The sequence below is a fragment of the Lepeophtheirus salmonis genome, chromosome Z (assembly GCF_016086655.4).
Source record: "Lepeophtheirus salmonis chromosome Z, UVic_Lsal_1.4, whole genome shotgun sequence".
NCBI lineage: Eukaryota > Metazoa > Arthropoda > Copepoda > Siphonostomatoida > Caligidae > Lepeophtheirus > Lepeophtheirus salmonis.
In genome coordinates, this window is record NC_092584.1 from 8,601,284 (window position 1) to 8,673,372 (window position 72,089).

The 72,089-nt window shown below is 32.2% G+C and overlaps 2 protein-coding genes and 1 long non-coding RNA gene across 4 annotated transcripts in view; 1 reads left to right on the forward strand and 2 right to left on the reverse strand.

Annotated features, from left to right (window-relative positions):
• Nucleotides 1-1,082: 1,082 nt before the first annotated feature.
• On the reverse strand, nucleotides 1,083-60,478 carry mib1 (mind bomb 1). The gene is made up of 9 exons (XM_040725719.2): nucleotides 59,934-60,478; nucleotides 58,702-59,211; nucleotides 58,055-58,211; nucleotides 57,604-57,993; nucleotides 57,299-57,541; nucleotides 51,146-51,297; nucleotides 8,185-8,935; nucleotides 3,851-4,291; nucleotides 1,083-1,655 (listed from the first exon to the last, which is right to left on the reverse strand). The coding sequence occupies exons 1-9, from the start codon at nucleotides 60,380-60,382 to the stop codon at nucleotides 1,515-1,517; spliced, it is 3,234 nt and encodes a 1,077-aa protein (XP_040581653.1). The 5' UTR covers nucleotides 60,383-60,478; the 3' UTR covers nucleotides 1,083-1,514.
• LOC121130029 (uncharacterized) lies at nucleotides 55,549-57,113 on the forward strand. Its single transcript, XR_005868589.2, has 2 exons — nucleotides 55,549-55,985; nucleotides 56,653-57,113. It is a non-coding gene; the product is annotated as an uncharacterized lncRNA (long non-coding RNA).
• Nucleotides 60,479-68,889: 8,411 nt separating the features above from the next.
• LOC121130232 (prohibitin-2) overlaps nucleotides 68,890-72,089 on the reverse strand; it is a 6,423-nt gene continuing 3,223 nt past the window's right edge. Inside the window, exons 1-5 of one of the 2 annotated variants that reach the window (XM_040725987.2) lie at nucleotides 70,318-70,864; nucleotides 70,080-70,252; nucleotides 69,525-69,997; nucleotides 69,282-69,467; nucleotides 68,890-69,218 (exon numbers count right to left, since the gene is read on the reverse strand). In XM_040725987.2, the coding sequence (XP_040581921.1) occupies nucleotides 69,117-69,218; nucleotides 69,282-69,467; nucleotides 69,525-69,997; nucleotides 70,080-70,252; nucleotides 70,318-70,343 (960 nt within the window). In that variant the 5' untranslated portion in view covers nucleotides 70,344-70,864 and the 3' untranslated portion in view covers nucleotides 68,890-69,116. Of the gene's footprint in view, nucleotides 69,219-69,281; nucleotides 69,468-69,524; nucleotides 69,998-70,079; nucleotides 70,253-70,317; nucleotides 70,865-72,089 lie in introns of those variants that run through there. The other variant, XM_071893659.1, reaches the window with a different exon arrangement.

The following is a 72,089-nucleotide window of genomic DNA, read 5'->3' on the forward strand; positions in this document are numbered from 1 at the left end:
ACTACAAATCGTTCAGCAATTTTCTTGTCCGGGTGGACATCATTTTTTCTGTAAGAATATGTCTCTGATAGAAGTGGTATGACTTTATTCTCGGGTAAGTGTTTATGGCCCTGGAGAGTGTTGCACGGCTAACTTGGCACTTTTTGGCAAGAAAGTTAATCGAAGACCTAGGAGATGCCTTTCAGACCGTTTTAGGCCAACGAGGAATTTTGGAGTGCGTTTTTATCACTCAAAGGCTCTGGGTTTTTCTCTTATATCCCCCCTCCTCCTTCCCACGGTTGTAGACGTCGTTGACTGTGCTCTTTGGATACCTAAGCATCCTTTTGATGTACACTGGCAATGTCAATTCGATGATAGTGTTACTCCGGGTCTCCTCCATCGTAAATACTTGTTTTGAATCAAAAATTGTGTAACTCACTTAAAGAACGCTCAACTACTCACTTTAAAATTTAAATAACCGAGTTAAATGCTTTTTGTATTGTTCAAGATATAGTTCAAGATGCTCCGGATTTACCTGAACGACCCGGTATATCTTATTAAAAATGATGTAATGAGGCCTTAAATTTGATCAAATTGGCGGAGTTTATAGGGAGAAATACTCAGTACTATTTGGTTAGCTTTTTTTCTCTCTCTGGCCTGCTGTTACGACGTCAAAGGATGCCCCTTGCTATTGCTCAGCATCATGCCTCTATGAATTTTATCTATATGCAACACTCATTGAAACTTTCTTGTCATCAACTAAACATCAAGCGGAACATTTTTTTTTCTAGATAACAAACGTATTGGAAGGGTTATTTGAGTTAAAACTGATCTTTAACTCAAAGTTAATAGAGCATCATGTAATTGGGCTTGCTATAATTTTTATTTGATGTGTCGTACCGACTGATGGGTACGACTGGCAGATTTTAACAAAACACGCAACCAATCATATTCTATGACGTCACTATTAAAAAAACATGGTGGAAGTCAAACATCAGTCGTACACGCGTTATGGTATAACCTTGTATTTCTATTAACCTTGTGTAAAACTTATTTAACAGTTCTTGTACTCCTAGTTGAAAGTGAATAAAAATAGCTCGACGTGATATATAATGGATTATATTTTTTTGCTTTGCTGCTTAAGGAGGTTACAAAACAGAGACGAAAAAATGAGAAGGAATAAAATATTCACACTTCAAAAAAAATATAATTTGTTTTTAGAATGGTCTATACAATGAATGTATGTACGAGTATGTAAAGATATTGATTGATAAGTTGGTTTGTAAAGTTAGTAAAAAGGCCTTTCAGAAATATTAATACTTTTTACAATAATGAATATTATTTCCATCATCATTTAATTATTTTCTAAAATAAATAATAATAATTGAAGCTTCTTTTTTTTTTTTTTTCATTTTGTGCAAAAAACAATTTAAAAAAAAAACAAAAACAAGGCTCCTTGGGCTTGAAACAAAACAATTTATGTTGAGTAAACAAAGTATATCAATATATGTATATAAGTTATAATATAAAGCGATTTAATAAAGCAGGATTCGTTTTTCAACAGTTTTACGACAAATAGGACATTCATTCATACGATCTCCACACATCTGACAGGTTCCATGACCGCATAGAAATATCATATTCTTAAAACGATCAAGGCAAACAGGGCACATCGTCTGAAAAAAAAAAAAAAAAAAAAAAGATTAGAGAAGTGAAATAAAAATATAAAATTCTAAATCCGTGGAAGTCTAACGAAGTCATTTTGTATTAGTTTTTTCCCCACTTGAGTCATAGATCCAATGTTACTAGAACATGGTTAGCAGAAAGAAAATGGTTTGACACGCACAGCAGATTTATTACATAAATTTATCTCTCTTTCTATTTCCGGTGACGTCATTGGGTCGAGTCTTCGTTATTAATTGTACAATAATTTAAAAAGTACAATTTTGGGGTTACTCAATATTTCAATAACCATAAGTCCCAATGACGTCACCAGAAATAGAAAGAGAGATACATATATTTAATAAATCTGCTGTATATATATATAATATAAATGATATCCGGAGAAGAGTTGCTCTCACAAAAACTTCTTTAATCATTTATATCGATCATATGTCCTAGGACTGATCTGTCTTTCTTTCCCGCCTTATTCAATCTTTTTTTTTTTTTTTATGAATACGATATTTTTGACAACTCAACAGTATATTAATAACCAAAGAGGATCAATGTAGCCAATGAAATTTGGAAGAAAAAAAATGATCACATGATTATTTTTTCACCCCCTGATATTAGCTTGTCTTGTTTTTTCTTTTCTTTTCTGATCGGTCTAAAAAAACTAGAAAGAGTGCTGGAGTACTATCAGTCGGGGCCTGATTAATTTTTATAAGTCCTAAAACGGACTCCTATCAATTTATGGTGACAACAACAGCTAGAATGACGTAGTTACTAACTATGTCATTTAACACTTGAAGTTTTTAGCATACCCTATTAGATAGAGACAAAATACTTGAAGTTTAAAGTAGGAGGTAAGTGACTAGAGAGTGTAAATCTCAAGTATTATTGTGATTGTAGCTTTCATTTATTTTTTATTTAATTTCTAGCTAGAAGTGAGGAAATTAAAAATATAAGTGGGTCCAAAGGAATGATCGGAAAGCAGTCCTAGAACTCATCCCACATTAGTCATGGGTAGAGATAGGACGAATCCTGAACCCAGATCCGAAATATCTGGCTTTGGTGGAAGTAGCTTGCATTATCCGAAAAGATCCGAGACCCGAACTGGGTTAACGTATTCAAACTTTGACAGATCATAAAAAATATTCTAGGAATTTTTCCTATCTAAAAATGCCTATAGTATTGTTTAGTACTTAACCCTAGTTGCTCTCGACATTTCTTCATCCTATTTCCACTAATCAGTGTCCTTAACACTGTTTTGGTTGGATACGAACTATTTCTTATTAAGCTGTGAACATTTATCAACTATTATCGATAATAAATTCATAGTTGGAAGAATTGGCCAACTCCCGACTGATGTTGGGGCTTTTTTAAGGTTTTTTTTCTTTTCTGAGGAAAGGTTGCGAGATACAATATACGTACCAACGTGCTCAATGTTATTATATCAATCATTCTAATAATGACAAATAATTATGTGTTAATCTTAGTACCATTGGGTTATTTATTGTTTCGGTATCAGTAATCAGTAAAAATGTAAGCTTCATCCTGGTTATGTGATATTCAGGTCCAAACTTTGTGTAAAATTCTATTACAATTCGAAACAAATATTTGTCAAATTTTGTTTTCGGATATGGATCCAGATATTCAAGTATCCGGAATTTACGTCTAATTGACCCGGATCCCAGAAAATGTGGATACGTCGTATCTTTAGTCATGAGCTAGAAAATGTCTTTGCAGTCAATATGTGAGTTCCTTTTTTTAGAAGTTAAACTTTTTTTTTAAACAAATTTTGAAAGATAAATTTTTTGGAAAAAAAAATTGATACAAAAAACTTCAAAATTAACAGGTGCTCAAAAAAAACAAAAAAAAAAACAATTGGAAACCAATAGCTATTCACAAAAAATTAAATCTTTCGGATTTTTTTTAAAAAATCCACAGCTGTTTACAAAAACATTATTTTTCTCTCGAAAGAACTTGCCAAATCCATAGCTATTCTCAAAAAATTAAAGTTTTGGTTAAAAATTGTATAAAATCGACAGCTATTCACAAAAAATTTCAAAAATTAAATTTTCTATTAAAAAGAAATAATTCCTTAATTTAGGGGGAGGGGGGACTACAGCCCCTATAGCTCACCCCTACAGACGCTCCTGCATTTTCTACTCAATATAGAGAAACCCTACTTAATATAATGAATAATTACTTGTTCTTTAATATCATTCAATTGTTCTTGCAGCTTCTTAACGGTCGAATTCGGGTCTTTGGTTCCATTGTTCATCGTGCCGGTGAGATTATTATTAGTAGAAGAGGGTGTTGGGCTGATGCTGCTGTTGGCATTTTCGTTTTTCACAGACTGACTAAGAGTCTGATTTGTGGACTTGGAAGAGAGTGGATTTAAATTGCTATGTTCATCTCCGGCGTTGTTATTGTGATTATTATGATTGTTAACGGATTTAATTGGATTGTCCACTTTTCCCATTTTACCACCAGAGCAGACTTTCAAGGGAATACGATCTTCGATGGGAGTTCGACATTCCAAACATTTCTTTATCACTCCTGCGCATCTGTCGCAGGATAGTAGGTGATTACATGGTTTAAACAAAACACTCGCTGGATTATCAGAGCATACCACGCAATCGTCAATCTATGTTGAAGATACAAGTAAAGAAAAAATAAATAAAAATACAAAATTAGTAAGTCGTTGAATCAAAGTAAAAAAAGGAGCTAATATCAATGTTATTATATCAAGGTGGGACACACATTGCAGGCTTATTAAGTAAGCCTCTCTTTATTGTGACGTCATTGGCTCCATTTGTTTGGGTTAATGTAATAAATAACCAAGTAAAAAAATACAGTAATTTAAATAGGTTCCGTATTTATCATCACTATATTTAGGTTTTTCAATTATTCTCTACAGTTCCTATATTCCTGTATTTGGGATCCGAATGATATCATCCATTATGCAGCTCAATTTTGGGTGAGAACTGAAAAACGTTACTAACTTAATTTGTTAAAATAATATTGGATGAGATAGGCCTTTTGTAGAGCACAATGAGCCGGCTGGAGCGAGCAAGCTCCTAACTACAAGTGTGTATTAAACTCCCTGACTAAAAAAAATGTTGTCGGACATGTCAAAAAGAATAACTTTTTTTGCCAATATATTTTTCTTTTTGTCACAATTTTAAAATTAAAGAAGTTATTTGTTTTATTTTGTCGTTTGTCCCCCCTCCCCCAAAGAAACATCTAAGTAAGTGCCCTGTGAGCCAAATTGATTGTAATTCAAGGGTTGAAAGTCACAGTCTTTACTCATAAATGGTGCTTTTTTAAATTTTCGCCTAATTTTCAGTTCAAATGACAGACGTCAAAATTTAATGAGAATCTGTTCTTTAGAATGTGAGTTATTGGGCTAAGTGTGACGTTACTTTTGTTATTTCTGAAACAATGGATCAGAAACATTTTTTTATATTTTAAACTGCTTCTTGACCTTAAAGAAATACACTTTAAGCTAAGCAATGGCTTGAAAAGTATTATGGAGAAGACTCCGTTCTATAAAGTGAATAAAATAATAAATATTAAAAAAATAATTTTGAACGAAAAAATAGTGTTTTCTTTGGTCTTTGTTTTTCCTTTTGGTCTATTTGCTATTACAGAATTAAAAAATGTATTAACATCACCTATTATATGATATGAGGGGGGGAGAGAAAAGTATTATTACTATCTAAAGAACAACCTTCAACATTTAAAATAGCACAAGTGCAGAGAAAATATTTAAAACTGAAAGTAAACATATGAATGCCTATTTCATTACGCCTTTAAAAAAAGACAAACACTAGAAGTAGATCGAAATTCATAGAGTTAGAGATGAAAGAATGAACAAAACTCCCAAAAAGAGGAAAAGTACCACCCGTTTTTTTTCCTTTTCTAATCTTCAAACTTTAATTTTTATCTACTTTTTGCCCACCCCCAGGGTCAATGTAAAAACTATCCGCATATTACTTGGAGAAACAAGTACGAGTGTCGTTTGAAAAGTTGGTGCAAAGTCCGAGAGAAGGCACTGCTGGTGCATATGGAGGTTATGATAAGTTAGTCGCATCTCTTTAAGAACGCATTTATTTCAAAAACAAAGATAAATATAGACTTTCAACATAAAATACAAGTTGTCAAGAATTTATAGCTACGCTATCGTTAATTCTGATCAAACCATACTCCTAGGCTCTGGAGGGAAATGTTTTTTTTTTTAATGGGGATTTTTTTTAATGTATGGGTTGTTGATTCGAAAATACACCAAAAAAATTAAGAATCCCAAAAACGAGTTATTGTACTAACGAAAAAAGGGAGAAGGTATATTAAATACGAATTAAAAAAGGGAATTAAGAAGAGAATGAGATAATTAATCTTAGTATGTATCATCAATCTTGATATCGGTTGAAGAAGGAACATGACAAATTAGCAATGACAATGACACTTAAGAAATGACAAGGTCAAACATTTGAAAAAATCAGTATTTTGTCATGGTAATTTATATGTTGCATTTACAAGAGTGTCAAAAGGGGGTTCAGGTTTGATTATATTTATCTCAAATGCACAGAAAACAACAAAATAGTTGTATACAAGGAGGTTTATCAATAGAAATTTACCTCTTATACATATATTTATAGTAGATCATTTTAGTTTGGAATTTTAACATAAACAAGCTGAATATGAATATATTTTTTTTTTTTCAATTTTTCCTTGACTATCTTTAAGAACGCATGTTCGTGTTAGTTAATATTATAATATTATTGGAGCGGAGTAGGTACGGCTAATTGAACTTTGTACTTGAAAGTATTTGAAGATGGGGGATTCTATTTCACAAATTGTGGTTTTAAATCCAGATATTTTAAAGTGTTTTGATTGATGAGGGGTGAAATGAAATGAGTGGAATGAGTCTCACGTCAATGGTTGTCTGATAGGTACGAGACAACTTTGTCGAAAAAAGTATTAAATATTTTTGAAGATGATTCATGTTGCAATACTTTGTAATTATCTATTATACTACTCCAATGACAAACAAATCTTCACAATTATAGAGCCAGAGACGACCTCAGAATAGAGGATTGTCAATCAGGTAATGACCAAATATATAGGAGCTCCAACCCATTTGATCCAAATGATGAGTTTTGTCCCTTGAATCTCAATGATTTATATATTGAGTTCTTAAAACATTTTTTCCGTTTTTAATATATTTGTTTAATTACTAATTATTAAATACTCCTTCATCAACATTTAATCATTGGGATTCGTGGAAAATATTTAAATATTTATTCTTTAAAAATGTGTCTAACATGAATAGTCCTCAAAGTGTCCGGGCAAGGTTATGTTATTCAGGGGTGCTGTATAAATAAATTAATAAAGGGTATTCCATAGAGAAAGAAATACATCCTGGGTATATAATTGAAAAATAGACTGTTACAATCTGGATATATTTCCATTTGTAGTCTTTAATTTAGCCTCTTTCGTGAGGTAAAAATGCAATTAGGCTTCATGGAGTTCCAATGCTCTTCAATGCAATCCTTGAGTGTTTTAATATTCGGTACCCTTCTCCTCCAGGTCAAACATACGGTCAGGAGGATGATGTAATCCGTCTTTGGGCTCTTATTGAGAAGTGATTGACAACGCTGTAAATAGTCATAATGAAATACGGATAACATCATCATTCTGACCGCATGTCTTACCTTGCCCTACAGAGCCCAGGGTGGTTTGATTAGAATTAAACATGGCGTAACACAAAATTCTGAACAACTATTATTTTATGTTGAAAGTCTGTATCTGTTTTTGTATATAATGTAATAAATGCATTTTTGTCATTATTTTTTTAAGCGGGACAAATAATCACACACAAACATATCCCTAGTTGGACTATACCCCATGTTTGCAAAATGTATATATATATAAATTTTTTTTTTTGATATAGCAGTCAGGTAACTTTTTTTATTATTACCCACAAAGAATTTGTGTTAAAATTAATTTACTTCAAACTCCTAACATTATGTTTATTTGTTTATTTAATTTAAAACTAGGAAGTAGAACTCATTCTTTAAGTAACCTCCACTTCTATTACCCCGAAAATGTTTTAAATTACCCCATTTAATGCAAGTTACCCCTGGTCCCCGACTACTACATAATGTTCATATGATCATATCTTATTTAGACATTTAAATACAAACAATGATCATAGATATTTAGATAGTAGAATTTGTAGTAGTATAAACATTTCAAATACATGGATATCAGCTGATTATATATATATTTTTACATACATATCCTCCCCCTTCCCCCCTCTCCTTCCATGCCCGAGAGTGAATCTGAGTGATGCTTGCTTTTCTTTGCGACGACTTCCTTTCCCCATCTCGTTTTGAGTAAGTATTTATAGCTCATAGCTCCCAGCTGTTGTTATTCAATACGTATGCGTGTAGAATATACACCTTTTTTTAAAAAAATATGTTCATCTATTTTTAAACAGAGTACATGTCTCTAAATATGTATATGTAATTTTACCTGACGCCGTTCATCCACATATTCCTTACAGATGAGACATTTCTTAACTTTATCCGAACATCCATGACAAACAGCCACATGCCCACAGGGTACAAATAGCATATCCCTCTTCTGATCCGAACAGACAATGCACTCCTCCAGATTACTATCATCACTCTCCTCATCATGCTCTCCATCCATTCCATCTCCTCGAATGAGCGTCTGGATCTGATTAAGAGCCCCAGAGTTCTTCTTTTGACATTTCGTGAGAGCTTTGCATAAATTAGGGTCTGGACAGAGGTCTGTCGGGGTCTGTCCTTTTTTGTTTTTGATGGTTAAATCCGCACCATTGGCAGCTAGAAAACATGCAATTGTACCTGAGGACTTTTTGTCAGCTCCTTGACTACCAAGTCCCATTAACAATTTCCCCAGATCTTCCATGTCTTGTAGTTGCCTTAATTGGGTTAGAGTATGATGTCTTAGAGCCTCGTGAAGAGGAGTGTCTCCATCTTTGTCTGTGATGTTTAGATCACATCCCTCTCGAACAAGGAGGCGCACAATGTGAGCATGCTGTCTTTCAACTGCTAAATGTAGAGGAGTTTGGAGATTCATGTTTTGAACGTTGATGTTCGCACGTCCGGCCATGATGAGGAGCTCTACTACATCAAAGTGATTGTTGAGAGCAGCCAGATGCAGGGCCGTGTAGCCGTCATCTTTCGTTTCATCTACTATCCAGGGGCGTGGTAATTTGGATAGGAGTATCTTCATGGCACTGCAAAAAAGAGTAGAGTTATAATATACAATTTAACACATAAAATCTTATTTAATTATGGATCATATACACACATAAAATACAATGTATGCAGTCACTTAATTATTTTAACCCTTCAAACAACTTATTTACTGTTACTTAGTTGCCCCATATATTAATCAAGGAATCCCTTATAGATAGGAAGTTCACTTTTTTGCACCCTTAACCCTCGTGTCATCTTACCGAGTTAAGTTGGAAGGGGTTCAACTTATATCTATGTATATAAAAAAATATCTCTTATTGATATCTGAAAGACTTGAACTCCCTCAAGCTAGACTTTAACATTAGAAAAAGTTGCAAATTATCAGTAGGTATCCTTGCATTTTTGCTGAAAATGACATTTTGTACAAAGATTTACGTACGGGTAATTTTGCTCCGGTTATAAGACAGGATATTTGGAATATTATCGCATAGACTAAATGTGACTATTTTATGTAATTGAAGAACCAATATATTTTAATTCAATTAGTCCTTTCATTTTATAACTATTCAAAGGTGTACAAAAAATAAACAAAAAAACCCTTAGTTGGTCAAAAAAGGAAAAAAAAATATGTAAAGAATGTTCCTTGGACTAATCATCTTACGTAAGACAGAAAGCTTATACTAATATTATGGCGGCAATCAAAAGAATATTCAATTATTCCTACTGTAAAATCTTAAAACAATTAAAACACCTACATTTCCTTACAAACGCTACTTGAACAGAACATATTCATTACACAAGTCAATAACATTTTACTTTTACAAAATGTTTAAAGTTCCATATTCAATTCTAGTACTACTTGACACATTGTTTACAAATCAATAAAATTGAAAACAAATCATTATTAGAGCACGTGGAGTGAGAACTAAATTGTCATAACTCAAGGACTTGCTTGACAAAAATTAAGATTCAAAACTCTTTTTTTTCTTCATTATTAATAATGATGGTTTCCAATTTTTATAATAAATTCCCTTCAATAGTGTACATTTTTTTGTTTTTAAAATGTAACCTTAAATATTAGACTTTATGGATAATATAATGGCAATAAAACTAATAGTTCTCATTTTTGAGTTATGACAATTTGGTTTTCATCCCTCTAGTTGCGCTAAACTTTTAATACTAAATACTCTTGTACATCAAACCTTAATGATAAAGTCTTTGATTAAAATCCCGTGGCGTAAAGACAATTGAAAAATTGAGAAGTTATTTATTTTCGCACAGAACTATTAAAATATGATGTTTTTTTTTTTTTAAATCTTTAAATTGAATTTTCTCGTGGTTCTATGATTTCATTTAAAATATAAGCACATATTTGAAATTTCCATGCAATTTTGCAAGGACAATATTAATTTACCCGTGAATAATTTATTTTCCTCATGTGCAAAATAAAAGCTATATAAAAGAAGAAAACACTCTAAAAAATTGAAATAGCAAATTCTTGAAAAACAACAGATTTTATATGAAGAAACTATTTTCAGATTCGTAATTAACGAGTCATAATTACTTTTAAAATTAATTATGAAGCTTGTATGATTTTTCAATCTTATGAATTTGTATTTTTGATTTTTTTTAAAAAGTCAGGAATTACATAATTAATATATCGATCATTAATTAAAAATATTCAATTATTACATTCCCCACATCAAGTATAGTGTTGTGTTGGTCTTAATTTCTTCGGTCCAAATCCGTTGTAAGGATTGGACCTTAAATACAACTGAATAACATTCATTCATAATGAAGAAGCACCTTAGAGACGTTACGAAGGATATGTGATGGGTTAACATAAAAACAATTTTGAACAGAAATCAAGAACATTAGAAACGCTCAATTCATTGTTCTACTCCAATATACCATAATGATTTTCACACTAATGGTTACTTCCATCCCCCTTTTAATCAAAAAGTATATACTGTTAATAATATAATTTCTATTATTATATGCTATTAATATACCCTTGTTATACTCTATGACGTCAAAATCTTTATGTTTTACCCAGCAGTCGGTACGTTACATTAGGGACAATTACATGATGGGTTAACCTTACATTTCTATTAACCTTGCCGTACATCCCAATATTTCATAGACATATTTCCGTCAATTATCGGCTGAGTATCCAAAATTGTGGGATGAGCTAAGATACTTAAGAATAGTAGCTTTAGTTTAAACCTTTATTAGATCCAAGAGACGTACATTGACCGGGATATGGCTCCTTTCAACCATAAAATCCATCAATTTCTCATATTTGTTTATGAAGATGAATTTTTGAGGATTTAAGTATTTTAGCACATAGTTTTGAACAAAAATCATGAACAAAGTAGGATCCATATTATATTGTTTACTTCATATTAATATGTACAGTTCAAAATTTCTTCATACAGGAATTTAAGTCATTCATGAGAAAAATCAATTTAGCTTTCCTTTTTTTGCTGACGTGTCATGTACTATAGAATTTCTTAGTACATATTACATACTATACACATAAGCAGCTTTGGATCAAGATAAAATAAGTCAAATGGGGAGGAAGGGAGGGGGGAGGGGCAGAGGGGGATTTTACTATTATCATTAATAATATGACTATAAGTATACTGAAACAAAGAGGAGTTCCTCCTCATGACAGACAAGCCTTTCATAAAATCTCATACAAAGGTGTACATATATTGTGCATATATGTATTATTTATCTTTTCTATTAATTAAAATAACCTGAGTGACATTCCTTCCTTAAAAAAAAAAATAATAATAACAAAAACGACACACATTTTTCCTTCCTCCTAATCTTTTTGTTTTTTTGACTTCCGCTAAAAATATATAAATAACATCAAAAAACAATATGAGCGTTCCGTTGTTTCCCTCATGGGGGGAATTTAAAACACTAAGGGGAAGAAGCAGAGGTTTATTTTTTAAAGAGAGCAGAGAAGAGAGAAAGGGAAGTCGCGTTCACGACAACACAGGTCCTGCCCTCCTACTCCTGCCTGCCTGCCCCTCTATTACATATTTATGTGAGATGTTACTCGAGATATTTTTGGCCCCCTTCTTATACGGACGCGCTCTCTTTCCCCCTATATATGATACATCTAAATGTGGCCCGTCAACACAAAATCAGTTTAAAATATTATTTTATTAATTAATGTGAATTTCTATCAACATGGAGTACATCTCCGTTTTTCTCTGTCATCTGAATCCTGAAAGCTCACGGATTATTGTGGACAATGATCCTTCCGACTCATTCTTTTTTACCCTTAAAACAATCAGCAAATTAAAAATAGAATAGATAAAAATCATTTAAAAGTGTTTTTATTGATTCTGTATCTCGTTTATAACTCGATATATTTGCATATTTAGAGCGAAAAATGATGAAAAACGTCACTCTTCTTTAGACCCTTATAACTTATTCATAATACATACATAGTGATGAGGAATATCATGGCTTATACTATATAAAAATATAGTCCCAAAGTACTATAATCCCAGACATTTCAAAATTCAGATGACTGAAAAAAAACTGAGATAAGTTTATTTTTCCTGGGCACAAGGATAAATTCCCTTTTTGACAGAAATTCATTCGTACAAAATGAGTCTATGTTTTTCATATTAACCCTTTGGAATCCTCGCAAATATCACTTACAGTGGATCAAAACTGATCGTCACGATAAAATAAAATAAATTAATATGTGTGTTTCCGTCAACATACAAGCAATTTAAATGATAACAATCGAATCTTTGACATTCATTATTGACTACGGGGGTTCTACCGCATAAAGCAGATTACAAATCCGTGGATTTCGCATACCAGAGTGTTTGGATTTAAACTGACTCCCTAAATATCTTTCATTTTTTCATATCATAATAATAAAAACTATACATTGGGTTAAACAATTATGTTTGTAGTTGCTGATGAGTTTGTTCATACTAGGCCCATATATTCATATAATGGAAGTCTACAATTTTGCAAAGAGGACAGGGGAGAGGCTCTGTATATTAGACAGAATTCAAACATTTGGTTTTCTTACTTATTATACAAAATTGCAATATTTATAAAGCCTTCTGAATAAATATTATTGACTAACTTCCGATTATTTAAACTCTACTGTATTGTAATGCCCTGATTCAAAATAATATAAAACCCCAATGAAGATTATATTTTACAATATCTTGTCTGGCATAGATTATTTTAAATAATCTCTATGATTTAACCACAACCTAGAAAACAAAACAAAGGGAAAATAGACACTACTGCACTTTGACAAATAATTTATCTTCCATTTGACGTGTTTAAGTACTAAACAAGGTTATACCATAGAGACTGTAAGACTCATGTTTGACTTCCACCACGCTTTTAATATTGACGTCATAGTAGATGAAGGCTTGCCCAGGAGTCGCTCCGATACATTAAGTTGAAAATTCTCGAAATAGTGACGTCATAGACTATGAGTAGTTGCATGTTTTGTCAAAATCTGCCTACCTTGCCCCGCAGTCGGGAACGATACATCAAATTAAATTTTTTAGCAAGCCCCATAACATGATATTCTAATATTGTATTGTTATTAACCTTCATAGTAAAAAAGTCCACGCTCAAGGCGGATTTTATATAGTGCAGATTTTTCTTTTCCCCTAAATACTCCCATATGCGGGACCCCGTGTATTTTTATCAACAAGGATCATTCTTATGAACCTTTTGAATTTGTCGCAAATTACATTTAAAGTAACCAAAATGGATCATCACAATATAAGAAAGAGAAAATGATAATTGTTCCCTCACAACAAAAAAGCAAGGTGGAATTATTTTTCCGTCAAATTAAGTGTGGATTACATTTGATGTCCTCCAAAAATTAATATTTGTGCGTTTGCTATCAATAAGGATGGTTCTTATTCACCCTTTGCACCTTAAAATAACACCAAAATGGATCGTCACAATAAAAGAATAAGCCATTTATGGATTTTATATTTGGAAGAAGGCATTTCCGGGCCAATATACGTCTCTTAAATAAAATAAACATCCTAAACTACACCCAAAATTATTGGGGTAATTAATTCAGGCCATAAATTTGAAAAATAAACAAATTAATTGAGAATATATTTAGTCTTTTACCTCATGTTTTTGTCTCTCTTACTTTGTTTCTTAGTCTCTAGGATTACTCCAAAAGTTATGGATCTATTTTGATCAAACTCGGTCAGATGATTATATATTGTCACAATGAGAGTTTATTAAATTTTGAGAGGTCAAGCTAAAAGTTCAAGGTCAAGGTAACTCAAAACGTAAGAAATACATAATTCACAATAACTTTGTAACAAATTCAGATACATACCTCAATTTGATTTTAGTTTGGGCACTCTGCCCATTTTAGTTTAACATTGTTTTTAATACAAGTCCCACCCTTTTACAAATTGTAATTTCTACATCTCAAAATTGCAAACATGCGTCATTTTAATTACACACCAACCATCCATTGATGCTCTCATATCATTTTGGTCTGTATTTATTTACCTTATTTTAGTATGATAGTAGGAACACATTACCGGGGGGCGTATTATCAATTAGTAACTTCCATCAAAACAGTCAGTAATTATACCATTAATAACATATCGACCATGAATGCTATTGTAATCAGGATAATGTAATAAACGATAAATCTTTCAGATACTACAATGTTTTTATCAATTGTTTTAGCTTTGCTTTTCATCTACTACATGGTTTTTTAATGTCAAAAGTTGCCTCGGAATAGTAATTATATCCTAATTTTTGTTTTGTTTTTAATTTAAAAAAAGGCTCTAAAGGGCAAACCTATGACTGTTGAAGTTTTTTGTATTTTACGCCTTCAACAGCAATAATAAATATGAGCGTTAGCGCCCAGGGGGAAAAATGCTGTTATATGGAGGACAAAAGACGTTTGAGCAAAGATATCAGCTGACAAAAGGGGTATAATAGAACAACATATTTGTTTGTTTATTTATATTAATAAATATCGGCAAATCCAATATGAGAAATGATACTTTACTTTGATGGACTCTGATGTTCTAAAAAAAGGTTGCCTTATATTTCCTTAAGCTGAGGTTGGGCTTATAATGAAGCTTTTTCCCTGAAGTTATTAATTGCATCATAGATGAAGGAGACGCATTCTTGGGGGCTCAAAGTTGATATTTATACAAAATATATGCGAAACAGAAACAAATAGACTGATCGGTCTGAAAGTTGGTTTGTGTGTTCTTTCCAGGAATGCTAATTACTGAACATAACCTCAACACGGACCAGAAGTGCCCTCATACAATGTACATATGTACAATAAACCTTGGTTTAACTCCATGAGTATTGACTAATACTTGAAGCCAATTATAAACACTGATATGTGAATATAATCAATTTAATAAAGTAGGATACATAATTAAAGAAAAATATAAGTATATTATCCTTGATAATGTAATCGCAAAATTTCCTCTACACTAACGAAATAAGATTGTATAACGATGTAATAACATATTTTTAATAGATTTTTGGGTCAGATCTATAATAAAATTAAGGAGTAGAGGGATAGAGTTTATATACACGCTAAGGTTTCAGTCCGTATATTTGTTATTCCTCTTTCTAGATCTAATACTTCACTATTTCTCTCTTAACATGAATTAAACAAAAGGGGTTTCCTTTTTATAAAACTTGGTTGTTTAGACCCCCCAAAATGACCGACTCTATACACCATGACATATGATTTTATGAACAAGATTTTGTACGTCAAATGATCCCACATTAAATAACTTTAAAACAAAACTAAACTCACAGCGTCTTTCGCACTGATTCCCCAACTCTGAATCAGCTTCTATCCTCATAAAAGTGACTCTGTTACTCGTATCTCAAAGTATTTATGCATCTTTGTTTCTACCCTTTCTCATAGATCAAGATTTTAATCCACTAATGCCTTACTATGTCAAACATCTAATCGAAATCCTTTATCGACCATCATAGTATCATGAATACATTTTCCTAGTGAGAAGACCTAGATACTCGTAAGCCTTAATCTCATTTCTGGGTTGCAACTTGTACAACTTGCCCGTACAAGTTACAACTTGTACATAAATAAAATATTTAGTAGAAGAAAGAGAACAAACTACTACTTTCTTAGACGGTTATTTTAAAGACGACGCGCGCAAACATGTGAGAATGCTATTTAAAAGCAGAGCAGAGGAGGGGGAATCATAGCCAGGAGGGGAAGAAACTGTGCCAAAAAAACATAAGAAGAGGGGGGGGGGATTTAAGAAGAGGAAGAAGCAAGCAGACTGAGTTGTTTCGTACACATATGAGGAGGAGAGAAGAAGATGAGATATATCATTTCATCTCATATTTTATTTAAAAGTAGTATTGTATATTAACTGTACAGCCTACCCCCAACTCATTTTACTAAAAGCAGCCCGCCCCTCGCGCTTACTATAATATATTCTTTATGAATGTGGCGGTGACGTTGTAAAAACTTACAGAGTAGCTGAGTATATGTGGTGGTGAATCTTATGAGGGGCAGCTTTAAGAAAGAGAGTGATGATCATGAGGAAGCTGAAGAGTAGCAAGCAAAGAATGCAACAATGTTGATCTACTGAAGAAGAAGAAGCATTCATCTTTAGCAATCACGTCTTATTGCAGCAACCCATTACTTAGCAGTAGTCATCATTCAGAGAATGTGTTCACAATCCTCAGTCAACACTTGAGACCCAAAGGAATATCTAGTCCTTGGTGTCTTTATGTACACGAACACGTCTTCTTCTTCTTCATCAGCCTTAAATATTGTGATTCAACTTCTATATCAGTGTACTCGTAAAGAACGAACCATTGGATATCGTTTATAGCCTTTACTTCCTGAGACTATCTCCAGCCATCTCAACATTCCAGGAGCTCTCCACCAATAAATCAATATATATATATATACGTAACATCCGGATGAAGAGCATTATTATTTGAATCCTTTAGGTGCCGTACTTCTTATGCATCCCTCAGTAAATGACCCACAACATTTATGATATATCACTTATTGAGTCTTTTATCTTATGTGCTCAATATCCTTCTCTCTCTCTCTCTATCTCTTTTCCCCCACCAATAAGACTATATCTTAAAAAAAAAAAATATTCACACAGATTTCTGTGGAATGTAAAGAAGTATGGAGACTTAGAGGACATTCTAATCATCACATTCTACACTATCCATAAGTACATTTTTTAGCAATTATATTCAATTATGATCATATTATTATTATTATTTTTTTTTTTTGTACATAGTTAATCAATTGATGAAATAAAGTCTAATATATATATTTTACATCATTCTGATAATTGATTTTGTCTATAAATTGTGTTTTTTTTATTTATTCTTTAAATGTTTTACTGTTGTTTCAATTGAGATTCATGAGACACTCATCTCCTCCTCTCATGAGAGGAGGAAGAAGCTCAAAATGCTTATTCCCTTAATAATATGAAGAACAACAAAGAAAAAAGGGCGGGGAAGGATGAATCAATTTTTTTATCTTCTACACATTTAAAGAAGATAACTTGTCTCATCTATGTGTATATATAGATGCTGAATGTGAAAGAAGAAGCAAATGGGAGAAAGAATAATTGGAATTTTGCCTAAAAAATAAGATTACGAAGAAGTAAGCTGTAGAAAGGTCGATGAAGGATTTGCAAAAGAACACTCTAGGCATATTATGACACTCTTTAAAAACATAGCGTCATATGTTTCTCCATTTTTGGGATATGGGCATTGATAAAATGGATGGATTTTTTTGTTGTTGTTGAATATTTTCATTGAGTCCAGTTCAAATCCTCGTAAAAAAAGGATACTTTGAAGAGAACTTCATACCCATCAGTCAAAAAGTTGAAATAACTTAGGAATTCCTCTAGAGTTTAGAGTCTTTGATTGTGTTATCAATATTAGACGCAGTCTTAGAATTTGAATTCAAATCAAGCTTCGAGTGCTTTCGATAGCATAATCAGGTCAAGTCAATTGTCTTAGCTTTCGAGTTAAAGTCAAGTTTCGAGTCTTTAATTGTGTAATAAAGTCAAAATACTACTCTTAAGCTTCGAGTATTTGATTTTGTGATCAAGTCAAGTCCCTAGTCTTAGCATTGTGTGATCAAGTCAAGTCACTAGCCTTGGCTTCCAAGTTAAACTCAAGTTTCAAATCTTTGATGATGTGATCAGGTCAAGTCACTAATCTTAGCTTCTAGGTTAGTCAAGTTTGAAGCTTTTGAATGTGTGATCAAGTCAAATCATTAAGTCTTAGCTTTCGAGTCTATGAATCTGTGATCAATTCGAATCACAGATCTCTTAACTTCTGAGTACTTGATTGTGTGATTCAATCTAGTACCAATTTTTTTTAAAGTGGACTGTGGTCCTCTGGTTATGATTTATTCATTTTACATAATTTAAAAAAGAAAGATGGATCTCCAAATGATGTCTTGTTATCATGAATGGTTAACTAGGTAATAGTCTTATATTCAAGTATTACTCGAACTCGAAAATTAGAAATGGGACTATTCCCAAAAGAAATCCCGATTCCTATGCAATTCCATGTATTAAAAATTAGAGATGCCGATTTGATTATTTATTATTTTGAAAAATGGTTAAAAAATACTATTTTTTGCTATCAGGGGCTTAGTTTTTGGAGTTTTTTCGAGAATAAAATTAAAAATTATTTTTTTTTTGGGGGGAAAAATTAAATATGAAAAAAATTTAAAAAAATAATAGTTACAATTTGATACTTTAATTTTTGATTTTGAAAAATACACAATTATTCACAAAAAATAGAAGTTTTTGGGGGGAAAATCCCAAAAATTCCCAGATGTACTCAAAAAAAATTTTTTTTTTTTTGAATTTTTTTTTTCCAATATACAAAAAATTTAAATATTTAATTTAGTCAAATTGATATATGTCTAGTATGTACCAAAAGAACAGTACACACTAAAAAGAGGCGCTCCTTTCTTCTTACAAGAAGAGTAACAACTGTGTAAAAAAGGATAAATATACACGTTGCATAAATTTATACAAATGAGCATAGCCTTGATCTCAGTCTACTTCAAAAATGTATTATTGTGCCCAGGCTCAAACTTAACTCAATGCAAAATTAATAAACTCGGAAATTTTGAATAAAATTACCAGGACATTAAGAAATTATAATTAATGCTATTCTGAAATCTCTTATTTTTTCTGCAATTAGTACTGTAGGTATTTTATAGTTAAAAATCCTTTGTTTTATTCTCTTATATAAACTCCACTTAAAAAAATTACTACAATTTTAAGATCCTTATTTTTTGCTTTTCATATATGCGAATAAATTTTAAAAATCTAATTCTAACACAATTTGGGTCTTGGAGGGATAACAATTCCATTAAATTATAATTATAAACAACTCAGTATTGTCTCAACTCGACTCAAATGGTGAATGCAAGTCAAGTCACGAGTCTTAGCTTTCGAATCCCCGTCAAGTTACGAGTCTTTCATTGACAAAATAAGTCAATTGCAAGTTTTGAAAATATGGAATCAAGTCTAAGTAGAGGAGCAGGTCTCAAGTGAATGTTTTAGATAACTTTCAATCAGATTTGTGTCGATTTTATTCGAATAACATGTTACGAGTAAATTATCAAAAATTTGAACCCAACACTGAAAATTGGCATATTGTCCCAACACAAACTTGTCAACACAGACCAGAATTCAAAAACTCTAGTTTGGTCGAACTCGAGAATTTTTTTAAGTCATATCCAACAAAATTCATTGTTTGTCTCAAACTATCCGAGCCTACGGCTCATAACAATGACACATTCAATTGTCAATAATAGGGTTGAGGTTTAGTTTGAAAATATTAGACGGTTCTGAAAGCGTTATGACTTTTAGTGGACCAAACCAGTTCGGTCTGGACCGGTTTCAAAGAAAAATTCGTTCTAGACCGATTCTATAAATGATTTTGGACGACGTCGTTTGTGTTTAAAATAGTGAGCATGAGCGATAGAGATAAAAAAAAACATAGATTGATGCTGTGAAGAAGAAATTGACCTTGTCGTAGTTGATCACAACATTCAAATTGTAATAGCAATCAATAAGTGTATGCTTACAGCCTTAAATATTTGTATGTTCGATCCTCACTGTATTTGACATTTGATTACATATTTAAACTCCTCGGGTTTTCTGGAAGTACAGGATGATTCCATATAAGATCTGAAGTGATTGATGAACTATATTTTCCATCCTTTTGGTCTACTATATTTCGGCTTCAAAAAATTCCCTTGCTTTTTCTAAGGAATAGCCCTCTATGTATTTTATCTTTATGGGATTGACACATACATTAACATGATATGAAGCTCAATGACTTGAATAAGTCATATTTGTTCAACGGATATATCAGGAGTAGCCAGAAAATCGGTTCACAATTTCAAAACGACTAAATTTCAGTCTACGGTCTGATATCGTTGTCTTGACCGAAATATCAGTCCGAAACTATTCTAGAAAAAAATCACTAAGACCAAATCGGGGAAAAATCAGTGTATGAGCAAGTCTCAAGACTTTATCGATATCTTCAAAAACGACTCTGGAGACAATGCCGGATACCTTGCTAACCACATAATTATTTATAATTCAAGCCACCTCTTCTTCGACTTTTTCTTCTCAATGTGGGAGATTAAATAGCTTCTTTTAATACATAATATAAGAAAGAAGAAGCCCTTTCAAAGTAATAATAATTCTACACCCATTCTTGATTTCATGCAGACATTTATATATATATATAAACACACAATCAAGGGACCTTACTCCGTAAAAGAAAGGAGGCAAAGCCCCTCCACCCACCCACAACCATAAAAAAAAAAAATACTTCGTTATTTTATATTTCATTACATATTTAACTGCAGTCCACCACGAAAAAAAAGAGGGGGGCGTAATACCCCCCTCTCCTCCTTTAAGGCCAACAGAGTTTTTAATCCCGATTCGGTGGTGACATCAAGAGAGGACTTTAAAAAATATATAAAAAACTAGTAGAAAGCTCAACCGTCCACTATATATATACCAGGTGCGTAGTAGAAATATGTACACTTATATAAGAGAGTAATTAGAAAAACACACGAAAGTAATTGATCATTTCCACCATCAGCTGACAAGCTGAATAAAACCAAATATAAAGTTAACGCAATCAATCGAAAAATCGCCCTACAAAGGGATAATCGAGTGGAAGACACCAACATAAGATCCAAAACATGACTTAGACAAACAGGAAGGTTATTTACAACGCCAAGGTTTCCACATAAACGGGGGTATTTGAATCTAAATGGTTCATCAGCAAAACCAACAAAGGTTAATCAGTACTTTTCGGAGACAAGGAATCCATTTTGGCCAAAAATCATGTGGCCACCATACTTACAGGATGCTAACACGCTTAAATTTTCTTTTTGAGCACATTTTGAGGATAGGGCCTCCCATCTAAGGGCACCAAAGCTCTCAAGATTTCCGTTAATGCGCATTATAGCTCCATAAGCCCCAATCACAGTACTACCACCTGCCAAAGAGTAAATCAGGATATAAAGGCATCTTTTAAAGTCGATGGAGGCTACAGTGAGGATTAGAAATGACAAGTCATGTGTCAACATTAACTTCGCTCTACTACTTTCCAAAATGAAGGCTTTTAAAATTACAGATTCAAAGTTTTTAGTTTTCAATAACACACCCGGTAATATGTAGGATATTGAACAATAATATCATAATAAAATCCGGGTATTTCTCCCTTTTTTTTCTCTCTCTCTCTCTTTCCCATAGAAGTATTGCACCATAAAATATCAGATAAATGCGTCAAGGAGAGAAGAGATGTCATGTAGTCGTTCTTTTTTATTTCTTTTTTTAGTAGAGTTCTACATACTTTTTGAAGTAAAAAGGACAACGCGTGCAAATATATAAAAGCCTCCCCCCTCTCTCTCTTCATCGTGGGCTAAGAGCCCCCTCCTTAATAAACATTATTACACATCAATGGACCAAAAATAAGAAGTATATCATGTATATAAACATATTCTATAAAAAAAATAGAAAATCGGGAGCGAGTGTAGAAGAATTAATATCATTACTTTTTGTAAAAAAAATAAATAGGCATGGCAGCCCGAAAATGGCTGCAAAGTAACAGCTGTTTATATGGTCGTATGGAGAAGAAGGAAAAAGGAGGATTGGTGCTTCTTCTTTTTTCCTTTTTTTTTTTTTTTCCTTCTTTTTTTTTTATTAAGAAAAGAATAAAAAAAGGAAGAGAAAGGGAGTTACAGTCAGTCCTTTTGATTAAGGCATTCAGATCGGATGGCTATTCTCCTTCCATATATATTATATTTATAATAAAATATCATATACTACAAATAAAAATAGAAGTTGCTCAACTTTTTGTTAGAGTCATTGAAAAAAATAATAGAGTATTCAAGTCCCTTTACTATTATTAACTACTACTAATAGTACAATCCCTATCACACAACATTGACGGAAAAAAAAAAGATATTAAATCTAAATAACCGATCGTATTTTTTTTTTCTTTTTACAACGAAACCATAAATCAGTGTTTTTTGTTTGTTTGTGAACTTATGGAAGGTAAGCGACTGCCGTGGTGTTTCCCATCCTCCCGACACTCCCTTCTCCTGCATGTCTCTTTTTCTATACATATATGCATCTATAAGCTCATCGATAAATACCATTTCAACTGTCCTATTTAGTTGGCTTAAGTCGGTCCAAATGTGTAAAAAAAACATACTTTATATATATATATATAAAACACCTAGATTTGGTCCCCTTCAACCAGCTGTGTACGGACGGGCATATTCTTCATTATAATTACATTCTAACTGGACTTATTGGACAATTGATGGAGAAGAAGAATATGAGGGTTTTTGAAGAGGAAAAAGGAATTCCTATTTTGTTATTAGGGCCTTTTCATTATTAGAGTGTCAATAAAATACATTCCTAATATAATAATATAAATATATGTGAATTAGACTTGACTATTATGTTTTAATATTATATATATATACATAAATGTGCTTTCGGCTTTCTTTTATATACTTAAAACTTTTTTCCCCCTCCCTCCCTCCCATTTTAATCGACTGCTGAAAAAGTTATAAAAAGTTTTTTTTTTTAATGTTAAAAAACAAAAATTCATTTTACATAAATATGTATGTATGTATGTAGGCTCTGTTTCTTAGGCGGCAGAGTAAGGTAAGTGTCAGAAATGATGATAGTTTGTAATAATAATAACAGTATAATTTTTAGAAATACGAGGTGTGTGTTCAAAAAGTAAGGTGACTTTGGATTTTTAGGAAAAAATATTTAATTATTCATCAATATTTATCTTGTCCCCCTCAGATAGATACAATTCATTTGTGAGAACACTTTTTTTAATCCCCGAAGCACTTCTCATAAGCACTCATACCCCTTGAGCTCTTCCAGCGTTGCAAATCTACCTCATTTCATAGGTCTCTTCAATTTTGGGGGAAAAGTCACATGTGGCATACGCTGAATATGATGGCTAAGGCATGATCGTGATGTTGTTTTTGGCTAAAACATGCGACGACTCTTTTGGTCAAAACCAGCAGTTTCGGAATAAACTTCCCTGACACATGTTTCATGCCAAAAACGTTACTTCTCTGACAATAATTCGACGGAGTAAAAAAACAAACAATTTCCTTCACTGCTTCCACGTTTTCATCATCTTTTTTTGACGTGCTTAGGCGTCCAGAGCCAAGCTCGTCAATGGCATCTTCCCCACCATCTCGGAAGAGTTTATACCACTTGTAAGCATTTTTTTAATTCAGATCAGTTTCACCGTATGCCATTGTGAACGTTTTAAGTGTTTCGGAGAACTTATTTTCATTTTTTACAAAAAATTGATTCAAATTCTTTCATCCATCCTTTTCAACAGCAAAAAATTCGCCAAACACGTACATTAAATTTAGCCTTTATACCTTTCACAAATAATATAAGCATATTATATAGCTGAAACAGTAAATATATATTCGTGGCGAGATCACTAACATAAATAAATCGAACATACCAAATGTACCTTCCCCACGAAATTGGAAAAGTCACTTTACTTTTTGAATACAGCTCGTACATTATTCTTGCATACTTTGTTCATAGCCACCCTTTTTTGAACAGTTTTGAATATATTAAATTTAGAGCAAATATACTTTGTATTAACACATCGGCTAAAAAGTCCCGGGATTCATAAAGAAATCACGCATAGCTTGAACGGTATTTTTTCCCATTAAGAAGCAGTGTAAAGTTAAAAAATTAAAGCCCAATTAGGTGCGACTTGATTGCCCTAAAATTACTTGTTTCTCCGAGTAATATGGGAATATTTTTTACATTGACCCTAGGGGCGGGCAAAAAGTAGATAAAAATTACAGTTTGAAGATTAGAAAAGGAAAAAACGGTTCGTACTTTTCCTCGTTTTGGGAGTTTTGTTCATTCTTTCATCTCTAACTCTATGAATTTCGGTCTACTTTTAGTGTTCGTCTTTTTTTAAACGCATAATGAAATAGGCATTCATATGTTTACTTTCAGTTTTAAATATTTTCTCTGCACTTGTGCTATTTTAAATGTTCAAAGTTATTCTCTAGATAGCAATAATACTTTTCTCTCCCCCCCCTTCATATCATATAATAGGTGATGTTAACAAGGTTCTTAATTCAGTAGTAACACTGAAAGTCACGGGTTTATCACAGAAAACACGTTTTTTCCCTCGTTCAAAATTGTCTTTTTTAAAAATTATTTTATATTATTTAATATTTGATTTTCTCTATGAAAACAGAGTCTATATATCACTTTTGAAGCCATTACTTAGCATAAAGTGATTTTTTCCCCTTTCAAGAAGCAGTTTAAAATTACAACATTGAATTTTTTTTTAATCCATAGTTTTGGAAATAACAAAGGTAGCGTCACACATAACTCACAAACTAAAGAACAGATTGTCATGAAATTTTTGACAGCTGTCTTTTAAAGCTCGACGTACTAAAAAAAATAAAAATAGTCCATCTATATGTGAAGCGCGTGGGTTCTCAGTATATATGTTATATAACTTGAGATACGAGTCTACTTCGTGTTAAAAAAATGGAGATTGAGAGTCAAAATAATTTATCTAATACAAAATAACTTCAAAAAAAATACCCTATCAAGCTTTTCGACCAGCTCGTATCTCAAAAGGAAAACATTTATCAATATGTCAATGACGATTTTTGCTCAAAAATACAACCCCTATCTTTAAAAATAAACTCCTGTTTGTGGGTACTCGTACCTTGAGGTATTACTGTATAATATGAAGGGTAGGGAACCCTGCTCATTAACCAAATTATTTATAGAAGAAGATACTCAATGTGGGGTTGTAGCAGCCCTTATTTAAGACTGAAGACTGCAATTCCGTCCTAAAACTTATAAAGTTCGGTGATGGATAACGTAACTGTCTAGTATTGACAGTACAGTACAGTATCATTTTTTTATAATAACTATGAGAATGAACAATTTGTTACAAAATCGCAGTATATGTATAGCCTATTTTCTCAGATATTAAAAGAACTTCATTAATCATTAGAAATTATGATTAATCAGAAGAATATCATTTATAGACAGTCTCACCAAATTGAACACATCATTTGATGATTTTAAGTAATTAAATCCCGCAGTCTCAATATAATATGCAATTGACTCGTGCTTTTCAAATTTGAAAATTAACTCACCATTTGAGTGTAGTCGTTAATTGTTCGAGTCAGTACAACACTAATTAAAAGTGTTCACAATTCAAAAGTGAGGACTTGGACACGGGACATACTGTATATATTGAGACTTGTAATTCCACTTGGTTTACGTGTATCAGACTTGAGACTTGACTTGGATTTGAAAGCCATGACTAGCAGCTCCGTTTGGACTTGAAACGAACTCTAAGGAAGTCTAAGTACGCGACGAAAATATTTTAGAACTTGGACATGCGATCCAAGACCATTTTCTAAAGATTTGTAACTCGACTTGAATTTAGCATCAAAACTCACGATTTGACTTTTATTCGAAAGCTAAGAATTCCGACTCGAAAGCTGAACTCAAGAAAAGACTAATCATAATTATATACCCTACATAAAAATTATGGACCTTTAATGAACTAAAAAGAAAGTTTACTCAAACAAAAATATTCAAGAACTTGGTACTTGTGAGTATAAGAGTTAAGACTCGATTCGGAATTGTAGTCTATTAATATTATCTTAATTCCTGATACATTGTTTACACATATTCAAAATTACGATGATTAATCATAACAACATTAGATTTGTGTTTCAACAAGATATGATTTGTGATTATTATATTAGAAATAGGATAATTTCACTTCGATGAAATATTAATTACTTTTCACGAATACTTGGTCCCGAAAATGGCTTTACTAACTTTGATAAGAGTAAATATAATCTATGTGATAAGAGCTGATATTACTTGAATTTAAAAAGAGAGATAGACAAAGTAAAACAACGACTTAAAAATGAACAAATGAATTAAACTCACCGGATCTTGATTAAAAATTGCAAATAATTCCAAGAAAATACATACATTTTTGCAACAAGAAAAAGTAGCATGTATTAAACATATATTTTGATTAAATCCGTTTACGAGATCTGGTATTTAAAAAAATCGTTAATTCTAATTCCAAATTCAATTCTCAAATTTATTTTTTTATCATGTTTATACACATGTCCACAACGTTTGCATTATTAATTTGTTTTTCACAGATAAAATGGTTAGACGTCTTTCATTTTGCAAAAAAATAACTATTTTAGATGAATAAACAGGCTTTAAAAGATTTTAAATAACTTTCTTCCAACTAAATCGATTAAAAGAAACAAAACAAAACAACGGTGGTATATTAGTGGTCGGGTTTCAGGGGTGAGCGGTTAAATATCAGGATAGGGACAAGTACATTGGATCATGTACTTAAGTATCCTCATCCCTATAATTTAGTACTTATGCTTAAGTATCCATGAAACACGGATACACGTGATATTTGGTTTAAAAAGTAGGACTTAAATCGTAACCCTTTAACCCTCTGCTCTACAATTTAGTAGAACACATTTTATGTCACTATATCTTTGATATGTGTAGAGGCAGCATGAAAATATCCTAGAATTTTAAAGAAAACCTATTATTACTTAATAACAGGTAACTATGATAATTTCCACAATTAAAAAATTAGTTTTAACCCTGAAATATACTTTTATTTCCGAAAATACTAATATTGTCAAAAGTGTAAAGTTTTTGATAAAGTATATTTTCTATGAACTTTATTAATATAAAGCCGCGCTATTTGATGTTTAAGTCATTGTTTTCCCATTGAATCCTTGATAAAAAAATTGAATTCAGTGACTCAATTTAAACAGGTAAATCTCCAGTGGAATATCATCTTTGTTCCTTTATTTTGTGATAAGTCAATTCTATCTCAACTTCTCCCAATCATGAGTGACTTAAGGAAAATTGCTTAATAATTTAAAATTAGTGTTAAAATATAATCTAAAACAGCGGGTCTTCCAATTAATCATTCAAAAAATGTCACTAATATAATTTAAAGAACATTCTCTTGTGAAAAAGTTAATTGTACAGAGTAAGTTCTCTCAAAAAGTTTTCCAGGATCTTTTTAGGCTGCTTCTACACATATATGCATATAAATACTTTTTTTTTTAGTTTAATGTATAACAATTTATGCAGTTTTACTATTAAGCGACATCTGAACCGTTCGGCCTATTAAAAAAAAAGATTTTTGTTTTTATTCGTGAGGACGTTAAAGGGTTAATTATTGTTTAATTATCTCCACAACAAAGTTGAGCAGAGGATATGTTTCTCTGTTGGTTACCATAATTACGACAAAAGTTACAGATGGATTTAGATACACCCTCGTAGGATGATTATATATGGTCACAATTAGATGCCATTAAATTTTGAGAGGTGAAGGTCAAAGATAGCCCCAAAAAATTTTATATATAAAATATATAATTGACCATAACTTTGGAACATATTGAGGTAGTGAGCTCAAATTGGTATCCTTATGTAGGTATAATGAAAATGCTATATGTAGCAAAAAATACTTTCCAAGACAAATACCCATAGGCAAAGATTTGCACTCTACAGTGTGCTCATTCTACTTTACTACTTATTCTTAAGTATTTATTAAACATGCGTACTGATGCTTGGTTTAAAAAGTAGTTCTTATGAATAATTAAGTATTCCTAATGGGGGCACGAACATTGGTTAATAATAAAAAAAGAAATCCATAATTTTTTTGCCAATAGATGTCTTTAGTAACGTATATCACCCGTAGTATAAGCGAGAAGGGTTAACGCTGGATGGCGTAAGAAAGATATGATTTCCTACTTATACTCCTTTGAATACAGTTTTGATATTGTTCGACTCAGGGTTTGTTGAAGCGATTGTCAAATATAGACGCACACACAGAGAAAACGCGACATATTTTGCAGTTTTTGATGGAACAAGGGTAAAAAGCAAGTTCAACCGACATGATATCCCTGTGTTTCGATTGCCAAGGAGATAAACAGTAATGAAAAAAAACACCAAAAAAACATAAATGGATTACTTTTTACTACACCTTATACGAGGGTCCTTTGATAAGTCTGTGCGAAGTCCTAGAGACGACACTACTGGCGTGATTGGAGGTAATGTTTAATTAGTAGCATCTCATGGAAGAAGACACACCAACTTTCAGGCGATCCGTCTACTTTCTACTAACAAAACATAACTTCCATACGCGCCGGTAGTGTCATCTCTCGGACTTTGCACAGACTTTTCAAAGGACTCTCGTATGTATGTTAGTAAACAAAGCGACAGAGAGTGCCGCCGTCTTGCGGCAAAATAACAAACTCCTCCGTGGAAAGAGTATATTAATGCGTCTCAGATATGATCCAATTATGTAGAAAATGGTCCAAGTAGAGCTCACTTCATCTCGCCGCCCGGGGTATTACTATACATACATATTATTAACTGATGAAATATTCCAAATCTTTTTGTTATCTATACGAACATATTATTATCATAATAATATGCGAAGGGAGGGGGGATTCGGAGGACAGCTTTCTCAATCTTAAAACTCATATGTATTCCTATACTAACTATGTACTAGTACATGTCGTTCGTTTTTTTTTTTTTGCATAAAATATTAGGACTTCTTTTTCTTAATACTACTAATTCTTTTCTTTCCCCCATTCTTTTCTTATAAATGGAACGATGAAGGACATGCTCCTCTACATAACACTACCATCATTTGATGATGGACATCCTGAGAGAGTATGTAAAAATGTACAGGGTGAATATAATCTTTTTCCCAGTTCAATAAGTATCTTTTTGTGCCTAACATACTTGATACTCTTCAAATTCAATTACTTAAATATAATTTTTAGATTCCAAGCTTTCAAAAAAGGTGTGATATGTGGGATAGGCTGGTTTGTTTTTGAAGTTTTGACGCATATTGATGACGGATAGTTTGGAGAAGTCAAGGGATTTGGTAAGGATATAACCTATGCAAAATTTCATTTCTTACGATGTCAATTTCAGGTAGCAAATCTAGATCAAAGTTAGAAACGGAGAGAAACGTTCTTTACTTTCTCAATAAACATTAAAATACAGCATTAATATATATATATATATATTTGCATTTATTTAATTTTCCTAACTTTTAATTAATTTTTTTTTTTGCTCAATAAGACACTTTGGGGAGGAAAAACACCTTTTTTAATACAATTTTTATTGGTTAGAAAATTGTACATCAAAATAAGTAAAAATGCCTTTTTAGCATCTATATTCACTAAGTAAAGAGTTTTTGCCTTTTTCCATAATTTGATCGAGATTTGTGACCTATAGATGACCTCGTAGAAAAATTAAATAGTGCATAGGTAATTTTCCTATGACAACTTAACCGCACCATCCGTAACCGATATGGGAAAAAAAGTGGAAAATCAAACCACTCTGACAAGGCAGCTACTCTAAAGATGTCAAACCAACAAATTGCTGATGTGGGTTTATCTTACGCGAAAATTGTCAGAGTGACCAAAAGGATTGGATTAATAGCTCAATTTAGCAAGTGGACAGAGTCATCCCAACCAAGTTTTCAGCTTTAGTACTATAGCTTTTGGCTAACTAACAACTGATTATGGGCCTTTTTATGGACATTATGTTTTTGCTTCTGTTTGCTTGGTAAAGTTACAAATCGATTTAGATCAAACTTAGTCATAGGATCATAGTGAGTGGCCATTAAATTTTGAGAGCTCAGGGATCAAGGTAAAACAAAACATCACTAAATACATAATCATCCATAACTTCGGAACAAATCCAGATACATTACTCAATTTGACTTTAAACAGAAGTTTTGCCCTCTAACGAGTGCCTAGTCTAGTTTCCCATGTTTCTTTTTATATAAAGGATTGCTTGATACAGTAATGGTAAGGACGTGTGCACTCCGGATCGCAGTGCGAACCGTGGATCAGGGAAAAATACCGTATTTTACTAAGATACCAGTCCTGAGTGAATTATTTCGTCTCACTAAAAATCAACAAAAAGATTTCCGACCGGTCTAAGATTTCATACCAAAAATAAAGACTAATATATATGTTAGAAATCCCATATTAAATCCTACCAAGTACTCTCTACTGACTCTACAATCTATATATGTATGCATACGATAATAATAATATTTATTCATTTATATACAATGTGTATATAAATGAAGAAGCACGCCCAAATAGCATGACCATGAGTCATTCAGAAACAAAATATGTACTACATATATTACATATTTGTGCTATGCCATGTTGGGGGAAATAACACACCAATTAATTTGAGACATTTATTACACTACTATATAATATGTGTATATTAGTGTTGGGTTCCGGTCTCGAAATCCTAGACCGGTCTGAGACAGCTATATTTTTGGTTGGACCGAAATAAATAAGTCCATCAAATAAGGTTAGTCTGGGCCGGTATCATATAAGAATCCCGTCTAGTTCGGCCCAAACGAAAAGTTCAAAAAAAACAAACAAAAACCCGGGTATAGACAGATTTTACAGATAAACTGTTTATAAGGTGACATCATATGTATTTTCAAGTACAATGACGTCATACGAAGTTTAAACAGAGATTGCTCGGATTAATTTTGATCCCGTTCTTCCTTATATGTATACAGTATTTGTTCTAGAACTTATCGTGAACTTTTGAGATTTTGTTGAAAAAAATGAATGAGAGTTGATCTAGAAAAAAAAATTTGGTCTCTCATAATATATGAGACCGGAAATAATCGGTCCATAAATTGAGAGCGAAAAAAGAATTGGTCCATAAAGTGAGACGGAATCAAAATCGGTCTAGAAAGTGAAACCAAAAAATAGGTCTAGAAAAAATCATTTACGACCGAACAAAAAATAAAAAAATCGGTGCTGGACCGAGTCTCAACATTAGTATATATATATATTATTATTATTGTTGAAACTCACTCACAAATCAAATTATTTTTTTTGTTTGTTCGGGTTTAATATTTTTTTCCCTATTACAAGGTGGAAACTTTTTTCGGTTCAGACCGTAGAACAGTTTTTTTAATTCTCTCAAAATATTTTCCAATTTTCTTCGGTCTCTATCCATTCTACTACAAATAACAGATTAGAATGAGGTTGAACAGGAAAATCATAAAAATTATTTTTTATTTACATACTATGAAGATAAATTTGATTCCCCCCCCGAGCTTCACTTATAGCCTCCAGACTAGGTCAGAAAGAAGTAATTACTACTTTAACAATCTAATTCCTGGACCTCCTCCTCCAATGGGACTCCACAGAGGCTTTGAGGTTAGTGATGTTGCTGTAGCAAACTATACAGGGTTTAGACTCAATATGCGACCATATTGAAAAGTCCAAAGGATTTCGATCAGGGGACTCGGGAGGCCAAAATTCTCTGGACCAGAAATGCATCTTTCTCTCATCCAGTTGAAATACCCAGGACTTCTTAAAGGTCTTTGAGATGTATGGCAAGACTTGACCTTCATCTTCCTGGTAAATTCTCCCAGGTTGGATTGATATCAAATGCAAGTTTAGCAGCCTCTGAGGTCAATTTTCTTAGTCTGCCAATTCTAGGTCGATCCCTGAGGCTATCTCTGTCCTCTTTTTTATTTTCCTTTAACTCGTCGGATACAGTATAATTAAACATTATAGTATGTAGTTAAGCCTTCTTATCTTGTACACCTTATGGCGGTTAACCTTCAGCCTTTTAGTAATGTGAGGGTTACTATGGCCAGCCCAGACCAATGTGGGAATATTTTTTCTTTTTTCTTTCATTTGATTAATAATTAAAATAAAACAATGTTACATCACTTTTTCGTTAGCAAAAAAATCCGGCTTCAGTTGATATAAATGGAAAAATGTTATTGTAAATTTACAAAATCTCTTATAGGTTTTGTCAAAGACATTTCGAACGCCCGGTATATGTATATTGATAACAAAATATTATTTGAATCATGATGAATAAACAGAGAATAAAAAGTCTTCCTACTTTTTATTGCTTCCTCCCTGTTAAGCTCAAAATGTATCTCTTCTACTCGTATCTATGTACTCACACCCCCCAAACAAACTATCTACAGCTCATAAAAATGTATCATAAATATATTATGACAGTAATTCCTTGGGAGAAGTGCTGTGTTAGTCCTTATTTATTCGGTCCAACTTTTCTTAATAATGTCGGTGGTTTATTAAGGCAAATTAGATATCTATTACAAGTATGTATATCCCATATTTTGAAAAAAAAAAAAAAATCTCTGCAATACAATAAATAAAGCATATTAATGAAATCTTGCAAGCGTTTTAATGTAGCATGGAGCGTGAGCGTTTTATTAAAAAATACAAGGGAGTATATAATATATATAAGGGTGCCATTTTTCTAAAGGAAAAAAAAAAGAGGGCACAGAGGAGGCCAAAGCGAGACTAAATTAAGACTTAGGTTAATATCAGCTGCCTGTTTTACTATTTTGGAGGGAGAAAATGAATTACTACTATAAAGAGGAAAACCTTCTACATTTAAAATAGCATTTGTACAGGGGAAAATATTATCATTATCTTCAAATGCATCTATATATTTATTTTATTCTGTATTTTTAAATCAATTTGCACCAAAGATAGGCGAGAGTTTTTCCTCCAGAGGGAGATGTTACTACTGATTAAATAATGAACAAACAAGAAGAAAGAGCACACGCAACAACCGGTTTTTTCCTTTTCTAATTGCTATCATTAGTTTTCTTTACACATATCCCTTCTTTAGTTATGATATACCGTATACCGTGAAGTATTGTCAGAGGTATATAAAATATGCCCTAGATAGCGGGAGCGCCTTTTCCAAGTTGACAATTTGAAAAAGTTTATTTTTATTTTTTTATTTAATTCTTGAGAAGGGAACGTCCAAGTATAAAGTAATAACGAGTGAGTATGCTCGTGAATGATACAAAGTAACGCTGAGGATTAGTTGTGGAGCTATAAATGTTATTAGGGCATGGACTTAACAAAGAAAAACACGTGTGTCCACTCCTTTTTACTAGGTTAAACGGTATTTTTTCCAGTTGATTTTTTTTAATCCTTTGTTTTGGAGATAGCAAAAGTAGTGTACAACTTAGTAATATCATTCACAAACTATATAACAGATTGACATACAATTTTGACAGCTGTCTTATGAAAGTTCATACTAACTCAAAATGAGGTGTTGTATTTTTTGTTATTTTCCTTCTTCAATAGTTTACTTGAAGCTCATCTTGTAAAATATTATGACAGCTATTTAAGCTGTCAAAAATAATTCTTTTATTTTTACATAGCGGCAGGAATAATAAAAAACCACCCTTGAGGTGACCAACTATAAAATAATCTCTATACAGCTCTAAGTATGTCCAATGTGCCTAACTAGAAAATAGAAATGTTGTGTAAGAGTGGATTAGGATTTTGTACAAGTTGTAACGGACAGTCGACTATGTTGTATATTTTTCTAGTTTTCAGATCAGCTGGAGGGGGATATAATACCAGTCTTCATTTATTCGATCCCGTTCAGGAAAGAAGAAATTACTCTATTCTTTCATTTCTCTTTCTTTGATTATCCCACTCAAGGGAAGAGGAGTTTTCAATTATTCATAGTTATTATAATAATGAATATATATAATTTAAGATACAATGGTCAATTATTACCAGAGGGTGGAAGTTGGACTCCACAGCTAAGTCCGTCTTCCGAACCTCAAATGAGTATATTCTAAAAAGTAAAATAATACATTAATAACATCATAAGTTATGATGTTATTAATGTATTATTTTACTCAGTTTGTACCAAGTAGCCCATTAAAATCTGTCGCTTTCATCCATTCCTGGTGTCAAAAGTAGCCTCTGCTCCCTTGCAAGGCTCCTTCCACCCACTTTTTTGATAGCTCTTTGGACAGTCTGCTGTGAAATCCCGAGATCTCTTGCATGTACCCTCATGGACTTGAGGGGATTGGCCTGGTCTGTTTTCTTTAACTCTTCTAGATCCAGTTGTGTCTTTTTGACGGAGCCCTTCCCCCTCTCCAATGTTTTGGATGACGTTGGTCCCGGAGACGCCCAACTTCTCGGAGTGTGATAATGGAGATTCATCAATCACTTACAAGTGTTATTGTACATAAAGTGAAGAGCTATGATTGGGTTATTTTTCTTTTGTGACTAATTGCTTCTTTTACTTTAAAATAATGATTGAATTACTAGGTGCTCAGATCTCAATGGGACACCCGGTATCTACCCCCAAAAAGCGTCACTATTATTTTTAATGATAGTTAAAAAAAAGCCTTTTGAATATGATTTATGAAAAGCTTGCACAAATTATTAACTAGAAGAAGAAAACGCTAGAAATCCGAAGAGGAAGAAAGCTGCTGTTAATTGCTTCAACGGACGAGAACATAGCATTTAATTACCCTGGAGAAAAATAAAGAAATCTTTTTCTGCTCGATTAAAACACGCATGTACATATATACACACATACACATATCTATATATAGAATAGTAAAAAAAAAAATACAAATATTGGGGTGGCGGGGAAGAAACGATTTTTGGGATCGCTGCTCCGTGTTGTTTAACATCAAGTAGCCTCATTGCCTTAGAAAGAGGGGGGAGAGAAGAGTAAAAATAAAAAGAAGAATCAAAAACTGAGTTGTTCTTGGATGCAGCAAATGGAGAATATTTCTACAACAACTTCTCTATTATTATTATAGTAATTCAAGGCTATTTTCAATGCGGATAAAAGATGAAAAAATATATATATATAAAGAGAGGAAAGGTGGTAAAAGAATGAAAGACCAAAGAGGAGTGTACCCCCCCTAAAAAAAGGGGAGAAAAGAAAAGAGGAGCTCCCCTCTTTTTGCCCTAAAAAGAATTATCAGTATGTATCACCCAAGAACAACCCAAAAACACGAAGAAAAAAAATGTTTTTTTTTATTAAAACAGTAGCATAATAAAATTTTGCCCCCAAACAATGGAACAAAAACCCCCTTGGAGATGCATATTTTTTAAATAGATATGTACATTGAATATTTTTTTCCATAATATAAGCTATTATATTCCTTATCACTATGTACCTATTATGAATAAGTTATAAGGGCCTAAAGAAGAGTGTTGTTTTTCATCATTTTTCGGACTAAAAATGGAAATATATCCAGTTCAAAACAAGATACACTATTTAAAAAATTCAAAATTTAAATTTAAATTTGTTTTAAGGGTAAAAAATGACTTTGAAAGATACAAGTTCCGAATAACAATAATTCTAGATATTTCAGAATTCAGATGACAAAGAGAAAAACAGAGTTTTGGATTCTATTCTCATAGATAAATACGATTATTGCCTTCAATTCACCTGTACAAATCCCCCCTCCCACCCTAACTGTTCCCCTGTGTAATCCATCATGTGCAATGATGGATTACTAACAGAGAAGTGATTAGCAATTCTTTTAATCGAATCCTTGCCGTGTGTATTTATTTTTGTTTTTCTAATTACCCTAATTTTATTACTACCAATTTAGTCTCTGATTCGAATGCATTACTTAGCGAGATTTTCTTGGTGTATGCATTGAAATTTTGGTGTAAAATTCCATCATTTTTCCAACAGAAAACCAGGGTTTAATGCGCTTTACGCATTTTGATAAAAAAATTCCAAGGGAACGTTCATTTCAATCCAAAATAAATAATAACGACGTATAAATCTCATTAATTAATATATTCAGGCAAAATGTCTCGAGGAAAAATAGTTATAGGCAAAATTACTAGGCGGCATTTTGCAATTTCAGCAGTTTAACACACTTAAAAAGAAGGCTGCCAATTCATTTGAACCGCTCGAATTGCTCTTTTAGTTCTTATATTTATATATGTTATTTGATTAAAATTTTATTGACTATTAAATAATAAAGGAATAGTGAATGAAACCTTATGTCATTTTTGGTTGAGATGGATGTTCACTATGGATTTTTGAATCAAAATACGTAATATGTATTACTATAAAACGCATTAAATAGAGGCTTTCCGTTTGGAAAATGGTGGCGAATCAACTCTTTAATTGTTAATGTTTTAATATATCGAAATATAAATTAATTTATAACACTCAACCTTCATCATTAATTATTGAATTAGTAAGTGTTCAGATGTCACCCCGTATTTTCATTTTTGTTTAAATAATATTTTGGAAGAAAACCTTTTTTACCTATGCAAAATGGTTGAGCATTGACTGCAAAATATATTAAAATAAAGAAATAACATTATATCAATAAGAACTTATTCATCCAAAAATACTCTGAAATTCCGCTTTTTTTTGTGTATATGTATTAGGAAATAGGTTGTGGATAATATAGATCAAATGACTCGATTATGTATAAAACAAGTAAATTGAACATAAACGTTGGCACCTCCAAGCGTTTTATATATCTTGGATTTGGCAGTAATGATATACAGAGTAGTCTGTGAATTAATATAAATTCATAATCAATTATTAATATATTTATGAGTATATTAACAAAGTCTTATTAGTTAATATAATGTCATTAATTTTAATATAAACCAACTCAAAACTAAATTTGACTTAAGCATTTCTATTAATAATCACTCATTTAATTGATATAATTAGCCCTCATGGAGAACTTCCTTTGTGGAATATCTGTCAAAAAACAAAAACAAAACTCGAGAAATTGGTGAGTGCTTACGTAACCTATAATTTTTTGCAAATTGGTTTGAAAATGACAAAAAATGCTAAACTTTATCAATTTATTAAAATTACGGGTGCAATTACATAATTTTAGCAAAATTTTCAATCGAAAGCAAGTCATTTTTTTTTATATTAATGAAGAAAAACTTCTATATGAGGTGCATCAACATTAAAATAATCTTGAAAACTAGGAAAATTGACTTCATATATTCATTCAGCCAATGTTTCATATACATATTTGAGTCGATTATAGGGCCTTATTATTCAAATTCGTGGAATGAGTTAAGAATTACAATAATTTTAGTGAAAGCTTTCTCGCTCATGATAAATTGAATATAATTCTATTAGAGTGTTTGATAGTGTAAGGAGTGTTTTCCAAGCGGAGCTAAACAATTATTATTTACAAAATGAAGTTGAACGGAGGTTATGTTTTTGCCCCTGTTTTTTTTGTAAGTTAATGACCAGGATTACGGCAAAAGTTACCGATCTATTTTAATTAAACTTTGTATGAAGATTATATGTAGTCACAGTAAGTGGCCACAAATTATCCTTATAGTCGGAAATAGGTATAATTGGAGGATATTCTAGCCCAATGATGATTTATGAGCTAGAATAAATGAGAAGGGGAGAGGTTTGGAGATGACTTTTGGGGTTTAAAATACCCCCTACCTTTGATGTTAAGTTATTCATTTCGGAATCAACTTTGAAGAATCAGGGTTACTCCGAAGCAATAGAGGTGGATAAGTTTTGCACTTTTTATACTATGGCGTTTCTTCATACAGGTGAAGGTCAATGTATCACCAGAATCAAGAAAAAAGTAATATCCACCATATTTGTGGGATGAGTTAACATACCTAAGAAATTTAGCAAAGGGTTAGAAGGAGGCTTGTGAACGGAACGCAAAATTGAAGGGCTTTCAATGAACGGAATTGCTTACTTGGTATTGAATGTAGGCAAATGGAGCATTAAAAATAATAAATTATCTTTCGTGTGTAGTGAGGGCCGCATTAAAGTCCTGCTGGAACAGATAGTTTCCCTCTGAGTAGTTGGAACTCACTTAAGGAAATACCACCTCTTTGAGGACATCCTAGGATACCTTGGCCTCTATTTTCAGGCCCTTCGGGAACCAATATGGGGCATCCTTTTCCCGTCTGATGCCACTATTCCCAGTTTCATCGCGGAGGATGTGAACTGGTTCACTGGCGGAACCTCATCGACCGGGAGGTAGCAGTCGTTCCTAGAGTTTCACAGCTAATCCACAGGTCCTTTGTCTTGTTGCTCTACTAGGCATACATCTAATAGACTATACTTTTGGCCTCCATCTCGACAATGAATGAACTCATTTTAGTCAGTTGTAGGTCATTTAAACGCTAATATTCACCGAATTATTGTGTTAAAAACCTTGAAACCCACTTATCAATTCAGCCTTCCAAACACTATCAAAATGGAAGTCGCAATTTGCTGTCGTTCAGTGTATTTGCTATTACCTGGAACGCGGAACAGAACGGAAATAATGGGTGAACGATGAACAAAAAACAAATTTTGAACGGCACGCCAAAATTGCAGCCTGGTTAGAGCCTTTATTTAATTTAAGAGACTTATATTGACTCAGATATAACCTTTTCTAGCCATACAGTCCATCAATAACTCATTCTTTTATTGTGGGCAGGCCCAATGGGTTAATAAGAATAATCTTCATATACAATAATTTACTATAATTAATTCAATTAAGAATACAAATATAATCATTCCAGCTTCCTTTTATGTACACGGGACTCATATATTGTCACATCAGATTTGGATACTTTATGAATCCCCCCTTCTATAAAAATAAAAATCAAAAACAAGAATAAAAGTGGAACAATATAAAAGTCAGCAATAAAACAGATTATGATGTGAATGTACATAAATCCTTCGTATTAAACATAAAAGTGAGCTAAAATAAAATAAAAATCTCATTTATAAAGACTTTTTTTTTTGTTGAGGAGAAGGAGAAAAAGATAGAGGGGGGAACGTTTATGTAGATCGTACTCCTTCATAAATATGTATGCATTACGGGGTGTAACAGAAAAAGTGACATAATTATCAAAATGATTGTTATCAACTCTACGTTATTTTTTTTTTTCCCCCTAAAAAACTTTCGTAATATCAATTGAAGAATATGTAAACATATAAAGAAGACTAGCCCGGTATTGCCCTGATTAATTAAGCGTCAGCTAAAGGACAATTTTTTCTTTAATAATATAGAAGAATAATCATGAGCGTTCTTAAAAATAGTCAAGGAAAAATTTAAAAAAAAGATTTTATTTATATTTACCTTGTTTATGTTAAAATTCTAAACTATTATAAATATGTAATAGATACATTTATATTGTAAAACCTCCTTTGATAAAAAAATTCTTGTTATTTTCTGTCCATTTGATGTAAATAGATATCACCCCGCATCCCTTTTTGACACTCTTGAAATTGCAACATGTCAAAATACTGACTTTAATAAATATAAAGCATGCATTTTTTTTTTTTCAAATGTTCCCCCCAATGATTAATTTATTGTCATTGTCATTGCTAACTTCAACCATCATGAAGATACATACTCAAACCAAACCGCTAATCATCATCTTCCTTCAATTTACATAATTCCTTTTTTTTTTAAATTATGTATTTAATATACTTTCGCCTTTTTCCCTGAGTAAAGTAATTCTTTTTTCGGACTTCTAAATTCTTTTGGGGGTATTTCATAATCGATATCCCATACCTTAAAAATAACTTTGAGACAGGGGAAATCGATCTTGTATAATAAAAAAAACCAACTTATTAGTCAAAAAACTAACTTACCTTGCAGAGCCCAGGAATATATCCTGATCAGAATGAAACAAAGCCCGGCTGCTGTAAATCAGAATTCTAAGCAACTTTTATTGTATGTGTAAAGTCGTTATCCGTCTCGGTTTTTGAAGTTTGTATCATTATTTTTCCAAGTGGTACACACCCATAAATTATTTTAATACTATGTAGGCTAGGGTAACTTCCAAGGCAATGCTCATTGTTACTATCTGTTTTTCAATTTATATGCGTTCAGTCCTCCAGAATAAAAGAAAATTTCATATTATGGCTACGCCAGGTTATCTCTGATTGGAAGTATGTCTTATAGGATAGATAGTACCCCAGTCCAACCCTCAAAAAGTGCCCCAGAATTTCATGGAAAACTATGAGCCATTTTGGAGAAAGTTAATGTACCTCCTAAAGCCAGAATCTCAATCCTATGGATTAAAGCTTTTGGTTGCAAATTTAGAAAAAATCATGTAGACTTAGCCACCCAAATATTAAGGCCATCGTCAATGAGTAATGGACCACTCTGTCCAAAGCCTATATCAAGGTTGTCTTCCAGGACTTCTGGAGGAGATTGGAAGCTGTCCGTGGATTCAATAGGTGGTCAGTAGACTTATTAGACTATCGGTTTGTTTTACTTGATAAAATAAAAGTGTGTATATTTTTTTTCCTCACACCTCGTATGTATTTTATGGAAAGTGTTTTGTTTCAAAAGAGATTTCCCTAGCCGTATGGTTATTTCTTCTCTTTTATATAAACTGCAGCAAGGGCTTTCTCTTTTCTTTTTTTCGTGTTGGATTCGAGTTATAACTATCAAGTTCGGTGGAGTAGTTGAATATTGAGTTAGACTCAATAACTTTTTTGAACATTGAGCCCAATATAGTTCGAGTAAGAAATCATTCATAAGTCACGTAGTTCTTTTATCACATAATTGTTAAACATCCCCCTCCCCTCCCCAAGGGGACTTATATGGTTGTTTATTTTCTTTAATAATTATAGTTTTAGAAATTCAAATGTAAAATTATACGTTTGTCTGTTTGTAAGCAGGATTACGGGAAAAGTTACGCACGGATTTCCATAAAATTTTCTTGGAATATTTTATATATGTTAACTGTAGGCGGTCATTCAATTTCTAAATGTCAAAACCACTGCCAAGAACGCTTAATTGACCAAATCATTAGTATCGTTTTGTGGGTATAATAAATGCCTTTCTTATAGAGAAATAAGTCAAAGTAAAATAATGTTCAAATATGCAAACTTCTGACTAATCAAATACGTCAGATATAAATATTAATATTATGGGGAAATTATTTAAAGTGAGATTTGGGCTCTATCATAGGTTGACCTTTTTCTTAGCAGACAAATAAAAATATTTTTGACTATTTTGATTTTTTTTAAGAAAGTAATTTTTGAAATGTTTTTGTCTGGCATTTTTGATGCCCATGAACATAACCTACTACTACTACTCTTCATTGGCAGGGATGAAAAATATATGAACTGTCGATATGTAGAAATAAAAGAACCGGAAAATGAACTTTGGTAATCCAGACAATTTGAGGAATGTTTTAGAGAAAAACAGCTAAGCTATCAATATCCTTAATTAAATCAGGCGCAGGCACCCGTGAGAGGAAGTAAAGAAACACAAAATCCACTCTGTATATAGGCAAGACAACCAGGGGTGAGATTTTAAATCCGGAAAATGAGAGGATAATGTTAATTATATTCTATATCACAAATCAGGTGCGGTTACATGGCGTCTTTCTAGATATTCTATAAAACATGAAGATTTCTGATGTCCCCATCTTGGAGGTAACTAACTTTTACATTTTTATATGAGTGAACACAGGGTTTGAGATTTTAAATCCGTAAAATTTAAGGATAATGTATCTCTTGCTCTTACATGAGGGGGATCATACTGAAGTCTATCATTACAACCAACCTCCTCCAGCTGCAACCACAGCCTCCAATCTGGCACAAAACTTGATGAGGAACTCCTTGTCCATGTAGGGCACTCTCTCGAGAATAGATGCCTGCAAGGAGTCAACAGTATTAAGTCCACGTTTATTTGACTTTCTATTGAAGAGACACATAGTAGTCCCAAGGGTTCAGATCAAAGTAGCTAGGAGGCCAACTTTCCTTTGTCTAAACCCCAACAGGGCTTAAAACAATATCTATTAAATTCAATTTCAGCTCTCCAGCATCATTATCTATAGAATTATTTGCATCCTTGGGTGTGCACCCAGTACTAAGGCACCCAAAACATGGACTGGTAATTAACTCTCGTTTTCCCATGATTATCCAGAGATTTTGCTATTATTTTTTTAACATTTTTCCGTTGGTCTTTCGAGCATTAAAAAAACCATTTAACTAGTTCTTCATCATGAGTGGGCAAGAAACAAAATGGCAGAGGATCTGAAACCTCATAGATGAAAGAATTAGTGTGAAAAATATTATGGTCATTGTAAAGTGCTCCAGAAGCCTCCTTTGGACGATGCCAAAATGAAAAAGACCACTCAATGAAAGCAGGAAGTGGAGTACACCATTTGAAGAGGGATTCTAAGTTCCTAGCCAGCTTGGAGAAAAGGATGAAGAAATACCCCAAGAATTCCATGATTGCTCCATCCAAAAAGTTCTCTATTACTGAGAAGACTAGCAGGAGGGCCATATAGGACGACTTGGGAATTCCTTGTCCACCTTTTGAAATAATTTTTAAGGTCAGAGGGATTAAAAGATGCAAGAAAGTCCTCACAAAGGTCAATAACAATGGGCCCCGCTGAAAATTTTCTCAGAGAAGATTTTTACAGTGGATCAAGTGTACAACCGGCGTAATGACCGCTGGCTAGCAACAACAAAGGAAGAGGATCGGGAGTGTACTTAACCAAACAATCTCATCCCTGCTGAATCTACATATGTACATTGTTTCCTACACCGTGCTTGAAGTTGTAATTGATCTTTTTATGGACTTTGAAAGTTCTTTAGTATAATATGTACCATGTTGCAACTTTTTTCATTTCACTATATTTATTTATCAAAAAGTTAATAAGAATTCAATATTTCATTGTTTGTTCGTTTTCCCGCCATTTTTTTTGTTTTTTTTTTGTTCTGGAGCTTTTATAGAAAAATGATTTATGAATTCCAATAATACTTTAAAGCAGTTGTCGGGGAACAGGGTAAATTACCCCAATTTTGGGGTAATGGGAGTGGATGTTTTAAATGAGGGAAACGAATATGAAAGTTGGAAAAACAAAACAAAAATTGCATCTCAGATTCCAGGATCTTTACAACTTCGAGAATGGAAATTTTTTTGCTAGAGACATAACACAATAAGCTGGACTATACATCACACATAAATAATGGATAACAATTGTGCATATTATATAATTATTACGCCATGTTACTTGTGTGTTATTTCCATGCTTTAAAGAAGAACTTTTACTTCCTCGTGACATATGAAATAAACATCAATTCACTATAAATTGAAGAAATATGATAGCCTTATTTTGAGGTATCCCTGTTGTCATCTGATGAAAAGAGATGAAGAAAAGGAACGCGGGTTATTTAAATAGAGAAAATAAGAGTCATCAGTGATCATAGGTTATTATACTATAATAATGTGGGTAACTTTAATTAATACATTTATATTAGCAATAATCATCTTGAAATATATGACGTGCTCAAGAGGATTTTTATTCACAAATGTGTTGTTTATGTCCATTATCCATGAATTCTCTAAGTAGATTGGTTTGTCCTTCAGAGTACTTGAAAGTTTGGACTAAATTAATTCTACTACAAGTTCTTTTGGGGGGTAACGCTAAAAAAGTTACTCGATCCCTGGCTCTAAAGCCTCCTTGACTTTTTAATTTTCTTTATCATTTATGGGCTCAAGTCAATTCTGAACGACTCAAATGGGCACAACACATCACTATTTTCAATCCCTACGACCTTTTATCACAAATGAAAAGATAAACATCATGACAGAATAAAATATACAAGGTACACATTATCAAAAAAGTAAAAGCAGAGAGTTGTGACTGGTGAGAAACTTTCCAGGAGGAGGAGAAGAAGGGCGTTGTCACCTTAGAAGGGGGTCGGCGGTCAGGCACGCACATTTATAATTTTGGAGGATGACTGTTTATTTTTTTTTAATCATTTTATTTTATTTTCTATTAACTCACATTGAACATTTATTCAGAACACAATAGGGGAGACTGAGAATATATATTTCAGTAGGCACTAAAATTTACTGAGAGAGATGGAACCACAACTTTTAAATGCTTGATTAAATTACGAAAAGGGTCTGGAAGCTTGTATTGGAGCTGAAGGAAAATACTCGGAGGAGTACCTCAAATAAATGTTATTGAACTTTTAATTTACACATTTTCAAGATAAAAGTCTAATAATAAAAAAAAGTTATAGGACTGAAATCATTCTTTGAATATTTGTAAGTTTAATTCCGGCCATCCTATGTATATAAAAATCATAACTAGATATTGTAAAATAGAAATAATCTATTTACAAAAATACCATAGAAAGAAAGTTATGGCATAAAACTAAAGTGATGTATAGAAAATAAGGATGTACAAATACCAAATTTTCAGGCCATTCGGGTTCCAATACCATCTTCATGGACAAATTCCGATTCCTTTTTATGTGTAAGGGATTTATTAAAAAAATTACATAATTGTTTACTTTTTTTTTATAGTAACTTTTTATTTATTACAAATAGGAAAATAAATACGTAAATTAATCAATCATAATTAGTTGTTCATAAATTTACATTTTAAAAAGATAATGCCTCTCCGTTATCTGGAGTCAATTTATTTCTGGTTGGCTCATACTAGAGAGTTTATGTATGTACTAGTATTGAGACTCAGTCCAGCGTCAATTATTTTTCCGGTTCAGTCAGTATTAAGTAATTTTTCTGGTCTCAATTTCTGGATGAGAGACCAATTATTTTTTTTCTAGATCTACTCTCACTCATTTTTTCCAACAAAATCTTAAAAGTTCACGATAAGTTCTAGAACAAATACTGTATACAAATAAGGAAGGACGGGATCAAAATTAATCCGAGCAATCTCTGTTTAAACTTTGTATGACGTCATTGTACTTGAAAATACATATGATGTCACCTTATAAACAGTTTATCTGTAAAATCGGTCTATACCGGGGGGGTTTTGTTTGTTTTTTGGACCGAACTAGACCGAACTTTTCCTTTGGGCCGAACTAGACGGGATTCTTATATGATACCGGCCCAGGCTAAGCTTATTTGTTGGACCGATTTAGTTCGGTCCAACCAAAAACATAGCAGTCTCAGACCGGTCTAGAATTTCCAGATCGAACCTCAACACTAATATGTACATACCAAAACTATGGCAGTGCTATAGGATATATATATGTATATATAGTTTACTCTCATTTGGCACAACAACTGCCATAAAATAAGGAATGAAGGAATAGCAAAAGATTACCGTGACTCTCTATAGTAATAAATCAAATATAACCAATCTTCATTCTATCTCTCAAACATTCCTTTTCCAAAAAGAGAAATGTACTAGAGTACAAAACCCCACTTTCATAGTTTGAAAGTTCTTCAAACACAAATGAATTTACGGGAAATTATGATAGAGTACTTAAATTAGTGCTATCGGATTTTGTATTATTTTAAAAATTGATGAAGTGTCTTGCTTTTATGGATTAGGGTAGTTTTAGGCTTAAAAGGAGACAAGTTTACGCTAAAATTGGATTTTTTTTTTTTTAAATTGATCTACTTTAAGGATTTTCTTTCTGTAATTATAAAAAATAAAAAAGACTCAAAATGTAATCTTTAATTTGATTAAAACCCAAAACTTGCAATATTATTACTAATAAAACAAAGACAACACAACACCAATTAGTCACATGCTTCAAACTTATATTGAGCTATATATTTAATTAAATATGTTCTCCTTTACAAGCAATGAGAGCCTTAATACCCCAGCAAAAAGATTGGCAGCCCTGGGCGATGAAGGCCATGTCTATGTTGTACAACGCTATCAAGAAAGCAGCTCGGAGCGAATCTGAATTTGAATGAGAGGTGTGACAGACATTCTACTTCAAGCCACTCCAAATTACAAGGTCCAGGAGGACTGAGCTCAGGACTGGAAGAGGTCCATTATTGCCATTATTATTTAATTTCTGAGTAGTGAGCATCCTTTCCTAAATATATATTCAATTATATTAAAAACCTGATAAAACTTTCGGTTGTGCTCATAAAAGACGTAGGGTAACCTTGATAATTTGTTGGGAGAGTTGTAATTGTAAGAAGTCCTCGTTGGGCTCAGAGTAGAATTGAGGATTGACATTGGAGTAATTCTTGCAAATGTTCCTGTTCATATCCTTTTCTCCTTCCTTATCACAGCTGATTGTAGCTGATCTAATGAAACGTCATGAGCATTATTCTTCTCCCCTCCAAAACATTGTGTGGGTTACCATATGATTTTCGGATTTTTTAACATGCCCCTTGTACGTAGGATTTTCATGACTACCAATGTGACTGTGAAGGGTTTAGAGTGTGCATACAAGGTGGAAATTTTAAAATCCGGAACCACTTCCAGCTTGTAAAACAGCCTACAACCTGGCCCTGAACCTGCCACAGGCCTTGAGGAGGAACTCCTTGTATATGTTCCCACTTGGAGATGACAATACGTCGTCACATGGATTGAGATCCTTTTTTGCTCTTCACTTCTGTACCTAATTGAAAAAGGGAAAGCCAAGGGCCTGGAGAGCTCAAAGATGTTGTTATAAAGCATATCGTATATTATCAAGATATTCTCTGATTTGAACCAACTGGGTTATTATTTTTGGGCGACATTGAGATGAAGGTCTGTAGCACCCGCCACGATAATATCATTGATTAAAAAGCTTTCATTGTCCGAGAATAGGCTTTCATTGATTAATCCAAAATTGTCAGAGCACGCAGAATATTCGGACCTTATTTGGAGGCATGTGTGACCCACAGAGGGTGGACAATTTGAATTATGAATCTTTAATATTGTAGTTTAGGATAACTTAAATAGAAATTTGTGATACTTCACATTCAACCTCATAATTGTGAAAAATCTGAGTTACCACCCGGTATATACATATATTTATATGGATAATATTGGTATTAGAGGTGTCAGAGAGGAGGAAGGGTTGTGGGCGTGAAAAATCATGGCGACCATGTTTTTTCACCTTTCTCTCCTCCCGTTCCTCCTTTTTTTTCGTCTTCGTCCTTGTTTTCAATGTAACTGAAAACATTTATTTATGTATTTTGTGCATGAATCCAAGCAGTACAACCAAGGATTGTTTTATTTATACCTAATGTAAAAGGAGTGTCTGAATATTTTCTGAAACATAACAGACATTGTTTCAGAATTTGTATTTCCCCCCCAGAGATGTTCCCATCTCTGTAACCAAATAGAAATCAGTATTTGTATCTGCAAAATAATTATTCACACGACACTTTTTGCTCCTGGCTCAATTACTCTGAGTTGGATTGACTTATAAAGCTTCAAATTTTAACAGCATAAGCCTTTATATGTCTGCTATTATTTGAATCTTTTTAAAGTTTAAAGGCTACACTTTCTAAAATAAATATTTAAAGACAGCACGATATCGAATTTTGTTAATTTTCCCAAAAACACACATCATCTTACACTTATAATATAACAACTACAGTTCACCAGGAACCTAACAGTGAGTAACTGTTAATAGATACTAGATAGATGTGACTAGCTTTTATTTATGAATTCCGCCATCTTTACGTTGAGGTTGGAAACTTTTCATACAACCCTCGTATAGTATTGTCACTAGTACTGAACTAAATTCAGCCAACTCCAATGAACATCATTGCATTATAACTAGTGATGAAAATGGTTTGCATTTTAGGCAAGTTAAAAAAAAACAACAACCAAGAATCAACAATTTAACCCTGACAATATGAAGAATAATTGACAGAAGATCAGCTTAACAGCATTTTGCTGTTAATTTGGTTAGCAGCAAAAATCCAACTCCGTATCAAGCAAAGACATAGGAAGGAATTACATTGTTTACGATCCTCAATTATACTTTCAGTCCAACAGGGACTTGATCTAATAGACAGTAACGCTATCGGTAGCCTTTTGGGTATGTTTAAAAAAAAAAAACCCGATAATCAACATGTTTCACTATATTCGTTTTCTGAACGTTGACTAGTTGACTTTGAATTAGATCCTGTTAAGGTGCTCTGAGCATTTCCCATCAATAATTGAATAATAATTACCAAATTTGAAACTTGACACCAATTCCTGTTATTTGAAAAATAGAGGTCGCACTCTGTGCCTCTGATCTAAGAAAAATCCGAATAAAGTCAACTTTCCGAGTTCGTAATATAGGAGTTGACTGTATATCTTACGAGTTGTATATAGCCTTCAAGAATAATATGGCCACTCAAACTTTTTAGTTTGCACTCGGTAAATATATTTATTTATTGCTTTTGAATCCTTTTTACCTTGAAACAAATAAAATGTAGTGAACAGGGGTGTAAAAAGAAGGAATCTTTTATGCTTCCATTGGGTCCTTATAACTAGGACCAACAATCAAACCTTGACCTACGAATACGACTATAAAAATAAGTGAGGAATAAACGTTTGTTGTAAGCTAACTGAAAGCTTACTTTCTAAATATAAATTCAATATAATTTGGTTGAGCAAGTAATGAGGTGTTTCAACATAAAAACAATCATGAACAAATAACAAGAAAAGAAGAAAATCCCAATTTATTTTTTAGATAGTAACCATGTAATTTTGTATTGGTTAACAGGGAATGATGGTATCAATGTATACATAGTTGTTAATTAGAATGAACAATATTGTAATAAAATAATACATTTTGAGACGAAGAAATTGCAACTTGTATAATTAGGTTATATAAGTTGTAACTCCTACATACATCGCAACTTGCATGCAACATATACGTTATACATACAGCTAATATTTCAACGGCACATTTGAGTCAATTATAGAAGCGAAGCTATGTATTTAAGTTGAATAAAAATCAAGTATCAAACTATTAGAGTTGTACATTCTAAGCACTGACGATATTTAAAAAAGAACATGGTAACCCTGACAATTTGAAGAAACACAAATCTCACTCTATATCTAGTAAGGATATTATAGTCAGTGATGTATATCAGGTGAAGTTTTTGACTGTTCTTGGGTTTTTTTTTTGAATTGGGGATCGACATCGGAGTAATTCTCGCAAATGTCCTTGTTTATGTCCTTTTCTCCTTCCTTTCTTGTCACAACTGATTGCAGCTGATCTACAAAGCGTCAAGAGCATTATTCTCTCTCTCCTCATAAACATTCTTCAAATTGTGGGGGTTAACATGTTGATTTTCGGTTTCTTCATTTTTAAAATACCATTCTTGCTACTGGATGTTCATCACTGGACATAGTCCTGTTGGTATATAAAAATAAAGGAAAGCGAAAATGAACGTAGTTATCTTGACTCATTTGAGGAATGTTTTGGAGGAGAACAGCTTAGCTGTCATGAGGTTTTTACCACTAGCAAGAATCAATTATGAGAGGAAGGAAATAAGCACAAATCCCCCTCCAACAGGGACTTACACTCATAACTCCCCAAGAAGTGATGTCTTACTCTAACTCTTTCATGATCCCACGCAATTTATACTTAGATTTCTCTCCTAAATAATTAAAGACTAATGTAGAAGTCTCCGTTGGGGGGGGAGCTGGAGGGGCTGTAACCCCTCCCCCCCCCAAATTTATGAATTTTTCATTCTTACTAGAAAATTTAATATTTTCCATTTTTTTTTTTAAATTGTAATTTAATTTAATTTTTCAATTTAAAAAAAAAATTGAAGTCTGTGAATAGCGATATACTTTTTAAATTTTTCCCAAAAATTTAATCATTGAAATTTAAGTATACTATTTAATTTTTTCCCCAATTCAATTGTCTGTGAATAACTATGGATTTTTCGAATTTTTCTCCAAAAAATTTAATATTTGAAAATAATGTGAAATAAAATTTATATTATAAATTTAATTTAGAACTTTTTTTCCAAAAAATATAATTTTTGTGAATGGCTGTAGATTTTTTATTTCCATAAAATTTATTATTTGAATTTTTTTTCCTAACAATTGTAATTTTTGGATTTTTTATCAAAAATTCAAAAAACCAAGAACCCCCCAACCAAACAAAAAATATATATAATCCTGCGGACAATCCTGGGATGTCACAAAATTCCGATTTACGGAGAGAAAAAAACGTTTCTGGAGGGCCCACAAAAGTCTAGAAGTGTTTTGGGGATCCCCATAGAAATGATGGATGTTCATTACTTAAATGGGAGAAATCAATTTCACGTCATTTATATCTTAATTTTTCAGCCAGTCTAAAAAAAAATTCAATCCGTTGCTGCATTTAATTGAACCATTTGTTGGAAAATGAGTCATCTCAATATAGCCTTCAAAATTACAAATAGAGTGGTTATGGATCGATTAAAAATTAAGATAAATGTTGATACACTTATTTATCTAACATCTTGTAAAGTTTCTAACCAATCTGTTGATGCAAAACATATATGAATTTTAATTCGACATTAGCTCATTCAATTTTTTACGAAAGTACTTTGTCTTAATTTTAACTTTTTTTCTTCTCTTCAATAATTATCATTTATTGTCTGGAGAGCATGGCAAAATATTCATATAATACAATTAAATATCAGGCATCTTGATGGTTAAGAAAGTTGTGTTGCTTTATTAAAATTCAAATTAGATCATATTTTTTATAACATAATAAAAAAAAAAGGTTAAATTCAAATGATAAATTCAAAATATTAAAGAGAGATTTTAAATTAAAAACAAAATAATATGCCTAAATAATGATATCATCTTTGGAAAATAAGATAAAACCTATACAGATTGCTAACTACAGAAAATAATTCATGCTCAACAAATTATTAAGAATTTACGACTCTATGAATAATTTCTGTATCAACCTACTAAAGGATAGATGGCCAACAGTCGCTAAACAAGTCCATCGCAATCCGAGGTATGCCTGTATTTCACTTAAATGACATACATATACAATAAAAACAAATCCTACCTTGGATTCCCTCGTAGTGCCGCATGATGAAGACAATTGAATCCATTGTTGTTCGTCAACATAATATCCGCGTGATGTTCCAGAAGAAGAGAGAGCATTTCATCCTTTTTCTTGGAAATTGCATCATGGAGAGGTGTATCGCCCTCAGAATCCTAATAAATGAATCAACACAATTAACTCTATTAATAAAGTTAAGTTTGTCTGTCGTCTGTATACATATTTTTGATCTAAGAAATAACAATGATAAGGAAAATTTGCAGGGCTGTGCATATTGCGTTGAACGATTTAAATAGCTTTTTTGATTGAAAGCTTTTGGAGGAACATTTATTTTATAAAAAAAGATGCATAATTTAATTTTCAACATAATTTATAAGTTGCTTATTATAGTTGGTCATGATTAGTTGATTAAGTCATTGGCGATTTCGTATAAGTCTTAAAATATTGGTTTGACCTAAATAAATCCAATTCCAATTATTTGATTTGAACAAACTGCACCAATTTAGATTTTTTGTTAAATCTGACTCTTCAGCATTACTATCCATGGAGCATTTTGCGTTAGGGATACGTATCTAGGACATTATCAAACTTAATGGAGACTAATTTGAAGGATCTCCGGTACTTTTGCCTTAAACCATTTTGCCTAGAGAATATTTTACCTTAATATGTATAAATAAATGAGCTTTATACGTCGTTATTGTATATTTTTGGTTGAAAATTATGTTTCCTTTGAATTTTTAAATCAAAATATGTAATGTTCATTACTACAAAACACGTTAAATGTTTGTTGTCTGGTAGAATAATGATGGATTATGCTCTTCTTATATCCATGAGTATTTTACAATATAAATCAGTCGTCATGTCTAATTGACAGTGGAGAAGGGGTTAATCCTTCTTCTATTCGAATTGTTGTCGTGTTTTGTTTTTGTTCATTACATAGTGAGATTTCAAGATAGTGTATGAAGTGAAATTTGGCTGGATAATTCCATCATTTATCCAACAAAAACAACAACAACATTAAATCCTTTTATTGGAATACAAAAAATCAAAGGGAACATCAATATCAACCGTAAATAAACAATAAATACCTTATTTATTCATATACTAAGGCGAAATATCCTTGAGACAAAATAACTTTAAGGCGAAATTTTTTGAGGCAAAAGTACCTAGCGCCATATTGAAGATTAGAAATAATGTTCAAAATTACACCCATTGGAAAAATGGAATAAAATGACAAATTTGTTGTCCCAAATAATTGGAAAAAGCATGGAGCCCTCCTTGGAATCCGCAACATAAGAATTGCTCGAAATGTGGGACTCAGTGGGAATCGACATGGTTGCCAAAGAGTTGTCATTCTAGTGGAACCAGTACTCGGCTCCCTCCCACTCCTCGAACAAAGTATCAAATGGCTCCAATACAATTTTGACCACTTCATCTAGCCAGACTTATGGACTCAAAAATTCTTGATTTGAATCAGATAGATTTTTTGACAAACCAACCGAACTCTCTGCAACACCAAAGAGGAACTCATTGGTCGGCTCAAGAAAGAATTCAAGGATTCACCAAGAGATCAAGAAGCTTAGGCCACTTTCGGCCTCGTATAGTGACTATAATTGAGGCTGGCTGTGATTTTATAAAATAAAAATAAATCAGTTTCAATCATACTTTCAGAATCGGCTTTTATTTTTTGTATCTGATAACTGGCTGTGAGAGAAAATTGTTTTTTATTGTGATACAGATAGAAAGCGCACCCTGTAGTTCTACTAATTGAATATCTTTATTATTACATATTACAATTTCTAATATCATTTTCATGAATCTATGTATATATATAAAATAATAGAGTAGTTTCTTTTTTCCATTTTATATTCTACAGAGTCCATACACCATTATCATATGTAAGAAAGATTTGGCAACCCCCAAAAAGAAAAAGACTTCCTAACCTTGGTTGTATGTTATATTATGTTTTACATATTCACTTGCTCTCTTTTATTTCTTTATCTTCTCCGTCCTCTCTTCTGGGGCGTCAGCAGGGAGTGGGCCGGAGGGACTGTAATCCATAAAAAAAAATATGGATTTTTTTCTTTTTACTAGAAAACTCAATATTTGAAATTTAATTTAATTTTTCAATTTTTTTGAATAGCTTTGGATTTTTCAAATTTTTATACAAAAATTTGACTTTTGAAAAAAAAATTTCAGAAATTAATTTTTTTGTGAACAAAAAGTGGTTCATTGTACTTTTCTTCCAAAAAATTCAATTTTTTCAGAATAACTATGGATTTCGTAATTATTTTTTTCTCAATGGCTGTGGATTTTTGAATTTTTTTATCAAAAAATTAACTTTGCAATTAAAAAAAAATAATCCAAAACCAACCCTCCCCCAAAAAAAAAAAAAAATATATATATATATATTTGCTCTTCTTACAACTTAGTTACATATACAGTGTGCAAGGTAAAACATTGTACTCTTTGATGCAGAACAAATATGGTAAACTGTAGCAAGAATGTAAAGGATTTCAACATTGAGGGTTTATCACAAACTTCCTTATTGATATATTTTCAATCTTTCAAATGATTTCATTTGGTTACTACCACGGCCTCCAACCCAGGCCTAAATGTGCTTGATGAAGACCTCGTACATGGCTGTCCACTGCTGCTCGAGGCCATCCAAATTTTCACAGACTCTCTTCTTGACTACACCCCAAACGGCATTGTTGAGAGAAACATTTTGGGGAGGAGGGTTGCCAAAACCAAAGGAGATTACATTGAATAACAGAGGCGTTACTAGTTTTCATCATTTGGGTGGGGGCTTAGTCCACCCAAAAACTAACAAAGGACACATAATTAATTAATTAAATAGGAACATCTATTTAATAAACTAGCACAAAGAAACTATCTTACTGATAGACAATCAAAAATTAAAAATATTTTATTTATATTAAGTTTGTTTCTATTAAAATTCAAAACTAAAACGATCTACTATAAATATATAATCTTATGTATATTGTAAAACCTCCTTGTATACTACATTTTTTGTTGAATAAATTTGACCAAGACAAAATAAAAGATAACTAGACGAAACAATGACAATGACAATGCCTAAGATAATATATAAAAATATTTTTATTTCACAGATTTATGAATGAATCAGTCGGAACTAAAATTTAACGGATTTTTAATACTTTATTTTTTAACTTCATCAAATGCTATTTTAGCAATTTATAGTTATGCCTCTTAAACGTTTATAAGTATAATATAAACCAAAGTAGTAATAGTCACCTTGATATGAACAAACTCATGAACAACTACAAAAACTCCTGGCTAGCTCAATATATAGTTTGCTATAATTCATTATCATAATTATATAAAAAAACGCAATAAGGGGTAATAATTCCAAATACCCCCAATAATGTGGGGCTCTCCTGTATATTTATTTATTTTTAGGCAAAATGGTTGTAATCTTTATCTACTACTACAAGTTACATCTTGAACACAACATACATATGCCCGTAAATTTAAGGAATTTTCCGTGTGTAAGGAAATTTTTAGAATATATGTGCCTGATAGAAATAAAAGTGCAATTGTATTAAGAAAAAAATGGGGTTATTTTTATAATTTGCTCTTAAACTAATTTTGATAGTAATTCGGAATTGACTGTATCTATCGAAAAATTCCTCATTGAAATGGTATTGTACTAAGTTATTGAAAAGTAAATTTATTATACGATAATAGAACATTTTCACTGACGTCATAAAATTACATCTGTAAGGTTTAAGTTATATTTCTTTTTTTGGGTCTTGTTTTTACATGATCCATGGATAATTCACTATTTTCCTTCATATTAATGAAAAAAACTTGGTTATTTAGGCTCCCAAAATGTACGACATCAAAATTGTAATGTCACGTGAAAACATTCAATTTTCGGATATTTTTAATACCTAATGAATGTATGTATATGTCACAGTAGAGATTGAAATCCAGTAGAATCGTTGATTCTCTTAGTAGAGATCATGATCATTATCTGTCATAGGACAGATTATAATCATGATCTCTACTAAGAGAATTAATAATTCTACTTGTAGAGATTACAATCCTATTCTCTCCTAGGACAAGTTACAATTTTACTGAGGAAGATACTAGCATTGAATATTTGAAGAGGTTGCGCGTTTTCGAAAATATGACTCCGAATCATGCCCTCTAATGAATTGTGATAGGTAATTTAATTCTCAGTAAATGCATCCCGTATCTTTTTATTCCTAATAATTTCATTCCCAGTAAATTCATCCCGTGTCTTTTTATTCCTAGTAACTTCATTCCCAGTAAATTCATTCCCGTACACTTTATTCCCACTTTAAAGAAGGATATTTGATGACGTCATACAGTTTATGTTTCTACATTAGTTAGTTAGTAGTTTTTGTGTAGAGCTGTAGAGGGGGGCACTTGGCACTGGAGATGAGTGATGGATGGGAGACGGATACGAATTATTTATGGTGTTTATGCATTAGAAATGACGTCATAATAAATTTTTAATAGTGAGTAGAAACGGAATATCATCCGTTGATATCATTTATACTTTGGGAAATCAAGTAAATCCAGTCACTACTCCTCTTCTTGATCGTCTATCCTTCTCATCCATCGACAATCATCAATTTCATAATCCCCTTTTCTCTTCCCTTCCTTATTTAACAATTCAAATTTACGTAAACAATTACTCTACGCAAATTGTTCGGACCCCTCACTCCCTTCTCCAGGAGCACTTACTCTCACCTGCTTCAAGCTCAACTCTGGATTGAATCCTACAAGTTACCAAATCATCATCACCCATAGAATCATGCTGGGACTCGTAATAGATTTCTAGAATATATCTTTCAACTGAACTGTTTTAATTAAAAAACAGATTCACTATTCATAATTGAATCTTTAAAACAACTGATTTAAAAAAAAAAACTATATCATTTTCAAATTATTCGTATTTCGTACATTCAGGTAGCAGTTTGCTTGATTCTACTCCAACTATTGAATGAAAAAATTATTCCACGGCCGCTTTCCTGAGCATCATAAATCCCATATAATGTCCAAAAATACATCCCAGCCCACCGGTTGTGAAGGTTTTCTGAAGTAAAGATCATTTATTAACTAAAATGAACCCTTATTGAGTTAACTAGAGGCCAAGTTAAATGTTCAACTGAGCCCAATTAAAGTAAGCCAGCTAGTATTCCTTAAAACTAATTTGGATTCAATACAGTTTGATCCAAATCAATACTATTATGTAGTAATCAATGATACACCATATTTTTTTAATTTATATGTAATACTTAACAATTTTTTCGTTACAAATTAATCTAAAATGTTTGCTATATTGATTCTATACAGGGTTTTTTTTAAATATCAGTTTGAATCATTTCGAAAAATGGCTGCAAAGTATTTTTATTGGAGAGGGGGGGGGGTATCTTAGAACTGATTCATGCAGTGAGCTGATTCAGTTCACTAAAAGGAATCACAATTCCCAGCATTCGACAAAGGATGATTCTCACGGAAAAAACTAAAGAAATCGCCAATGAAAGAATCACTTTTGTACAATATTGCAATAGACAATACCACAGAGGCGACTTGGCGACATATTTTCGAAAACACACAGCCTCTTCAAATATCCAATGCTACTATCTCTCTTAATAAAATTGTAATTTGTCCTAGGAGAGAATAGGATTGTAATTTCAACAAGGAGAATCAACGAATCTTCTGGATTTCAATCTCTACTGTGACATAAATATGTACTAAAAATTTGTGAGCTAAAAATACATTAAAATAGAAAAGTAATCAAATATTTATTAATATATGATGCAGTTTTCAGTCATGCCTCTATAAATATGTTTGGCAATAACAGAGGCACACCCATATAAATAAGTGAGTATTTATATTATTATTTATGCTTATAATTCTCAGAAATACATTCTAGCATCATAATAATAAATTGAGTTTCATTCCTCAAATTAATAATCTGTTATAAAAGGATACGAGATACAATTTTTTTCATATGTATAAATCAACATGAGAATAAAATACGATCATGAATTTTATAAATCTAAATTTGAGACTATTCAAACTCTCAAGATGAGTAAAAGTATCTTACTACTAAAGTTAATAATAGCAGCTTACTTGAAGTGAGGGATGTCCTTTTAATTTCAAAATGGATTTGACAACTCCAAAATGCCCTTTGTTGACTCCTATATGCAGTGCCGTTTGACGACGTTTGTTACGAGCATTTAGATCAGCCCCTGAAGCTGCTAATAGTTCCATAACATTGGGTTCATCACCAAATGCTGCATGATGGACAGCCCTATCTCCATCCTTATCCTCTATTTCTAAATCTGCGTTCCGTCGTAGCAATGCCTTTATTACCTAAATTCAAAGAATCTCCCGTCAAATATTACTTCTTTTTTAATTTCAAAATATATATATACCTCTATATGCCCATTTTGTGAAGCAGCCTGTAAGGCAGTGTGCCCAGCAAAAACTCCATTGACATTACAGCCATCTCGAGAAACTAGTTCCTCGACTTCTTGAGGATCCCCATTTGCTGCAGCTTTGACTAATTCCTCCGTTACATCTCCAGATACATGAGTTTCAAATAATTTTTTCAAGAGAGCGGATAATTTTTCTCCACTGGAGGTACCAGGAAGTGCAGAGACATCACCAGCAACTTTAGTCACTGCCATTGGATTGTATGTCCATGAAGTTCCACTTACTTCCACTTTTAAATCATTATCATGATATATTTGTTGGACTCGACCAATTTTACCAAGGGTGGGTGCCATGGCTTCAGCCCATTCTCCGTGCCCTTTTTGAAGTACCTACACAAAGAGAGAAGAATATTAATTATTTATCATATTACAATAAAGTAAATCCACGCACCTTCATTCTTTCCATATCAGAACAAACTTGTACCAAGTCCCCGACAGAAAATTGATTGTTCCAGTCAGCAGTACTCAAAGTGGGAGATAAATTGGATCCATTTACTGAACTAGCCATTCCACCAACTTTCGTTAGAACAGCAGGATTGAACGTCCATCTAGAAAAAAAGTAATCATCATTTTAATCATAATGAATAAAAAATTGATGAGAGATTTATAAAATTGATTGGTTGTATAAGTTATGAGGTAAAATAAACTGTAAATATTTAATTATTTTAAAATTAATGCAATCAATTCGTGTAAAACCAAATAATAGCAAAAAAAAAACATAGTATTAAGTAATACATGTAATCCATAAGGAAATATTCAAATAAAGTCATCAATTGTGAATTTGAAGAGATACAAACTAATCAATTTATCAATAATTAATCAATGAAAAGGCAAGTTGCTTTAAGGTTCAGATGGAGGATATAATTTGATACGTATTTATCAAAGAAGTCAAAACTTTTTATGAGCAATGATTCCAAAGAACAACATAATTCCAGTTTGTAAATAAAACAAAGATAAAAGAATATCTTGAATAATACTACTACAAAATGGTACATCAGTCACCATACAAATTGATTTTCTTTAGAGAAAAGACAATACCTATTCCCAGATGCGTAGGATACAACGATATCGTGATCCTCATCAAAGGCTACAACTGTCCCTGTCTGCCCGAGACACTCATACATTCCTTCAGTCCACCCTCCATGCCCATGTTGAAGATGCTGCACAATTTCAAACTCTAAATCAACATTAACATGATCTCCAACAGCAAGTCCATGCGGTCCAGATCTTCCAGTGCCACATTCACCCAACAATGGGAGATGATCTTTATAAAATGTGCCTCCTTTAGCGTCCGACACCGCTTTTAAATCCGCCATTCCCTCGAATCCCACTCTATAAAGATTTTTTGCACCCGTGTCCCACATTATATACGCAGCTGAGCGAGGACTCGCAGCAGACCAATCCTGGATTTCTGTGACTTTTCCTCTACGATTATTACCTCCATCTTGATCTTCCCATTGCCAATCTACACCCCGAACGACTCGTGCACCCGGAAAAATTCCTCTAACAGGAATTTTTTTTGATTTTCGTCGAGGTTCCATCAGAACTCTGAAAGAATAAAATAATACTTTTGATATTTATCAACACAAAAGCAAGACAGATTGATTTTTCTCAAAATTGAGTGTGGTCTACATTTCGAGAGTTGAGTGCCAAATTGTCGTACTCAAAAAAGACACATATTACTTTTATTGCCTATATCCTCCTAGACCTATAATATTTAAAAACAGAGAAATTCAGACTGTTGAAATGAATTTCTTGGATCCATTTTATTTGAAAAAATTGGTATACACAATTTCTTTGATAATAGAGGAATGGAGTTGTCAAGCTAAGTTTTATATAGTAGAAATTAGAGCTACGAAAATTTGACACTCTCCACACGATTTGTATTCTACGACGAATTATTGTCAATTTCTATTAACGAATTATTCTTATGAACTCTATGTGTGTGCCATAGGTCTCTTAAATCGAATAAATATTTTAAACTATAGTTTAAATTCTTAAGTATCTTAACGCATCCCATAAATTTGAATAGCAAGCCTATAATTGACTCAATTATGTCTATGGGGCTGTATATTTAAAGTAAACAAATAATTAAGTCTTTCTCCTTTTCTCGATTGTTTTTCTGTTGACGCCCTACATTAATATTTGTGCATATATTATTTAAATCAAAGTATGATGGATTGAAGGGAGAGCCTCAAAGTGTGAGAGTAATGGAGCAATCCTCTACTCTTCTCCAGTTGATTTTCTTAATTTAAGGCATGATAAATTACCGCTCGCTTCCCACGGTGGAAAAACGATAGAAACGATGCCTCAAATTATGTTTGTCGGAATGGTAGCAGATGGAGCAGAGATCATAGTTGGAGCACTCAGCACACTTCCATCGAATCCCAAAAATGGGTTGTTGTCTACAAGTGTCACACATGGTTCCATCGTGTTTGACGCCTGTAGGGGCTGAGTCCAGAACACGAAGGTCATATGCACCTGAACAACGATAATTGGCTGCTGTTCCGTTATCCCAAACTACAACAACCTCCTCAGGAGATTCGAAATTCCGAACAGTTCCAACGTGACCTTCGCCTCCGTCTTGTTTACCCCATTTCCAATCAACTCCACGCACCACACGCGCTCCAACTCCCTCCATCATGAACTTTGTACTACTTGACGGAGGAGGAGGGGCCCCTCCTCCAGCAGCACCCAAGACCTCCGATGAGGATTCCATCCTTGACTGTCAGTGTAAGTGTCTATATTTTTAATTATTTTTTTATATGAGCACTACTATAAGTGTCAGCTGCTGACGTTCTAACTTGCTACTGACGTCATTCATTGAATATTAAAGGACACGAAAAACAAAGAGAAAAGTGGCGCCACCTCATTGACAAAATTAATTATCTATTTAATTACCATTGGGTTTATTTCGGTACAAATTCAAAACATTAATAATCTAAAGAACAGCCAATAATCCTTAATGAATACGTCGTCATAAAAAAAGTCGCATATAAAACTAAAAGCTTAATATATATATTTTTTTAAAACAAGGAATGACTATCCAATATAATTTATATAATCTTTAACAATATTTTCCAATTGAACATTTGTGGCGGGTCATTAATTCCTTTAGGTGAATAAAGATAATAACTAATATTGTACTGTCGTTATAACGGCATGATGTAGGACCTTTTTTTGGGGACGTCAGTGCAAAAAAGTCGTCCCTCAGAATTTTTCCTCCAAAAGATGATTCCCCCTCCTTTGCAATGACGTTAAAAGCTACCCGGAGAGATTTTCAGTCATAGCAAATGTGAAATCTTCTCATCTACCTTTAACCGAAAAAATACACATCTCCTCTGGTTTCATAATAGCAGACACTTCAAGTGTATCTGTAAAGACTCTGTAAGTAACCCACATTTCAGCTCAAGACAAAATGGGGTTCGTAAAGCCTCAAAAAATTGGTTTTCCCGTCACATTCAGACCTCTTCGTCTCCCAACACTCTCAATTAATTTGATTTCAGATCTTTTCCACAATGACCTCAGATCTGATACTCTCAAAAAGGAAAGAGCACATTCTTTTTTCAGTAGTAATTTGTTTGGGATTCATCTTCATGTCAAAAATGATTTTTTTATACCGCATCTTAGCCAAAAGTCCGTTGCATTTTCCAAGATCGTTGTTAACATTTGGAATGTTTTGCAAAGACTTAGGAATCTGTAATGTTGAGCCTCTCCGACGTATATTATAATATTTGGAATAAGGTATCGATATTCTACGCTTTGTTACATAAATTCCTTCTACATATCATTATGTCCAGAGTTGCATAAAATGCTATTTAAAAAGAAGGTCAGTTGCAGTTGCTTCCTGAATCACTTATGTTTATATTTACTAAAGCTGTCATCATAAGTATCAATGATAAGTATCAGCTCTAAACTGATATAAAGTACGTCTGTTTAGAGCATTTTTACTGACGTTATAGATTGCATCATAATTGAAGTTCTAATACTAAAATGAGTTCTAATACTGTCTGGAGGAGCACAAGCTCCAATAACACAAACTTTTGTAGTGAAAAACATTATTTTTTATGCAAAATTCTACTTGATAAACTTACATTAATTTTGTACAATTATAAGGTTATAATATTTTTCGAAGTTGTAGCTTTATCCATAGAGATATAAAGTATTGAGTGCTTACTCTCATTAAAATGACAAGGACAAATGATTGAAGCGTTCAACTGAAGAAACATAAGGATCAAATCATTCAGTTATTATGTCAACATTAGCCTTTCAGTTATAAAATAACCTTCTAATTTTTACAAAAGGAGTTTGGTAGTAGGTAATTTTATCCTAGTGGATATCATAGGAACTTGATGCATTCTTATTTTTTTATTCGTAGAATTCAATGCCTGCTTCCATTGCATTCAATTGTACTTCAAGAAATCCGTCTTTTTCTAGATTCCTAGAGCACGATCTTGCTATTACACTGAGGAAGAAATGTGAACTTAACCCCAATTATGTGAAAATAAGGTTTTTTTCCATAAGCATTTTCATAACTTTATAAAACAATCATATGTTTTGGCATCCTTGTTAGTTGTTACTTAATTTAATATTCCATATATATTCTAACCATCTATTCTCAGATGTCCTAAAAATCCAGCGCTTCTAAAGCCGTCGCCAAGATTTGAAACAAACCAAATGGTCAAGGATATGTTTTAAGCACTTCAAGGGCTCTGACATCATTAAGCACAAAGATAAGTGTTGATGTATCAGTGTGCCCCCATTTTTGACTTTCAAATGCACTTAAAGAAAGTGGAGTCCAATCAACGAATCTTAAAGTGAAGAACTAAAGAAATGAAATCTGTTACATATATCCTACTTAGTACTATGGAACCCTTTTGGGGTTATGAAAGATAAGGCAAAAAGAGACATCCTGAAATCAAGATAGTAGTTATATTTGATAGTTGCAATATCTTATTCAGTTTAAGAACCAATAATTTGATAAATATTAATAATAGTTTGAAAGACTTAATTTTATTATTATTTAATATTTTGTAGAATAAATGATACTTCATTGATTACATGTTTATTTGTCTTCGATATTCTAGATTTATATTTTTTTATTGAAATAAGTATTGCGAGAACAAACGAGAATATTAGGAATTTATGAGAAAATATAAATTATGAAAATGTTCTTCATAATGTTGTTATAGGTTTCATGCGATTCAAGGCGAATTTAAACACCAATCGTGGAGATTCCTTAGGATATCATACTCCTTCCTAAGAGTGAGAATTGAGATTGATGAATTATTATAACAATAACAATTCCATTTCATATTTATACTTGCCATTTTGATAAGATAAAATAAGAAAATTTGATCTATGTTGAGTACCCTCATTATCCATCTGGCCCCTAAAATCACATTATTAAGTCAGACGAAAGGGATATTTACTATATAATATTTAAATGTTTTGATCCTTTTGTTGTTTGTATTCATCAGCTGTCTCTCGCTTCAATTTTTTCCTAAAGTGAGCACTCTATATTTTTTATCTCTATGACATTATTTCAACATCACGTTGTATTTTATGCAACTCTTCCATTTTGGGATAATATTTGTGTTTTTGAGCAATAAATGATAGATTGATTGAATGTATACAATTCAAAACCAAAATAGATATATATTAAAGGGGTTTCTAAAGTAAATATTCAAAAAATTATTGGACTAATTATTTAAACTGAAGAATTTGTCCATCAAAAATAAGGTATCAACTTCAGTTCGTGTTTGTACAAGATCATTATGTAGTAAGTTTAATTCAAATAACTAATTAATATGAAATATTATTCTTCCATTGATCTTTCAATACCAATGTGATTAATTCATAAAGTTGGTATATTTGCACAATTAGTCAAATGGATTTGGAGTGGCATTATTAATTGTTTGGATTCAGAGCCAGGATCACAAAATATTATTCCAAACTGAAACTATAAATTAAGTAAGAATAATTTATTTTTAGATGTGTTGTTTTAACGAAATTGTTTATATTTATTTATTATTTGGGAACTGAGAATTTAAATTCAATTTCTAGAGTATGGTTTAGATTAGATTTATAATATTTAGAGATCCCGGCTCCAAATCTGCAACTATTTTAAAATTTGCGAAAAGCCAAATCATAGATAAATATACATATACCAAACTGACTCCATGAGTAAATACATGTGACTCTGCTGACTCACGGCTCACTCATTAGGTATAATTTTTTACTTCTTAGAAATTAGATCTAGGCCAATGTGAGAATACAAGTTTCAAAATATCATTTATTTTTTTTAAATTGTCATAAGTTTCACAATTTAAAAGATAATTCAACGCCCAGGCAACACGACATACGTAGTTACCTAAGACAAATAATTCCAAAGTATTTTTGGTATAGTGCAATAATTAATAGGCATTAATTGGTGTTTTCGTAACTAACCAAAAGTAGGATACTTGAAACACCAGAAGAAAACATGATAGAGGCAGTGTTAACTTCGTCAAGCCTGTCGAAACGAAATCATTTCGTTAATAAAGCTTTTTTTCATGACTAAGACGAAATAAAAGATAACTACGACGAAACAATGGCATTGCAGAATAGAATATCACGTGATTCTACTGTAGAAATGAGAATCTTCTATATTTCAAATTACACTAGAACAGTTAATATAAAAAGTATTTGAAATTTTCAAATTCAGGAATACTTGATTTACTTCGTGAAAATCATGAAAATAGCTTTCATATTTCAATATTATAGATCTATTAACATTGAGATCTCCTAAATTTCTTCCCTTAAAGTCGTAATACGATATGTTATACAATGAGTTATCAACCACTAATGCCTAACACTTAGAATCCGTCTTCATCCTATCATACTTCAAATACACTAAAGAGACTTATAATTATCTTAAATAAATTCCACATCTACAGATTCGAACCTATGGAGCATACCCAAGTGTTTGCCCGAAGAAATGGATGTTAGACAAACACCTTACACACCATTTGAAGCTAAGAACCCCTTTGAGACTATTCAGGGAGTTGTTCTTCTTTTTCGTAAAATGTGAAAATCTGGGCTTGTATTTTTGATGAGACGGAAACACGAAAGCTCTTTAGATATATTCTCCAAGAGATAGGACCAAAGCCAGACAGAGGAAATCAAAGAAAAAGACTTCTAACTTAATTATCCATCTCAAGAGAGTAGATTTGACTTCTTTCTTGCCTAGGATATTAAAAGATAGCCACATTGAAAAGATCCATTCAAGATGAGTAGGGGATTTCAATATTTCAAATAGCATTATTATTTACATAATTTGAATATGTAGGAAACACGGTATTATATACAAATATTAATTATTACAAAGGATGAATTTTTTATAATACATTGAAATATTGAGTATTATTAAGATAATTTATTGAAGTATTATAACGTATGCTTATAACAGTAAGTTAAATAAGTCTGGTTAAATAAAAAAAATTGTAATTACAACTAAAACAACAATCGTTATTAATTATAACGAGAAATCATAAGCAGAGAATTAGACAAATTTAAAAGGACAGATGATATGATATAGAAGTTATTAATATAAAATAAAACAAATATATTATTAGACATTTTACATTAAAAAAATGAAATGAGACATTGTTAAACAGAAATGAATATACTTATCAGCAGAATAGAATATGCATTAGCAATGCATACAAAACTATCTAGAAAAAGGAGACACATTATCTTTAGGAGTCTAGAATTATATTCTACTCGTTTTCCAATGTCAAAAGAGGCTCACATGTAATAAAGAAATCAAGGGCCCAGGTTAGATATATAATATGTAAGATTATATATCACAAACTCCACCTCATAAATGGAGTTGTGATTCAGATAAGTTATTTCTGCGTTATATACATCTAAGAAACTGAAGATGAACAATTAATGATTATACATAATTATATATGTTTGTTTGAATAATAGTTGTTATATAGAGAGTCGTATGGGTTAAAGGAAGGAGGAATAAATTATAGACTTTTGCTTTAACACCACATAAAAATATATTCTTTTTATTTTAACATTTATTAATTAATATTATATACTTGTCTTTGTTTTTACGTTTTTTATAAATTATATAATTATTATTCCGAGCGACGCCACAATAGCCCCTAAGATAAGCGGAGCATTAGGAAATTAAAAATTATAATAATCTGCGTATTTAGAAAGTCAGATTTGTCTCCCTCTTCGAGATATTATTTGGGATCCGGTAGATTCGGAAGGAGTCGTCTGGTTCAGACTGGAAGTACTTTCAATATTTGCGGGTGATCGTTTCATACTACAAGTTTCTTTAATAATTGCGGGTTTGAAACCAGTTTGCTTGACGAGCTCGAATAGCTGTTTTGATTATACGGCACACTCTTTCAATCATACCATAAGTTTGAGGGTGGTACGCAAATGTTGAAAATGTTGAAAAAGTTCAGCTTCAAATTGTGTACAACGATCGGTAACAACGAAAAATGACACTCCAAACCGTGATATCCATAAATTTACGAAGGTATGAGCTATAGATTCGGCAGTAATCGTTGTAATGAGGTTGAGCTTCAGCGAGTTGACCGATCTATAAATGTGAGCATATATCAAAATGGTTCAGACGAACTTTGACCAGGAATATCCACGGTACAGTTAATAATAAATTTATAATAACGTAAGAGATCAATAGCAATTATCGGACACTCCACTTCAGCTACTATAAATGTCCAACAATATTTCCTACGAAGAGTGTGAATTGAAATTGAAGTTGCTAGTTCACCTACTACATTAATTTTAGTTCCATTTGTAGAGGTCAATTTCACAGGCGAAGGATTTAATGCGAATAGGTAAAAGAGATACTGAAGCTCCTATATCTATAAGAATATCATAACGGAATTTTTTTGAGTAGAGCGAATAGGTGAAGTGGATCTCGAAGAAGGTTCCAACCGGATATTGTCTTTTTTAGGGAAACAACACCAAGGTTTGCAAGAACGAGCGTTTGCGCCATAAAAAATATGGGCACGGCAAACTTTAGGTCTTTGATCTTGGTGAAAGGGAACTAGAGTCATAGAACGAGGACGTTGTGGAGTCTCGCGGCGATGCAATTGATTTTCGTTTTGGAGATAATACGCTTGAAACCGATCTAACCTTTAACATTTCGTATAATTGATAAGCCAATTTACCCAGAACTTCCAAAGAGTTTTGACTACGAGATGCTTGTACGGGTGCGATTTCAGAAGGACATGCACTAATGAAGTTATGTCGAATGATGTCTTAAGAAACTTCGATTCGTTGGCAGTATCGCTAGGATCATTTAAGTATAAAGATGGACGACCAACAAGTTGATGAGAAGCGATAAGTTCGTCGAAAAGTTGCAATTTGGATTTTTCAAAAGCGGAAATCATAGCTTCTTTTGATTTATTATACGCACAGGAATCTCTTATTAACTTCTAACTTGAGAAATCTCACTTGAAGGTAATCCTGTTAGAGCGTAGTAAAATTTAGTAGTATTTGACACTACTTTTTGTAACTGGAATTGTCCTTCTAAAATTTCGAAGAATATAGACGGATCATTTGAATAAAAATTCGGGAGCTTTGACTGCAACTCTCATATTAATTTCTTGTGATGGAAGAGAAGATTAAGTCTCTGGATTGCCCATAATTAAATCAAAAAATTTCTTGTAAACTAATTTTGGAAAAATGGATCCCACCGCTACCTCCAATTGTTGGTTTAAAGGAATTTAATTTAACATTTATTAATTAATATTATATATTTGACTTTGTTTTTATATTCATCGTTATTTATTTAAACCTTATTACTAAAAATAATTATTATTTGTATAAAAAAAGTATATATATATATACTTAAATAGGTTAATTATACCTAATTTTTAATATATACATTATTTCAACATTGAAAATCAAACATTATTATCACAAATTTTGTGAATGTCTAATGTATTAATGAATCAATAAACTCTTTAAACATGGCAAAATACAGTCATGCATATCAAAATTTATCAAATAAATAGCGCGTAATGTCTTGCATACAGCGGTAATCAGAATCGGAGAAAAATCATCATACTGCAACTCCCAGTATAGTCTCAAGTCTTTGTTCATAAGTCTAAGTTCTTGAATCTTTTTACGGAGTCCTCATATTTCTTCCTACCTAATTTCATACATTTAAATTCTATAATTATTATATAGGGTCTGAAGTCTTAATGTTTTTGAGCTTAGTATAGATTAGTTTTACAATAAAAATCGAGATGGGAGTCTTGTGATAGTGAGATCAAGTTGAGTCGCAAAATCTCGAATCATATCCACCACCTCTAGTATTAATAAATTTGTCAATTAATGCTTTGTACCTTCTAAGCATGGGGGAGTACAAAGTTGGATTTTCTACGTTATCCGTCTCTTTTAATACTCGTATTATAAAATTTTAATATATCTAAACAAATTTGAGATATGAATGATACCCATCTAAGTCATTATTTTGAAACTTTCCAATACGTATATGCCGTTCATATTACTTGAGAAGACTTCCCTGTATTTAAGGAGCTATCCGAAAATCCCTTTTCAGACATTTATTATAACTTCATGTAGATAATCTTTTAATAATAATCGATCCATAAATTGATGGTATAAAATAACCAATAAAAACTCTCCCAATTTTTCTCATTGGATTAAGTAGAAATATTTATATGTCATGACTCATGTGGGGCTAGTTGTTCAGGGGGTAGACGTCATGTTATTTCCATTGGTAGTTTTTGATTTCAATTTACAGATCTTCTCCTGAAGACAAAAGAAGTCGATTCTATTCTATTTGAATATTCCTAAATCTAGGATAATTTATTGAAGACTCATAAAATACAGACGAGACAATGTATCTTTAAAAAAATAATAGCATTCTTATTGCAATAATGCCTTGAAGACAAGTGCTCCGAGTTTTTTGAGATATGAAATGTATTCCGAGGAAAACATTTGGTAAAGGTTTATAGATGGTATACAATTGATGATGAATTACTTCCGACTTATGAGCTCGGACCAGGAACGAATTGAACTCGTATGTCAAGGTATTGCTGTAGTAGTTTGAGAGCTTCAAAATGACTTACTTTACATGATTGATTTGAGGTGATTCGTGATCACGATTTAATTAAGCACTATTTCAGGTACATATAATCCCGGTTGGTTAGAGTAAAAAGTATGTTGTAATTTCAAAATGTCTTTATTTTCACACTCAATTGATCAATAAATAAAACAAGCTTATGAAATGCAAGGAAATAAGATAAACCATATACGATCAATTAGTCTAATATGAATAAGGTGAGACACAGAGAAAGACCACCTTCTAGCAACAAAGAGTTTTTTCCTGACTTTTCAGATATACATTAATTAGACGACTGCCAAAATATCACCACAATCTAATCAAGAGTTTATTTCTTTAGTGTATTAATGGCTTCATCATAGTGCTTATCATTAATGTTAAGCATAAGAGTACTGGCGTTAAGGTACACACGATTTTGAGATTGGGAAACCTGGAATGACAATAGAAATGAACATCATAGATAATATATAATCATAGTAGTATTATAATTTACCGTTTTAGCAATGTTTGTTGAAGCTCTAAGTTTTCTCAACTTTAAGTAACCAGGATTTTTAGAAATTGCATCTCCCAACATTGCCGCAGCCAAGGCCTCTCCCTCCGCCTGTACAATTTTTTGTTGCCTCTCTTGCTTAGCTTTATCCACAACAAAAGCAGCTCTTTGGGCCTCTTGTTGAGCGACCTAAACAATAATGTACATATAGAACTGTATCCACTAAAGGAGTATGATCTAACATACCTGTTTGGATTCAACTGCAGCCGCGTATTCCCGACCAAAACTAAGTTCCGTAATGGCTACATCGTCCAAAATGATATTAAAATCCCTGGCTCGATCTGTCAATTGCTTTCGAATGAGCATTGACACTTGTTGACGCTGTGTGATGAGCTGAGAAGCATTGAACTTGGCCACAACGCCCTTGAGAACTTCATTACAAATGGATGGAAGGACTTTTTCATCAAAGTCTCTTCCCAGCTCTCTGTGAATGGTGGGGATGGACATGGATTCAGGGCGTGAGAGAACACGGAGGCTGATGTTCACCATTTGAAGATCCTTGGATCCTGTGGGAGACGTGATTTTGCGTGGACGAGAGCGGATGTCGTAGATGATGGGATATTGGAACCAGGGCATACGGAAATGAAGACCCTCCGTCATGATGGTATCTTGAATACCTCCGATCCTGCTGAACATGATGGCGCGATGACCTCCCTCAACTTACATAAGCGTAGAAATATTAATTTCAAAATAAGTCAAACATCATGGACGCCATTGGCATTCATTAGTATATTAACTCACCTGTGTACATAGCTTGTTGTACGCCGTAAATCCCGGCCACAGCTGCACCAATCAGCTTTAAACCGAGTCCAAGACCCTTGGGGGCTCCTCCTTGGGAAAACCGACCCGCCATTTCGTTGATTTTGCTTGACATCTTTAAAGGAACTCCCGAAAACGTGAGGAAAGAATGAATACTGGAATAAAAAGGAAACAGCTCAAATCTTATTAACTATTAACATGCAGCTTGCAAGGAACACACTCCTTATGAGCGCTGTTACCACTCATGACGTCATGGGGGTACCTATGAGATCTACACTAATACCCGGAGTAGAACAAGGATCAGGAACTCAACCTCAGGATGGGGGGAAATGGATCTTATTTTCTAAGGTTAAAAATATTGAGTTTGTACAATATTAGTATCGTCTTAATTCGATCGTATTCGAGTGTGTCATCTATTAACATTGATATTTCTTCCACAAAGACAACATTTTTGAACTGAAATAATTTTTTTTTTGATAAAGTGTTTGAATCCATGTTAAAAAAAATTATAAAAGATGAAGTTTAGAAAAATCTTTTCGGCAAAGGATGTACAATATATATATAGCGTAAATATTTAACATAGAAGAAAGAGAGCCAGCAAGAAGATCGAACGATGATTAATTCATAAACAATATAATATTTCAAAATCAGTTAAAAAATGTTGTCTTTGTGGAAAGGATGTTAATTCTGGGAATTGGCTTCACATAGATTCTCTGAAACTGATGATTTAAGACGAAATAATACACTTCTTTCTACGTGAGGTTGAGTGACTGAGCCTTGTTCTACTCCAGATATTAATAAAACTCATTTAAAGTATATTAAATGTGGCCCGTCCACACAAAAACAGGGTAGAATGATTTTTCCTCAAAATAGAGTGTGGATTACATATTTTGTATTCTTTCACGAATATTAATCATCCTTAATTTCTATCAACAAATTATTCTTATTATCACCCTGAGCGTCCCGCATATAACAATTAAAATGTCCGAAATTGAAGATTCACAGTAAAATTAGGATATATTTTATTTAAAAGGGTCGAATAGGCGTCAATATAACTAACATAAATCAGATAAAGGTTGTAAACTATAGTTTACTGCCTTAGCTATCTTTAATAATCCTACAAATTTGATTAATAACTATATAATTGAATTAATTATGTTCATGAAATATCAGACACTGTGTATTTATCATATAAGGTAAAATGATAACTTGGGATTTTGTCTTTTCTTGAAAAGACAAAAGTCTTTTCTTTTCTGTTCAAGATTATTTTATGTTGAAATAAATATGTTTCTAAATATCGCTTGTTATATAATTCAACAAAGGGAAGACATAATTTATATACATTAATATGTATTATTAATATATTAATACATAATTTGAAGTATTAAATGATAATTTCAAAGATTAAAGTAATAGAACACTAATAGAAAAATTTCAAAAATCCATAGCTATTCAACAAGAATTTCAAAAATTCAATTTATTGGAAAATAATTAAAAAAATTCACAACTGTTCACATAAAATTACATTTTTTGGAAAAGAATCGAAAATTAAACTTTAAATATTAAACTTTTTGGAATTCATTTTTCAAAAAATCAATTTTTAGGAAAATTATTTCAAGAATTAAATTTCTAATATTAAATTTATTGGAAAAAAAATTCAAAGATTCATATATTTTTTTCAATAAATTAAATTTATAAAAAAAAATTCAAAAATTCACAACTCCTTACAAAAAATTCAATAATTACATGTTTCGGAAAAATATTTCAAAAATTAGATTTCAAATATAAATTTTTTTCCAAAAAAATTTCAAGACCCACAGCTGTTCACAAACAAATTTGAAATTTACATTTTTTGAAAAAAAAAAATTGAAAAATTACATTTCAAATTTTAATTTTTTTAGAAATCTATTTCAAATATTAAATTTTTTGGTAAAAATTTATGAAGAATTAATTTTTTCTATTCTTTTTCGATTTTATGTAATTTATAAGATT

Bases quoted from the DNA above. Each gene is read 5' to 3' on its own strand.
- mib1 (XM_040725719.2), bottom strand. From the start codon at position 60,382: ATGGAATCCTCATCGGAGGTCTTGGGTGCTGCTGGAGGAGGGGCCCCT. The intron at 58,212-58,701 runs GTATTGTCTTTT...CTTTTTTTCTAG, and splicing joins TCCTACGCATCTGGGAATAG to ATGGACGTTCAATCCTGCTG. The intron at 8,936-51,145 runs GTAGGATTTGTT...TCTTTTTTGCAG, and splicing joins GCACTACGAGGGAATCCAAG to TGCCATGAAGATACTCCTAT.